At 43.3% G+C, this 55,138-nt stretch overlaps 4 protein-coding genes across 4 annotated transcripts in view; 1 reads left to right on the forward strand and 3 right to left on the reverse strand.

Moving 5' to 3' along the window:
• Positions 1-542: 542 nt before the first annotated feature.
• Positions 543-17,485, reverse strand: LOC135555804 (protein CASC3-like). The gene is made up of 13 exons (XM_064988549.1): positions 17,300-17,485; positions 12,205-12,229; positions 12,012-12,067; positions 10,875-11,087; positions 10,622-10,767; positions 10,270-10,443; positions 8,923-9,794; positions 8,258-8,319; positions 7,993-8,101; positions 6,511-6,627; positions 4,972-5,174; positions 4,572-4,762; positions 543-3,120 (listed from the first exon to the last, which is right to left on the reverse strand). Exons 1-12 carry the CDS (start codon positions 17,483-17,485, stop codon positions 4,601-4,603), a joined length of 2,325 nt encoding a protein of 774 aa, XP_064844621.1. The 3' UTR covers positions 543-3,120; positions 4,572-4,600.
• A 375-nt stretch (positions 17,486-17,860) lies between these two features.
• LOC135555805 (male-specific lethal 1-like 1) lies at positions 17,861-25,219 on the reverse strand. Its single transcript, XM_064988550.1, has 9 exons — positions 25,185-25,219; positions 23,603-24,428; positions 23,020-23,225; positions 19,755-20,020; positions 19,459-19,529; positions 19,292-19,359; positions 18,995-19,119; positions 18,675-18,747; positions 17,861-18,557 (listed from the first exon to the last, which is right to left on the reverse strand). Exons 2-9 carry the CDS (start codon positions 24,284-24,286, stop codon positions 18,467-18,469), a joined length of 1,584 nt encoding a protein of 527 aa, XP_064844622.1. The 5' UTR covers positions 24,287-24,428; positions 25,185-25,219; the 3' UTR covers positions 17,861-18,466.
• Positions 25,220-42,578: 17,359 nt separating this feature from the next.
• On the forward strand, positions 42,579-51,009 carry LOC135555806 (nuclear receptor subfamily 1 group D member 1-like). Its single transcript, XM_064988551.1, has 7 exons — positions 42,579-43,049; positions 46,640-46,918; positions 47,030-47,263; positions 47,386-48,041; positions 48,163-48,348; positions 48,488-48,698; positions 50,001-51,009. The coding sequence occupies exons 1-7, from the start codon at positions 42,989-42,991 to the stop codon at positions 50,195-50,197; spliced, it is 1,824 nt and encodes a 607-aa protein (XP_064844623.1). The 5' UTR covers positions 42,579-42,988; the 3' UTR covers positions 50,198-51,009.
• Positions 51,010-54,219: 3,210 nt separating this feature from the next.
• Positions 54,220-55,138, reverse strand: part of LOC135555807 (uncharacterized) — a 4,868-nt gene continuing 3,949 nt past the window's right edge. Inside the window, exon 9 of the mRNA XM_064988552.1 lies at positions 54,220-55,138. This exon is cut by the window's right edge and continues 640 nt beyond it. The gene's annotated coding sequence lies outside the window, so the exon portion shown is untranslated.

Here is a 55,138-nt window from a genome sequence, read left to right on the forward strand (position 1 = left end):
GTGCTGGCCCCAGCCATTATAAAATGGGCCATTTTTAACATCCATTAATGGCCCCATTATAATTCAACAGTGAAATGCAACTAATTAAATTGTCATGTGATGGCTGGACACAAGTCATTTTAACTAGTCAACTGAAAAGGAAAAATTGTGTCAGTGAGTATTAGTTTGTAGATGGGTAGTCCCGTGTGGCTCAGTTGGCAGAGCATGATGCTTGCAACGCCAAGGTTGTGGGTTTGATCCCCATGGGTGACAAGTATGACAACGTAGGCACTCAATATTGTAAGTTGCTCTGGATCAGTGACTGCTAAATGACTAAAATAATTTGTGAATGATTCAAATGTTTAATCAATTTATTTTATAAAGCCCTTCTTATATCAGCTGGTATCTCAAAGTGCTGTACAGAAACCCAGCCTAAAACCCCAAACAGCAAGCAATGTCTCACATAATAGGCCTATGTGAGAGATGCAGTTAGTTAGAAGGCTTGGCACAATGTTGCCATCCAGTGGTAGCTGTTCAATAACTTCCAATCAACCACATGATAATCATCTTTTTCCTAGATTCTGTTTAATGTTCCTCAGTCTAAACAAAAACTTGCTCCACAATCAAGAAAACGTGTATATATATATATATATTCAAACATCTATGAAACAAACAAGCCCTCACAGTGTTGGCAGGTCTAGTCAAATTAAACATGTCAAACCAATTTATCCTTAAGGCAAAGAAAATAAAACATTTAAAACATTCTTACCAGCCATTTCTAAACAACAACAAAAAACTTTGAATTACAACTCAATTCGGTTTATACTGATACAGGAGGGTTCAAAAAAAAAGACAAAAAAAGCCAATTTAAAGTTGCATCAATAACTTGCCCTTGTTGGGCAGACTCACTATAACAGTGTGCAGCCACCAGCACCAACTGAATTACTTTCACAATCATATCTATGTATGTATAACATGCATGTATGTTAGGTTTATTTGGCTGCTTTTAGACAGATAGCCCATTCTGACCACCCCACACTAACTGGTCTTTTGACCAATCAGATCTGAAAAATATCAGATTGTGGAAAACATTCAGAATTTGGCTGCCTGGCGAAAGCCTAAGTTAACAGAATTTTCTTTAGGGAAAATAATTTGGGATCAACAGTACGTTCTGCAAACAGACAAATCATATTCATTTTAGTGGTAGAGTGGCCTCACCAGTCTCTCCACTTTCACAAAAGGAAACGGCAAACTTCCAAACAACCATTTCATTTCAAAAGCAAGAGTTAGCCTCGTTTAAAAAAAAAACATTTTTATCCATTCATAACCATGTATTTGATAACAAGGTGGTAGTATTTCTGCTTATTTAAACCACAGGCTTTAATATACATTTATCTATATACACTTACATTAGAAAGCAGTAGCACTGTCAAGTACATCAGTTTCAGGCCAGGTTAAATGGTTCTCTGGTAATACAGTATTACGTAAATAACTAAAAGAAACTGGGCAATGTGGAAGGTATAAAGAGAACTCGCAAATAAGTTGTTGAAATTGTAGGGTACTAGCTATAAGTAAGCACCATCTGTATATAGGTTTTAATCTTTATCTAAAAAGTGTGCGTTCACAAGACTCGAAACCATAAAATAAAAACTAAGACCTACAATGCTGTTGCGAGATGAAATGGGACACTACGTATTTATTTGGACAGTGAAGCAACATTCCCCCCCCCCCAAGTCGGCTCTATACTGCATCATCTTTATTTGAGATTAAAATGTTTTATACGATGACTAAAGTACTTCCATACAAATCTTATGTTTTGAAATTAAAGCACTTTATGCATCTACTACCCCCATTTGAAGGTGTCATAAGTATTTGGACAAATTCACTTTGTATTAAAGTAGTCAAGTGTAGTATTTGGTCCCATAGTCATTGCACGCAATGACATCAAGCTTGTTAAACTACAAACTTGGATGCATTCGCAGTTTGTTTTGGTTGTGTTTCAGATTAGGTTGTGCCCAATAGAAATTAATGGTAAATAATGTATTGTCATTTTGGGAGTCACGTATTGTAAATAAAAGTAGAATGTTTTTAGAACATTAATAAGGATGTCTCCATGACTACGGATAATCACAAATAAATCGTAAATAATTACGAGTAAGAAAGTTAAGCGGCATACATATGATAACCATCCAAAAAAATACTAACCACTTATCGGCAATGGTGAGAGGTTAGCGAGATCTTTGTGGCTCAAACTCTCACTCGACATTATTCAAGATTCATTCATGAGTATCTGTAATCAAGGTAGCATCCACAATAATGTAGAGGTGTTCGGAAACTTGACTACTTTAACACACAAGTGAATTTATCCAAATATTTATCACATCTTCAAAATGTTTGGCGTGCATTTCAACAACAACAAAAAAAGAAGCTCAAATAAAATAAGAGACATTCTGTACCGTCGCCTCATATGAAACATTTGATCTCAAATCCAAAATGCTGGAGTAGAGGGGCATTCAAAGTTTCGCTCCACTGTTCAAATAAATACATAGGAGAGTGTAAATGTTAGCTAGAAAATGAGCAGGATTGTGCTGGGTGGGACAAACAGCTCTAGCTAACCCATATAAATGACCAACTACCCCAGTTAGATTCTCTCCATAATACTCACATGACACATTTCAGCCAGTCCTAAACATTTGTTCGAGCTTAAAAACACATTTTTTGCATGAATATACCTACAGTTGAACGACAGATTGTTAGAAGGAACAAATATCTACGAATGTCATTGGTGTCGGGTGTCACGTAATGTTTACAGAGGAGTTGTTATCGAGGGCTTTCGTTAACGGTTTTATATGGTTACGTTTTATAGGGTTTTTAAGACCGCACTCCCCTCAGAGGCAAAACACTGGTAGGTGAACCAAAACAACAACCCTTCAGTATTGTGGGCAACCAACCAATGTGGCACCTGAATACAAGGCGGATAACATTCCTGATAACATAAAAATAAACTAATCCGCTCCACACGTGGTGCTGGTCCTCGATCGCAGACTCCGTCTCCATGTCTATCGCTCTCTTCCAACTGGCGTAGCCGTTCGGAACGCCGTGCTAGGATCTGACCTCCTGACTGGCCTTCCCACTCCGGTCCTGGAGAAAAGGGAAAATAGCAATCAGCACAACTGTTCTGTCGCACGAGCTTTGGATTAGGCTGGAAGGAGGACAAAAAAAATGCATGGTTCAGCAATACAATTGAGCTCACTTCAGGAAACAGCAGAGGGAGCAGCCCCCCAATCCACATCGATGGGACCGCAAAGGAGAAGGTGGAAAGCTTCAAGTTCATCAAGGAGGCTAAATAAATTTGACTTAACACCTAAAACTTTTACAGATGCACAAGTGAGAGCATCTGTCGGGCTGTATCGCCGCCTGGTACGGCAACTGCACTGCCCATTCCCGCAAAGCGCTCCAGAGGGTGGTGCAGTCTGCCCAAAGCTTTACCGGGGGCAAACTTCCCACCCTCCTAGACATCTACGGCACCCGATGCCACAGGAAGGCCAAAAAGATCATCAAGGACATCAACCACCCGAGCCACTGCCTGTTCACCCCGCTATCATCCAGAAGGCGAGGTCAGTACAGGTGCATCAACACTGGGGCCGAGAGACTGAAAAACAGCTTCTATCACTAGCCCATCAGAGGCGGCTGCCTACAGACATAGATTAGGAATCACTGGCCACTTTAATGTTTCCATACCTAGCATTACTCATCACCCATCTCATACGTATAGAATGTATTCTATACCACTATCTTAGTCCAATGCCGCTCTGACATATGTATCCATTCCTTACTTAGATGTACGTGTATATGTTGTGAAACTTAAATATTACTTGTTAAATGTCACTGCACTGTCGGAGCTAGAAGCACAAGCCTTTCGCCTTCAGTAACATCTGCTAAACACATATGTGACCAATACATTTGATTCGAAAAGTCTTGAGACAGTCATGCAGCTAGGTGTTAGGCATTCATTTGTTTGAAGGTTACCTCTGCACCAAAGCATTTCTCTGGTGGGATTTTGAATCGAGTCTTTGTAGAGTGTGTGTGTGTGTGTGTGTGTCCACTCACATCTCAAAAAGAGACATCAGTTTGAAGACAGTATTATTGCCTGGGGGCTTTTAGGAGGAGCTCTAGGGGATAAGAGGAGCTCGTCTGTCAGAACGAACTGGAGAGCAGAGATCTGAAACACACATTTAGCTGCTTTACTCTGACTCAGAGCCACTGGCCTTACTTCACGTGTCCAAGGCAAAAAAACACCGTTTGATTTAGACACGGTGCCTACTTTTGAACGAGAGCTCAAAAAACTAAATGAGGGAAGCAAGCACCTTTATGGCAACGTTATGACTTGACCTACAGCAACAGTCTCTGGGATAGGCCTGTTCTGTCATCCTCCACCCACCCAACTCTCCAAAACACATTTTCAACATGATCAAAATATTTTAAAACATAACCTTCCCTTTCGTCCTACTCTCACATCGACTCATTCAGTCAGGACTGAGGCAGGTCGATGTCTTGGCGTTTTGATTGGGTGGGTGAGAGGGAAGACTTACCGGTTGTTGGGTCGCTGGGGGTTTGGGGCTCACTCCGGGCCGTACCCTACCTCTGGTGGGGGAGGTTTGACGGTGACGGGCTGGGAGGAGCGCCGGGGAGGCGAGGGTTTGGGCTGGGCTTGCTGCTGCATTGGATCGTAGTACGTCACCCCACCGTACACCTGCGACTGGCCGTACACCTGCGACTGGGCCTGAGGAGAGAGGAGGTTACACGGTTTATGCATGTGTGTAAATACACATTCCTAAATGTTAAGGGTAGAGTCGAATAACATCTAAATATGCATAGAATTGCAGAGCTGTCAGCATAGTGCAACAGTAATGTGTTGCATTGGGTACAATATATAGCAACATTTGACATGCTGATGTGGTAGCTATGGTGTCTTGAGGGCAGAGGACTCACCGGCGGATTGTACATGGGGGGCAGGGTGGCTCCTGCCGGGTAGGGGTAGTTGGTGTTCCCAAAGGTCATGACACCTGGCGGAGGGTAGAAGGGCGGGGCCAGCAGCTGCTGTGGAGGGGGCTGCCCAGGGGACATGGAGACGGGGGGAGCAGCATAGAGAGCCGGGTTGGGCATGGGGCCACTCGACTGGTGGGGGTGTAGACCTGAGGGGGAGACGGGAGAGGTTTGTGGGTGTGACCAGACAGACTGAGGCCCATAAAGCAGCCAACACCATACCCGCATTTCTGGTCAGGAGTGGGGCCGTTTAAAATGGAGAAAAAACAACCCTAAACCGAAAAACTTGTGTTACCCCACACACACACAATTAAAATCACAGTGCAGTTAGTTATCACAAAATGAAGGTTCCGATCATCATCAAACGGAGAAATAAACATAACTAACGCAACAATGCTGTAACGTTAGGAGATATTATTTTCAAAGAATATAAAGCACTTTGCACGTCTTCCTTGTTAACAGTTGGAAAAATGGCAGAGTGAGAGACAGGGAAGCGACAGTCCTGTATGGCAATACTTAGAGAGGTAAAATTAGGTAGTGAAATGCAAACTTTGCAAAGTGGAATTGAGCTACAGTGGCAGTACAGGTGCAATGCTAAAAGGGAAGCGCCGTGAGACCCGAAACATTGCTGGCAGCCGCTCATGACCCTAAACAAGAGACACGGGATCTTCACAAGAAAGAAGTGCGATAAGGGATGGATAAAATAACAGCCCCGATTACAGAAACTGCAGTTAATATGCAGCCATTGCAATGGTAGAGGATATCGGCTTCAATGCCCTGATGCTACATCTAGAACCAAACTACAAGAAAAAAGAACCGTGATGGCCCGGAAGGAGAAATTATACAATGACTGCTCTGCAAGTACACAGCGTGAGCTCTCACAACGCCACAGATTGTTGGACGTCTGAACAGGCTGTCATACATCACTGTCACGAGCCATCACATCGATGACAAGTGGGACATTAAGCCCCCTGTACTGACCAGAGCATGGAGGAGAGGCACACAGAGCGCCTACCATCATTGCTGGCAGCCATGACTGGGGTCGATTGAGCGCCACTGCACCCTAGCAGTCATGAATAACCGTATCTGCATTGTGAATTTGCATGTCATTTTATGATTTTTTTCTTGTCGTTTAAAAAAAGACAAATTGCACATTTGTCACATCCCAAGTTTGGAGGCACTTGAGGCAACTTTTAATGACGTGAAACACTTATTGAAAAAGCACAAAGTTATTAACTAAACGAGTAATAACAATTCATTTGAGTTCAATAAGAGAGCATTTAAGCAATACTATTCCTGAGTTGATTGAACATGTCTTCACGTGCATGGTGATGAAACAAGTGAGGTTCAAGAAAGCTTGTCATTGACTTTCCTTTTTGTTGCCAGAGAAGACACAGGCCGAGTTCTATCATCTTAGTTGAGGGTAACTGCCGCCCTCACCATGTTTTCCCTGGGTCCCCTGGCAGCAAGGTGACAGACACTAACCTGGGTGTCCTGGATGGCCTGGGTGGGGGAGGTGCATCTCAGGCTGGACCAGCATGCCCTGGGGTGGGAGGGGGGCGGGGCTGTCGCCGTGGGCATAGATTGGTCCTTGGTAAGACACTGCAGGAAGAGACATAGCATTTAGAGTCATGTAAGCGCTCTACAGTCAGATTCTACAACCAAACCAAACACACTACATGGTTTGCTCGTCAAACATTTCTAAAGTTGCCGCCCCCCCTTGCTGCTATGCCTCCAGTCTCCTGGGTAGGCTTTCCACTAGATGTTCCATTCATCCACAAGAGCATTAGTGAGGTCAGGCACAGATGTTGGGCGATTAGGCCTGGCTCACAGTCGGCGTTCCGTTTCATCCCAAAGGTGTTCGATGGGGTTGAGGTCAGGGCTTTGTGCAGGCAAGTCAAGTTCTTCCACCCTGATCTCAACAATCCATTTCTGTACAGACCTCGCTTTGTGCACAGGGGCACTGTCATGCTGAAACAGGAAAGGGCCTTCCCCTAACTGTTGCCGCAAAGTTGGAAGCACAGAATCATCTAGATAGTGTTAAGATTCCCCTTCACCCGAACCATGAAAAACAGCCCCAGACCATTATTCCTCCTCCACCAAACTTCACAGTTGGCACTATGCATTGGGGCAGCTAATGTTGTCCTGGCATCCGCCAAACCAAGATTTGTCCATCAGACAGCACTTCAGGAAATACGATTCCACTGCTCCAGAGTACAATGGCGGCGAGCTTTACGCCACTCCAGGTGACACTTGGCATGAAGCATGGTTATGTTAGATATTTTATGAAGCTCCCGGCGACAGTTATTGTGCTGACATTGCTTCCAGAGGCAGTTTGGAACTCAGAAGTGAGTGATTTAACTAAGGACCGACAAATTATCACACACTTCAGCACTCGGCGGTCCCGTTCTTGTGTGGCCTACCGCTCACAGCTGAGCCATTGTTGCTCCTAGACGCTTTCAAGTCACAATAACAACACTTACAGTTGACCGGGGAAGCTCGAGCAGGGCAGGAATTTGACGAACTGACTTGTTGGAAAGGTGGCATCATATGACGGTGCCACGTTGAAAGTCCCTGAGCTCCTCAGTACGGGCCATTCTACTGCCAATGTTTGTCTATGGAGATCGCATGGCTGTGTGCTCAATTTCATACACCTGTCAGCAACGGGAGTGGCTGAAAAAGCCAAATCTACCAATTTGAAGGGGTGTCCACATACACTATATATACAAACGTATCTGATGTGGCAATCATGTGTTAAACCATGTAGCTTATTTTGTTATAGTTTATCACAGATTCCTGTGTACCCTAACATTTTTAAGACAGCATCCTAACGCAGCTACAACATGTTGTAGTTTAGTACTGATTCTACCAGAGCCTGGCTCTGAGCCTATGGACAAAAAGATACCAGCTAGTGTGCGTTTTCAGTTGTGCCCTGCCTTCTGGTGGTAGTGTTTGGCACTGACTCACTGGGCTCGTAGTAGTGGCTTTCCATGACCCCTATGTGCATAGGAGGAGCGGGCTCCGGGCTTGGCCTCTGGCGCTGGGACGAGTACCGCTTTGCCCGGTTACCAGCTCCCTGAGATGGAGAGAAAGAGGGTGAGAGCTGACCGAACCACTCAAAATGTCAGGTAAAAAAAAAAATAAAAAAAAGCCACACTTCTCCTTGTAGGCAACATATAAAACGACAGAAACCCATCTCTGTACATTAGTCACCACAAGTTGGCCTACTCACCAGCTCTTCTATGTTACTGTATTGTGGAGGTGCTCCACCCATGTGCATAGAGTTCGGGATGCCTGCAACGAGACGAAAAAAAGGGTTGACAACACGCAAGCAAAACATATCCAACCACCTGATCCACTGCTGCGGTTTAGATACATCTTATAAGCTTCAAGTCAAACCAGCTACCAACGTGTATTTCTGACTCAGGTTTCTGTCCTGACAAAATGTGTACTTGAGGCACTTTAAACCTTGGGTGCAAAAAGGACATTTTATTTCCAATGTATTGCATGATAAAAACCTCCCAGGCTCCAGACAGCATGCAAGGACGCACCACCACCTGCACTGAGTGGATTAGCTGGCTTAAAAGAGCTACTTGCATTCGCACACTGCCGGCCCCCCCATTGCTCCACACTGACTAATGGCCTCATTATGTCAATCAGCCTCACTGAATGGTCACTGACCTACTGACTGACTCAGTGCTGCACCAGGGAGCTGCTGCTTAGCTTCACCAGGGCTGCTGGTGCAGTGGTGACTGAGCTGCTTGTAACAGTGCTGCTGGAACTATGAGAGGATGTGTGTCACTCCATATTACTCAATAATAATAATTTAAAAAAAGAGGGGTAGAGTGAGAGAGAGGTAGAACGGGGTAGAATGAGGGCAAAAGAGAGAAGGCTCACCCCTCATCTCAGCGCGTAGAAACGAAGTTGGGTTCTGGGCCCAGTTCTGTCCAGCCAGGCTTAGTCTGGCCAGGTCCTGGTCCAGCCCTGTGAGTACCGTCGCCTGGCTACTGTCTCCAGCATCCCCCTGGCTCTGACTGGGGCCCTGCCACGGCTCACTCGTCAGTGCCGAGGAAGACACGGTGGAGGCAGGCTCCTCAAGAGAACCCTGCTTGTCCAGCTCAGTGGCCCGGGTACGAGTCCTCCTGGCTAGGGAGTACGACTTCTTCTCCACGGGCCGCTCCGGAGCCGGAGAGGCATCGCGGGTCACCGGGTTGTCTGCCGGAGGAGCAGATCCCCCTCGCTGCTGCTCCTGTCTCCGTGGCGCAGAGTCCCTTTCTCGATCTCCCTTGCCACTGTAGTGGCGATTGTGGTAGACGGACTGAGACGTTGTCACTGTCGTGTTGCGCTCGTCATCCTCCTCGCTGCGGATCTCTTCCACCACTACCGAAGAGCTACGCTCCGTATGGGCCCCTCTGTTCCCCCGGCCCCTGGGGCCTCGTTCCCCGTCCATGGGCGGTAGGCTCCGGGTCTGGAGGGGCTCGGCCTTGGGGCCTGGCCGTTGAGACTCCTGGTTTCGGTCATTCCTGTACTGGGCCTGGGGGCGGTTGCCCTGGAAGCCCCGGGGTGGGGGGTGGGAGGAGGGCCTGGGGGGGTTGTTGTTGCGCTGGGTGTTGGGGGCTGCTGAGGGGGGAGGACCAGACTGCTGCAGGGCCACGGCTAGGGGAGTGCTACGGCTGTTGGGGTTCCCTCCCTGCTGCCAGGAGGTATGGATGGGCCTCTCCCCGTCTCCGTCCCGCCAGCGCTTGTCCCGGACTGGAGAGGTGCTGTGTCTGCAGGGGGAGGAGAGGAGGCTCGTGAGGACAAGCTGCTAGTAGACCAGCGGTTGGTAAATGATGGTACACGGGCCAGATTTTGTTTTGAAGCTTTTATTTTTATAAACACTCCAGGCGACTTTTGAACATCTAAAACGAGGTAGAAAGTATACAGAAACTATAATGGACCTATATGTTTTCAAATTATTTATCCTTTTCAGACACGCAAATAACTTTTGACTAACAAAATCGGCCCAGGAAAACCTGCACGACAATTTTTATTTATTTATCTCAAAGTGACCATCAAGCCAAAAATGATACCCCACTCCTGTAGTCGACTATTGCTGTTATTTGTGAGATGACATTGTAAGCGGATAAATTGTGCCTGTTAATATAAATTGGCACGATAGACAATAATGGTGGTTAGTGTTACATGCTTTCAGAGACATGGGAATTTCAACACTGGGTTAGTAGAGTTGAGGGTCAGTAGTACCTGGGCTTGCGCTGTCTATAGGACCGATCATTGGAGACACCTCCGTTGCGGATGTCATAGCCGTAGATTGCAACCAGCTCCTCACGTGACTTGGGCGCCTGCTCCTCCTCCCTGAACCTATCGTGTTCCCAGCGACCCTCATCCTTCCACAGCTTCCTGTTACGACCCTTCGGCCTGGCGGACAGAAAAGAAGCAGCAAATATACCAATAAACAGGTTTACCAATGAAACGACATCCGTCTATTACGAGGAGCCATCCATCCTTTGTGTGGTTGTTGGTCACGTTTAGATAGTTTCAGTTGAACGACAAACATTTCATGAATAAAAAGGATAAACTTTCCGTTCCCCCTTACCGTTCCTCCTCCTGTGCGTTTCCTCTGACGTCGTGCTCAAAGAACATTCCCTTACGGGGGATATAGGCTGGGTTATTACGATCCTGGTCATCATCCAGCTTCTGGCCTGGTTGAGCACCTTTATTCTCAGAGTCTTCTGTGCTTTCCTGGTTACACGGAGTAGAATTACTCAAAATGATTGACCAAGAGGCCCATATTTGTATGCAATTCTATATATGCATGTATGCATTTTCTTTTCAATTAACCATTTTACCTGACCATCCCCGCTTTGCCGCTCCCCTGCCAGGTTGCCTTTATCTTCACACTTCACTTCTTTACTCAAACCTTTCTCACCCTCCTCTACCTTCCCCCCTCCTTCCTGCAGCTCCCCCTCTGCAGCAGGGGTGTCAGCAGCAGGACTGGGTTTGGGCCCAGCAGCCGGGGGAGGGACCTCCTCCTCCTCTTCCTCCTCCTCCTCCTCACCTCCCTGAGAGAGACAATACAAGACTTGAGTTAGTTTGCTTCATGCGTATCATTATCGAGATGCTGTCAAAGAGAGATCAACGCAAATATCCTTAGAGTCCTACTTATTCCAGTCAAAAGCGGCCATGCACAGTGGACAAATTAAACTTCTCATCAGAACCACAGTTGAGACCTCATTAAGAGGATTCCAGTACCATCATGGACATTGGAATGCATGAGTACATAAATTGAAAATGTTTTATTTGTCTGCATCTTGCAGCTAGGGGTTGCTGCAGTGCAGAAGGTCTGTGTTCTGAAATACCGGTACCTGTATCAATGGTTGAAACCTGCTCATCTCTTCAGTCCATCCAGGATTTCGCTGCAGCAATTCTGACATTTCACATGGCAACATGTGAGGATTTTGTCCAATTTGTTACAAAAATTCACTGACGAGGGAAAAGGTCTGTTGATGTGTGCTTAACTGGACCATATTATGCAGTGATTGGTTGAAATTGTAAGCCCTCTTTTTTTTGTGTGGTGATCAGTATGCGATAATTTGACTGTTTTATGAGGTAATAGCGCAGGATTGGTCAAATTTGCAAGACCTCACATAAGATACTGGTAATTGTTGATTTAGCAACAAAAACCATATGGGTTGGAGAACAGCTACATCCTGGAGGGACTCTTGTTTCATGGTGATTTATTTTTTTTGTCTCAAATACTTTGGAATTTAGATACATCATGATCTTTCCAATCCACTAGTTGGGCTATTCTGTTGGGAGGAGGAGGAACCTTGGGGTAGCCTCGTGAAGCCTGCATTACTGAAATTCTAAAAAAAAATCTGGTTCATCAAATACTATGTTGCCCAAGTGTCCATGCAAATAAAACACATAAAATGACATTAACATTTTACCCTACAGCATAACTCTGTTCAGCAGTGGCAACTCACCTCTGAATGGGAGGCATTCTCCTCAGGATCTGCACTTTCATAGTCAGAAAGGACAGCTGCAAAAACAAACATTCAAATGTGTCTGAAACAAATACATCAACTGTTTAACAGTGGTGTGATCCAAATGGGAAATGCTTCAGATGTGTGCGTCATTCTATAGGCCATTGGATTGCGTCACCAAACACTGACTCACCTTCTCCTACGCCATCTTCACTTTCCTGTTAAGAAAGGATAACACTAGTCAAACAATGTGAATGAATTGACAACAAATAGCCTGGTATTCGGATGACTGACATGCCCAGAGTAATCTGCCTGTTACTCAGGCCCAGAAGCTAGGATATGCATATACTTGGAAGCATTAGATATAAAACACTGAAGTTTCTAAAACCGTTAAAATGTCAGTGAGTATAACAGAACTGATATGGCAGGCAAAAACCCAAGGAAAATCCATCCCGATTTTTCTTTTTCTTTTTACAGCACAGGCCATTTCAGTGCTTGCCTATGGGAAATACAAATAGATAGGACCCATATTGCAGTTCCTATGGCTTCCACTAGATGTCAGTCTTTAGAAAGGGGTTCAGGCTTGTTTTTTGAAAAATGAATAAGTAGTTGGAAGAAGTACAAGGTGTCTCATTAGAAAAGTTCTGTTGACGCGTGAATTAAATGTTTATTTAGATATTAGAGTACCTGAGGATTAATTAGAAACGTCGTTTGACTTGTTTGGACGGACTTTAGTGGTAACATTTTGGATTCATTTGTATGCCTGTTGAAAGAGTGGATTACTGAGATCATTGGCTCCAACTAAACTGACTTTTTTGGATATAAAGGACTTTATCGAACAAAACGACCATTCATTGTGTAACTGGGACCATTGGGATTGCAAACAGAGGAAAATCTTCAAAAAGGTAAGCAATTTATTTAATCGATATGTGAGATTGTGACGCCTGTGCTGGATGAAAAAGTATTTTGGTGTGTGGCCCTGTCCTCAGATAATCACATGGTATGCTTTCGCCGTAAAGCCTTTTTGAAATCTGACACTGCGGTTGGATTAACAATAAATTAAGCTTTTAAATGATGCATGAAAATACAAGTGTCATACATGTTTAATATTACAATTTTTGTATTTTGAATTTCGTGCTCTGCAATTTCACCAGATGTTGTCGTAGGTGTCCCGCTAGCGGTTCACGCGCCAAAAGACACCAAATGACCAGGCCATTCAGAGTGAATTAAATAATTCCAGTTAATTCCCTCAATCATCTTGTCCTATACAGATATGGAAGCTGACAGTCAAGTTTTTCTATTCACAATCCAGACTACAATAAATGACTTCCTAAAGAAAATGACATCCAAACCTGGGAAAAAGAGCACTCTTCCTTATCTAAATGGAGAAATCTAGGAACTGATGAAAGAACGAGATCATGCTCTAAAAACAGCCCCGAAGTCCAAATTAGAGCATGACAGACGTAAACGAGGCTTAAAAAAAAGAAACATCCTCTCACTGTCAACTGTGTTTATTTTCGGCAAACTCAACATGTAAATATTTTTATGAACATAAGATTCAACAACAGACAGTCAAATGTCTATGGAACTTCTTCAGTTTCTAACAGAAATGGAATAATGTGTCCCTGAACAATGGGGCGGGGTCAAAATCAAAAGTAACAGTCAGTAGCTGTTGTGGTCACCAGCTGCATTAAGTACTGCAGTGCATCTCCTCCTCATGGACTGCACCAGATTTGCCAGTTCTTGCTGTGAGATGTTACCTCACTCTTCCACCAAGGCACCTGCATGTTCTGACATTTCTGGGGGGGGGGGGGGAAATGGCTCTAGCCCTCACCCTGCAATCCAACAGGTCCCAGACTTGCTCAATGGGATTGAGATCCGGGCTCTTCACTGGCCATGGCAGAACACTGACATTCCTCTCTTGCAGGAAATCACACACAGAATTAGCAGTATAGCTGGTGGCATTGTCATGATGGAGGGTCATGTCAGGATGAGCCTGCAGGAAGGGTACCACATGAGGGAGGATGTCTTCCCAGTAACACACAGCGTTGAGATTGCCTGCAATGACAAGCTCAGTCCGATGATGTTGTGACACTCCGCCCCAGACCATGACGGACCCTCCTCCTCCAAATCGATCCTGCTCTAGAGTACAGGCCTCGGTGTAACAATCATTCCTTCGACGATAAATGCGAATCCGACCATTGCCCCTGGTGAGACAAAACCGCGACTCTTCAGTGAACAGCACTTTTTGCCAATCCTGTCTGGTCCAGCGACGGTGGGTTTGTGCCCATAGGCAACGTTGTTGCCGGTGATGTCTGGTGAGAACTTGCCTTTCAACAGGCCTACAAGCCCTCAGTCCAGCCTCTCTCAGCCTATTGCGGACAGTCTGAGCACTAATGGTGGGATTGTGCGTTCCTGGTGTAACTCGGGCAGTTGTTGTTGCCATCCAGTACCTGTCCCGCAGGTGTGATGTTCGGATGTACCGATCCTGTGCAGGTGCCGTTACACGTGGTCTGCCACTGCGAGGATGATCAGCTGTTCGTCCTGTCTCCCTGTAGCGCTGTCTTATGTGTCTCACTGTACAGACATTGCAATTTATTGCCCTGGCCACATCTGCAGTCCTCATGCCTCCTTGTAACATGCCCAAGGAACGTTCACGCAGATGAGCAGGGACCCTGGGCATCTTTATTTTGGTGTTTTTCAGAGTCAGTAGAAAGGCCTTTTTAGTGGCCTAAGTTCTCATAACTTTGACCCTAATTGCCTACCGTCTGTAAGCTGTTAGTGTCTTAACGACCATTCCACCGGTGCACGTTCATTAATAGTTTATGATTCATTGAACAAGCATGGGAAACAGTGTTTATATCCTTTACAATGAAGATCTGTGAAGTTATTTGGATTTTTACAAATTATCTTTGAAAGACAGGGTCCTGAAAAGGGGACATTTCTCATTTTGCTGAGTTTAGGTTAACCCTGTTGAGAAATAAGGTGAAAGAAATCACAGGCCAATGCAAACTTTTTTATAAAAATAACTGGTGAAGCAAAGGGAAATCCTAAATTCATCTGGGCTAATCTAAAAAAAAAAATTGCAGGGAAAAACCATAGTAACACTGCAAAAAGACTAGAAATCAATGTGAATGAGTCTAACACAGGATGGAGTAGAAATAGCAACAGCCTTCAATTCCTACTTTGTTGACTCTGTCAAGGTACTGACACAGAGCCCCTCCACCAGTTTCTTAAGGGGTCAGCGCTAATGAATGACACTGAACCGGTCTTCATCACAAGGGATGTTTCTGAGTCAGAGGTGAAAAGGGTGATTAGCTCACTAAAGAACTAAAGCAAAATGTGTTTGGGCTGGACTCTACCTTTCTTAAACTACACAGTCACTCATTAGTCCCATTACTAAGGTCACCATCTAAATCAGGTGATCATGTTGACATGAGTAACTACAGGCCTATTAGTATACTACCTATGGTGGTGATGGTTGCTGAAAAGTGTGTAGCAGAGAAACTGATTGCCCACCTCAACAACAGCCCCCTCTAAGAAGAAGAAAAAGTCTGCATGTTCTTCACAATGAGGGCAACAGATGTTACTGTGTCAGGGGAGAAGCTCCAGGTGGTATCCGATTTGAAGTACCTTGGGCTTCATATTCGATTCCAACCTCTTAAAAAGCAGGTGAAAAGGTAACTCAAATAACCAAATTCAACCTAGCTAATTTCCATTCATACAAAATTGTTTGACTGCAGAGGTAGCAAAACTGTACTTTCAAATCTCTGATACTCACACACTTAATATACTGCTTGACTAGTTGGGCCCAAGCTTGCTGTACAACATTAAAACCAACTCAGACTGTCTACAAACAGACTCTCAAAGTGCTTGATAGAAAGCTCAACAGCCATCACTGTTACATCCTCAGAAAGCATGAGCTCCTGAGTTGTAAAAAACCTTGTGTAATACACCGACGTATGTCTTGTATTCAAGGTCCTAAATGGCCTTGCCCCCCCCCCCCCACCCCACTTAGTGCTTTTGTTAGACAGAAGACCCAAACCCATGGCAGCAGATCCACAAGGTCTAACATGAGGTGACTATATGGTTCCCTTAAGGAAAAGCAGCTTTAGTCAATTGGCTTTCTCCATGAGAGCATCCCATGTCTGGAACACTGCTATCGAACACACACAACTGCCTCATCTATCACACCTTTAACAAAAAAAAACATGAAGACATGGCTGAAGGCCAATCAGATTTGTGAACATAATCCCAAACTGTGTATTGCCACTTTCCATGGTCTGTTGCTTGTGAGGTGTGGAAACACTGTTGCATTTTTTTTTTGCTTTTTGTGCTATTGCTCTGTCTGCATGCTATGTGTTGCCTTTCCTATGTTGCTCTGCATGTGCTCACTGCTCCTTTATTGTATTGTTATTGTAATTGTTCTTAATAACCTGCCCAGGACCTGCTGTTGAAAATTAGCCGGCTGGCTAAAACCGGCACGGTTACCTAAAAGTTGATTAATGTACACGGTTGTCCCTGTAAATTTTTTCTTGCTAAAACCACTATTTATTGCGCCAAACATGGATTCCTCACATCACTAGAGATTTAGATAAATATCAACAAGCTTTGTGGTAGTGACCATTCAAAACCAGAGGGTGAAGTCAAGATTATTACTGGTCAAGAAAAATTACTAGATGAGGCGTGACTGGAGGCAAATATTGTAACGTTATGTAGTTCTAACGACGTTAATTTGCACATTTTAACAGTCAGATGAAATAACTCAACATCAAAGCTCCCTGTGGCTTTAGTTAACATTAGCATCTAGCTACTACAGTAGTTAGCAAGTTACTGACATAAGCTTATAAGCTAGCTAACGCTGGTGCACGTTAACGAAAACACTGATAGTACAGTAACTAGCTAAATTAAAATACTTTCCTCTTGCTAACCATTAGCCAACGCGTTACCATCGCGGTAAACGTGCTAGCTGGCGTTACCAAACAAAGTAAGCTAGCGCAAACGAGCTGGCTTGTCTAGTTAGTTCACGGTTTGGCCCTTCACACGTTTCCCGGCCAAACATGAGCGAGTTGGTTGATTTATGAGCAACATTAGCTGAACGCAGCAAACGCAAAACATGGGGATGCGGTTTGGCCTAACCACTGGACAACTATCCGCGCGGTACTGTTAGCCGGCTGACTTGTTGACCCAGCCATTAATTATAGTAGTGAGTAGGCTAACGTTAGCTAGCCAACTAATCAAGTACTATCAAATCGATCGGCTTTGCGTCTCGAGAACAAGACACTCACACACTCGGATTCAGCATCGTTTTTCGGCACCACACGAACAGCTGGTGCCTCAACTGGCTCAGGATCCCGTACACGGGGCTTTGTCGTTGGCGAAAGGGACTTTCCACTTTCCGATCCCGAACCAGATTCATCGTCTTCCTCGCTATCCTGGGACGCGCGCCTCCTTCGCCGTCGCCGGTCCGCCATCTTAGAAATCATATAAAGGAAACCGGAAGAATGCCAGGAATTATGGGTGAATGTTAGTTACGCAATTCCGCCTTAGCCTCCTCGAGCTTTTTTTTTTTAAATCAAGGCATTTCAATCTCTCTGGCAAGTTATCGTTTCAATTAGAAAGTGTCGTTAATCGGTTGTTGAAGCATTTTTGAACGATTAAGTCAGTATGATGACACCTATGAACAAAATTATAAATCCCCTCCGAGTTGAATGAATATTAATTATTATCCAGAGACATATTGATATTCACTCATACCTAATTCCCATTATGGTCCAGTGCTTTTAAATGAATTGTATCTCCATTTATAAAATCAGGCACAGACACCATCCAAAAGAAACGAAGTCATGTTCATGGGCATAAAACATTTTTTTAATTACAACATCTTGTTTGAAACACAAACCATAAGTGCTGCTGAGGCGCTTTCAAAACATCTCACTCCTTATGACCGATGTTTTTTTTCCTTTTATCTCCAACAGGTCTCCCTTCTATAGGATGCAACAGCAATCACATACAGATGGGAGACAGAGTCATTCTGCTCTGTTCAAATATGAGGTATGTCAATGTGAATGACAACGTCAACAGTTTGTAGAACTTAAGTTTCTTTTCTTGGGAAATTTTGTTGCAGAGGAAAACTGTCCTCAAATGAACCCAGTGGGACTCTAGAGGAGACAAACATCTCTGCTCTTCCTGGATAGTTCACACCAGCCTCAGTCTTCTTCCAAACCAGCCCTACTATGAACAAATAATAGGATCCGCTCTGCCGTCCAGCAACCATGACCAAACTGTGGCACAGTGCATATTTTGATTTTAGGGGATTGTGGCATGCAATTCCCCTACCCCTTCTGTAGTACTCTCCCAAATAACAAGGCAGACGTTCACACAGAGGGGTGCTGCCTGGCACCAATCCAGCCAGTGTCTCCTCTCTTGAACTCAGCTGGAAAGGACAGATTTATTTATTTTCGGCAGGTCCGGTGTGGGGTCTGCTTTTTGGGCACCTCTACTCGACAGCGGCTTCGCTCGTCCAGCCAGGGCAGGTCAAAGATCCTTCAAGGGTGAATAGAGAAACACAGGGGTTTAGTTTAGGAAGCAAGCACTCAGATTGTATTCAAGTGATGTTTGGCTCGGTGTTATTTAAGAACCAGTGCGTATGACTCAACTCACCGTCTTGACAGCTTTGGCAGAGGTCGGCCAAACACCACCACTGGAAGGTGGGGGGTGATCATGAGGGACTCCACTGAGGAGAGAGAAAGAACACCTTCATAAGTGATGAGTCCAAGACCCTGCTCAGTATTTCAACTGACTACATTTAATCTCAGACATTACTAATGGGATAGTTGCTTGTTGGCCAGATCTAAAAAATACAATGTTAATGGTCACATACACATATTTAGCAGATGTTATTGCGGGTGTAACGAAATGCTTGTGTTCCTAGCTCCAACAGTGCAGTTGTATCTAACAATTCAGTGTATAGGTGGGCTTACCATCCTCGGCTTCTGGGTAGAAGGAGAACACTTCTGGCTCACTCTCTTGGATACCCTTCCTCTTGTTCATGCGCTGCTGCAGTCGCTGGAACATCCGCTGCTCACGGATCCGCTGGATGTCCCATCTACGGGAGGTGAATGAAGAAGAGTGAAGAACACAGCAACAGAAGTTCAAAATAAGGGACACAAAAATAAGAAGAAAGGCAGAAGAGGTATGCCAGAGAAACACACAGACTCATAGCAAGAGTTGTTCAGACAAGTAAACAGATCATAGTGAAAACTCTAGCCCTCCCTTACCTCTTCCTTCTCTTCTCATCCAGTTCATGCTTCGAGTGGCGTTTCAGGAAGACATTGTCATCCAGATTCTGTAAGAGAAAACATTTGGACTTTAGACCTCCTGACCAGGGGTCTAATCTGGACTTCCACCAGCATAGGGCTTCAAACAGAGCAAGACAAGTACCCACCTCAGGGATATCAGATGCCGCCTCCTCCTCCTCTCCCAGGGGCTCCATAAGGTTTTCCTTCCACGAGGGAACTGTGTACAAGAGGGAGAAGGTCATTCCACCTCATATGCAATTTTACAAATCCTGTTTTGCACACATTTGACAAAAGATAAAGCAACAAAAAGCAATAATGTGGCCTATTCCAAAATACTTAGGCCCAAGTCTCAGCCTTCTTATGTGCTGTTCATACTTATTTTGCCCGTTTCCCTATTTTTTGGGGATCCAATACAACCATTTCATGAGTTTGTAACACTCACTGGCCACAGGCTCCTCCTTCTTGGGTGAGGGCTCCCGCGAAGTTGGTGACAGGGGAGGCACATGCCAGCGACACAAGTACATGTCTGTGGTGGACAGGTAGTCTAGTTCCTCAGTGGCGGCCGAGCTGGTCCCAGGAGACCCATCCGAAAACTCTTCCCCGTCCAGAGGCTCCTCTTTGGGGAGAAGCGCCTCGTTGTGTGGGGACTGGGAGGCCTTGGCTTGGGCACGTCGTTTGGCTGCCCTGGGGTCCTGGAAGAGGAAACGCCTATTGGCAAGAACAAAACAAACTTTAGAGAAATTGTGTGAGGGACAATAAGGGGCTTTGCATGAATCTACAGTACATAGATATATCTATCCATGTATGGATCTAGGACAGGCCTGGGCCCCCGACCTGATTCAATACGGCCCGCGGAATCATGCTCAGATCAAAGAATTTGCGATAGTAAAGTTTTGAAAAACTTATTTGTTATTCAAATTAAAAGCCCAATGAATACTGGCCTTTGTGTAATGATTTAACTCCCACCACTTGTTGGACATTTATTTTGAAGGCACGTATAAATACACAAGGACATACATTGACTGACAGGCTGACACACACGCCACAGTCACAAATAGAATTGCGCAAAAATTAGTAAGATTTAAAAGAAAGGTAGACAATGAATGTAGGATGTTCCAGCAAGAGTGGACATCAAAATACAGTCATGGCCAAATATACATTTTCACAAAGTCTACTGCCTCAGTTTGTATGATGGCAATTTGCATATACTCCAGAATGTTATGAAGAGTGATCAGATGAACTGCAATTAATTGCAAAGTCCCACTTGGCCATGCAAATGAACTGAATCTCCCCCAAAAAATTCCACTGCATTTCAGCCCTGCCACAAAAGGACCAGCTGACATGTCAGTGATTCTCTCGTTAACACAGGTGTGAGTGTTGACGAGGACCAGGCTGGAGATCACTCTGTCATGCTGAATGAGTTCGAATAACAGACTGGAAGCTTCAAAAGGAGGGTGGTGCTTGAAATCATTGTTCTTCCTCTGTCAAGCATGGTTACCGGCAAGGAAACACATGCAGTCATCATTGATTTGCGCAAAAAGGGCTTCACAGGCAAGGATATTGCTGCCAGTAAGATTGCACCTAAATCAAGCATTTATCGGATCATCAAGAACTTCAAGGAGAGCGGTTCAATTGTCGTGAAGAAGGCTTCAGGGTACCCAAGAAAGTCCAGTAAGGACCGTCTCCTAAAGTTAATTCAGCTGCGGGATCACCAGTAGAGAGCTTGCTCAGGAATGGCAGCAGGCAGGTGTGAGTGCATCTACACACACAGTGAGGCGAAGACTTTTGTAGGTTGGCCTGGTGTCAAGAAGGGCAGCAAAGAAGACACTTCTCTCCAGGAAAAACATCAGAGAGACTGATATTCTGCAAAAGGTACAGGGATGGGACTGCTGAGGACTGGGGTAAAGTCATTTTCTCTGATGAATCCCCTTTCCGATTGTTTGGGGCATCCAGAAAAAATCTTGTTCGGAGAAGGTGAGCGCTACCATCAGTCCTGTGTCATGCCAACAGTAAAGCATCCTGAGACCATTCATGTGTGGGGTTGCTTCTCAGCGAAGGGAGTGGGCTCACTCATAATTATGCTTAAGAACACAGCCATGAATAAAGAATGGTACCAACACATCCTCCAAGAGCAACTTCTCCCAACCATCCAGGAACAGTTTGGTGACGAACAATGCCTTTTCCAGCATGATGGAGCACCTTGCCATAAGGCAAAAGTGATAACTAAGTGGCTCGGGGAACAAAACATTGATATTTTGGGTCCATGGCCAGGAAACTCCCCAGACCTTAATCCCATTGAGAACTTGTGGCCAATCCTCAAGAGGCGGGTGGACAAACAAAACCCTACAAATTCTGACAAACTCCAAGCATTGATTATGCAAGAATGGGCTGCCATCAGTCAGGATGTGGCCTAGAAGTTAATTGACAGCATGCCAGGGCGGATTGCAGAAGTCTTGAAAAAGAAGGGTCCACACTGCAAATATTGACTCTTTGCATCAATTTCATGTAATTGTCAAAAACCTGACACTTGTGAAATGCTTGTAATTATACTTCAGTATTCCATAGTAACATCTGACAAAAATATCTAAAGACACTGAAGCAGCAAACTTTGTGGAAATGAATGTGTCATTCTCAACTTTTGGCCACAACTGTACTTCTTTGAGGTAAAGGGAAAGCTGTGTGCTTAGTGTGCAAAGAGAGCATCGCTGTCTTGAAAGACTACAATTTGTCCCAACACTTCCAGACAAAGCATGCAGAGAAATATAGGAATGTCTTCTGAGCAGAGGGCAGGTGCATCAAAAGAGTTGCTTTCTCAGTTGCAAAAGCAGCAAGGACTTTTCACAAAACTGCATTCAGCAAATGCTGGAATTGCGAGAGCTAGCTATGTACTGTCCCACAAAATTGCTAAACATACCAAGCCATTCACCGAGGGCAAATTCATTAAAGACAAGAAAGAGCTGTTTGAAAATGTTTCCCTGTCAAGACGAACAGTGACACGCCGTGTTGAGGACATCGCAGAGAATATGGAACAACAGTTGAAAGACAAGGATTTCACCTATTTCTCCTTGGCCCTGGATGAGAGCGGTGATTCACGTGACACGGCGCAGTTGTTGATATTCTAACAAGTCATAACCCCAGACTTTGAAATTACAGAGGAGCTTCAGTGCAGTCAATGAAGAGCACCACCACATGGAAAGATTTATTGGAGGAGGTTTATAAGTGTGTGGCAAAGCTGGGACTGAGTTTTGAAAAGTTATCCAGTGTGACCACTGATGCTTGCCCAAACTTGACAGGAACAAATTTTGGCCTTTTCAAAAGGATACAAGATCAAGTAGCGGAGTTGAACCCAGATCAGAATTTTTTTCATGCATTGCATCATCCATCAGGAGGTACTCTGTAAATGTATTCTGAAAATGAGCAATGTGGATACAGTCATTAAACTGGTAAACTTCATAAGCGCAAAATCTTTAAACCACAGGCAGTTTGCCTCACCGTTGGAAGACAGTCAGGTCATGCAAATCCCTCCTACCACACAAACGTGAGATGGCCAAGTTTGTGAAAGGAGCTTGTAATATGATTCTGGCCCGCAATGGCAAAAATATATTCTAATGTGGCCATCCATGGAAAATAATTGCCCAGGCCTGATCTAGGAAGTATGTCATATCATGAAGTTTAAAAAAAATTAAAAACTGAATGTGGAGCCCTACCGTTTGTGGCCCTTGCCTCCTCTGCCAAAATTCAGCGTTCGGGGTGTATGGCTGCTGTGGCACTCAGACAGCCCCTGCCCCTCTGGTGTCCCTGGCATTGCCGCCTGGTCTTCCTGCAGGCTAGGGATGTGGTTGGGGCACTGGTCACACCCATCCTTCTTACCTAGCTGCAGACGGCGAGCCATGCGCTCGATCCGCGCCATGAGCTGCAGTAGTGAAAAAACGCGTCACATCAGTGGGGCTAAAGTGAGGTTTATACCCCCTTATGATTTGGCATTTAAATAGTTTGTCTTGAAGGGTAGCCTATTCTCTTCAACACTTGAGATTCACAGTCCATAAGAGTACATCAAAAATATATTGAGGCCAATTTAGTTGACTTCAATAACCTTACACTTCATAGAAACAATGATGTCATAATAGTGCTGCACTGCTATTACATCACAATACCACTGGTGGCATTGTGGAGCTGGCCTAGGTTGGAGGTGAAATACCTACTGCTGGTTATTCTGGAAAATTCAATTTTTCACAATATGCTGACCAGGATCGACAATTGAAATGTTATGCATTGTGTTTGCTCACATACCATTTCCTTCTCAGCTTTGAGGTCATCTATCTCCTTGCTCTTGGACTGGAGCTGCTGTTGCTGTTGTTCAATGAGTTCCAGTTGGAGGAGGAGGATCTGGCGTATGCAGCTGGTCTGTGTAGGGGAGTGACCAGGTCCTTTCCTAATATTCCCTCTTTTGCCATCTGGGCTGTGTTCTGATGACTGTGCCACCATGATTGATGCAGTAGTAGCCCCTCTGACCTCCCTGCCACACACTGCATCGTCCCAGGGCTGTTTGATAGTGTTGAGCACTGCAAGGTCTGTCTTGCCCATATTGCTGTTTGTCTGTCCTAGTAGTGTCTTGCTCTTGATTGGTGTGGTGCCATCGCCCCCCATTGGTTTACCCTGGGGAGTTTGGGCTCCAAAGATCACCCAGTTCTCCTCTTGCCCAGACCCAAGCCCAGGGTTCTGTCCAGATCCAGGCCTGCAGGTAATCAGTGCCTGTCCTGGCACCACCTTGGCTTTCCCGTGGAGCTGCTGGCCGCTGCTGTTGTGGATACTGCCCAGCACGTTTGGGACTCCGATGACGTATTCACTTGGCTCCCTCCTCAGGCCAATGAAGGAATCTGGTGTTCCTCCTGCTGGAGCTTTGACCAAATCAATCTTCCCTACTGTGTCTAGCTTATATCCTCCACTTGTGAACACAGTGGATGTCATTGTCATGGCAACCCCACCACCAGAACCCTTGCCAACCAACGCCCACCAATGTCCTCCTGACAGGGGCGTTGGTGGCACAAAGAGCTTGATCTCACACCGTGGATGCCGTTTCTCCTCAGCAGTGGGCTGTCTAGATGTCCATGCAAGCCTGAAATACAAGGGAGGGATGTCAGATGGGCACACAGTTAATTCAACATAGACAAGGTTATCAGGCATAAACTAACTAAAATCAAATGTTGAAACAGACAAGAATCAGCCACAATGCCTTCTCTTACAGCAGATATAGCACAACTGAGGAAGCCACTTTGCTAATAACGTTAGCGTTCTCAATCTCTGGTTGCTACCAACTACAATTTCCCTCCTCGCGGATTTCTATACGCCCATGAATAATCTGTACGATATTGACACATGAACCAACAAACTGACACAATAACAACAATCGAGCAACCCGGAGATAGCATCGTAACAATACAGGCATGCCTAGCAGACGAGGTAGTTAACGTTAGCAAGCTTATACAATCATTAAAGAGTTGAGTTTCGTCGGCTACTCAATGATGTGTATAATTGACCTAGCTGGTGTTTGAAGAAAACATTATGCAGGGACTGGCAATTGCTTGGTTACAAGGGAAACAGTTCTAGAATAACAAACGTTACAGCAGAGCTGCAGTCGCTTAGTTGGCCAGCTAACTGGTTAGCCAAGTCCTCCATTTTAGGTCCGCAGCAAAGAGCAAAACAATGACAGCCACTTTGCCTTCAACCAACCCGGTCTCATTTGACGCCATTTTAACTTTAAACGCTTTACAAAGTTAAGTTTTTCTCTTGAACGTTATAATACATTGTGCTTTACACTTCTCACTAAAGGCCCCCTAACTATTTGATATTCTCTGTACTCATTCGAACTCACCTATCGCCTTGTTGCCCCCCTTCTCAGGTCGTTTTAAAATAATGATAATGCGCATGCGTTCCTTGTATGCTCGCCTCTGATTGGTCAATTAGCGAGCGGTTGCGCTGAGCTCAAAAGATTTCCCAGTAATAAAAATGCCAAGACAAATGCATATTCCAACCTAATTTTTATGATTGTTACAATTTGTTGTAGTTAATATATATTGTACAATCGTGCAACCATGTTGAAATTGTTATGGTCGAGAGAGTTCTTGTCATATTTTCTCTATTCACACTGGGATTAGGTGCAACCAATTGGCAACTGGCTCAGTCACCACCAATGATTATTATTTTATTTTTTTATATTGTGGAACGAGTACAGCTATGGCATTTCATCAGCTTACTTGATATTAGTTTGGGCTCTTCTCTATTTGGGGAGAGGACAATTCTGGGCTCCCTAATTCCCTATCTTGTAAGGGAGTTATGTTTATTGAATATTAGATGGAGATAAACCATTACATGTTGCCACTTTTCTTGTAAATGAGTTAATATCTCAACATATTCTACAGTAGAGACCACAGGCTGTTACATTGGTGTTTGTCACTGTGGATCAATGCTGCTCTTTAACCACAAGAGGGCATACTGAAACGGGTGTCAGTCCCACCCATCACTGTAAAGTAGCATTCAGGTGCAACACCTGTTTTTAGTAAACTGTTGTTCATAAGCATGCATGGATAGGCCAACTTCAACAGCTAAAAAGTAATAGCCTACTATAATATTTTAACAATAACCTATTAATACAAAGAAACATTCAAAAAGAAAACGGTATGCCTCGTCCTAGGTCGTTTTTCCCGAATAGACTATCGCCTAGGCCTATAATATGGAGATATACAAATCCAAGATGAAGTGGCGCTTCTTCCCTCACATGTCTCTCTACCTCTCCTCTGATAAGTGTTTACATTACATTGATGTAGCCTATGACTGGGTGATGCTACAATCTAAAGTGGTATTTTCTCCACGAAAATAGCAGAGGATCGGCTCCCACTGCCTGATCGTAACAGCGCCCCTGTCACGTGGACAAGCCCGGTGACCATGCATATCCGCTGCGGTGTTAATTAGTGTTTGACACTCCTCTCACGCTCTCGGGCTGGCAGAGCCGTCTGTTTGAATGTCTGTGCCATCTTACACCCATAACACCGTCCACTGTGCCATAGCGCTCACATGAAGCACCGGGACCCTGCGACAAAATATGCACCTAAGGATTATATATATATATATATGTTTTACATAATGCTATAATAAAACCGCGGGGTAGTTAAATAGTCTTTACGTTATTTTATTTATTGAATTATTTTCAATAATGGTAATGAGGTTTTAGTGTTTTCTTCTGCATGTCATATGGATGCTGATCCAATTGAGGATAGTGTGAGAGGTTTCCTCTATTTATGTTATTTAACTAGGCACGTCAGTTAAGAAAGACATCTTATTTACAATGACGGCCTACCAAAAGACAAAAGGCCTGCGGGAACTGGGCTGTGATTAAAAATAAATATATATAAATATAGAACAAAACACACATCACAACAAGAGAGACAACACAACACTACATAAAGACAGACCTAAGACAACAACATAGCAAGGGAGCAGCATATTACAACACAGCATGGTAGCAACACAACATGATAGCAGCACAAAACATGGTACAAACATTATTGGGCACAGGCAACAGCACAAAGAGCAAGAAGGTAGAGACAACAATATATCATGCAAAGCAGCTACAACTGTCCGTAAGATTTTCCATGATTGAGTCTTTGAATAAAGAGATTGAGATAAAATGTCCAGTTTGAGTGTTTGTTGCAGTTCGTTCCAGTCACTAGCTGCAGAGAACTAAAAAGACTAGGGACCCAGGGATGTGTGTGCTTTGCTATGGACTGTGCATTATGGCATAGCTTACAATGTTGTTATTTTATTGGAATTAATGAATTATATTATTTTCTTAAGGATGTAGTGAATTTTAAAATAAACTTGATGTCCAAACACACTGTGCCTATACAACATGACCCTATTATTTTTTGAAAAAAATAAGGACACATTGGATACGATCATAAAACAATACTAGCTGGACTAATTACTTAGTATTTTGAGTATGAGACATGCTTGGTTATAAACTGGGTATTTTGAGCCCTGAATGCCGATTGGCTGACAGCCCTGGTATAAGAACTGCCCATAGCCGTGGTATATTGGCCATGTACCACAACCCCTTGTGCTTTATTGCTTAATTACATACCAGCGAAGAGTGGTATAACATTTGCACCATTTGACTATAGTCCAAAATGGTACCTCTCTTCTCTGTTGTCCAACGTCTTGCAGTATGGTTGAGCCCACCCATTTACTGCGGATGAGTCACGCGAACAGTAGGTTGGGAGGCGGCAAGCCTCGCTATGTGACCTACTTTTACTTCAGTCACGTCTTCACTGAGATGCTCCAGATACTCAACTCGTCTAAAGAAGGCCAGTTTTATTGCTTCTTTATTCAGGACAACAGTTTTCAGCTGTGCTAACATAATTGCAACAGGGTTTTCTACTGATCAAATAGCCTTTTAAAATGATAAACTTGGATTAGCTAACACAACGTGCCATTGGAACACAGGAGTGATGGTTGCTGATAATGGGCCTCTGTAGCCTATGTAGATATTCCATTAAAAATCAGCAATTTCCAGCTGCAATAGTCATTTATAACATTAACAATGTCTACACTGTATTTCTGATCAATTTGATGTTATTTTAATGGACAAAAAAATCTGCTTTTCTTTAAAAAACAAGGACATTTCTAAGTGACCGCAAACATATATATAGTACCAGTCAAAAGTTTGGACACATCTACTCATTCAAGGGTTTTTCTTTATTTGTACTATTTTCTACATTGTAAAATAATAGTGAAGAACGATGAAATAATACATATGGAATCATGTAGTAACCAAAAAAGTGTTAAACTAAAATATTTTATAGTTGAGCTTCTTTAAAGTAGACACCGTTTGCCCTGATGACAGTTTTGCACACTCTTGGCATTCTCTCAACCAGCTTCACGAGGAATGTTTTTCCAGAAGTCTTGAAGGAGTTCTCACATATGCTGAGAACTTATTGGCTGCTTTTCCTTCACTCTGCGGTCCAACTCATCCCAAACCATCTCAATTGGGTTGAAGTCGGGTGATTGTGGAGGCCAGGTCATCTGATGCAGCACTCCATCACTCTACTTCTTGGTCAAATAGTCCTTACACAGCCTTGAGGTGTGCTGTGTCATTGTCCTGTTGGAAAACAAATGATAGTCCCACTAAGCACAAACCAGATGGGATGGCCTATCACTGCAGAATGCTGTGGTAGCCATTCTGGTTAAGTGTGCTTTGAATTCTACATAAATTCTGACAGAGTCCCCAGCAAAGCCCCCTTTCACCATCTCACCTCCTCCTCCATGCTTCATGGTGGGAACCACACATGCGGAGATCATCCGTTCACCTACTCTGCGTCTCACAAAGGCACGGACTCATCAGACCAAAGGACAGATTTCCATCGGTCTAATGTATTTTGCTTGTGTTTCTTGGCCCAAGCAAGTCTCTTCTTATTATTAGTGTCCTTTACTAGTCGTTTCTTTGCAGCATTTCGACCATGAAGGCCTGATTCACGCAGTCTCCTCTGAACAGTTGATGTTGAGATCTGTCTGTTACTTGACCTCTGTGAAGCATTTATTTGGGCTGCAATTTCTGAGGCTGGTAACTCTAAGGAACTTATCCTCAGCAAAAGAGGTAACTCTGGGTCTTCGTTTCCTGTGGTGGTCCTCATAAGAGCCAGTTTCATCACAGAGCTTGATGGTTTTTGCGACTGCACTTGAAGAAACTTTAAAAGTTATTGACATTTTCTGGCTTGACTGACCTTCATGTCTTATAGTAATGATGGCTGTTGTTTCTCTTTGCTTACTTGAGCTGTTCTTGCCATAATATGGACTTGGTCTTTTACCAAATAGAACTATCTTCTGTGACCACCCGTACCTTGTGACAACACAACTGATTGGCTCAAACGCATTAAGAAGGAAAGAAATTCCACAAACATACTTTTAACAAGGCACACATGTTAATTGAAATGCATTCCAGGTGACTACCTCATGAAGCTGGGTGAGAGAATGCCAAGAGCATGCAAAGCTGTCATTAAGGCAAAGGGTGGCTACTTTGAAGAATCTCAAATCTCAAATATATTTTGATTTATTTAACACTTTTTTGGTTACTACATGATTCCACATGTCTAATTTAATAATTTTGATGTCTTCACTATTATTCTAGCCAAAATAAATAGTCAAAATAAAGAAAAACCCTTGAATGAGTAGGTGTGTCCAAACTTTTGACTGGTACTGTATATAGCTACTCATGCGCAAACATTCATCTCTCATAAGTAGGTGTGGTTAGTTACAAGATATGGGCATATTGGCCCTCCTCATTCACAAGGTGTAGGCGGTATGCCAAGTCTCTCTCTCTCTCTCAAACCTACTGGAAGGCAGCTCTCCAGGAAGAGTGTTGGAACCATTCTATACATACATAAACAGACAGATAGACAAGAAAGAGACAGGCAGACACAGTTGATACATCAAATTAAGAAATCGTCCATGCACCTGACCATGCATAAGCTATAACAACTTTTTTGTATAACTTGACCACTGACATATTTAGCATGGGAGGTCGATGTTAGGTCACTGTTACATTTTGTAGCTCTGCAACGCAGCAACATAACACTACACTACAAAAAACAACAGCAATTGAATGGGCTACCGAAACAGTGGTTAGGTGTGTGACCTGAGAATTGAAAAGGTAAATTGGTAGCATGTTGAAAAGTATAGCCTGAATTATTAAAATAAAAATTAAATTAAAAAAATTAAGGTAGGCAGAATTCTCAACCTCATCAAGCAAAAAAATTAACATTTTGAATGTGCAATTCCCAATACAGTGTCTAAATTAAGGCTGTCCAAAGTCATCGTTTGAAGTGCCTCATGAAAGCCTGTATGGCAAGGTTCTCAAAGGAATCAAATCGTGAAGAAACCTTTTTCATTTATGGTCTCAAAAGTCGCCATGGTGTGCTGACAGTGTTTTTTTTTCTCTAATGTCATTCATTCAAGGCGATCCGGTGATCAACAGAGATGGAAACACTGAACTGCTGCAGCATGCATGGGAGTGCATGGCACACAAGTATTTCTTCACAAGGATGGACACTGGCACCGCTGGTGGCACATCTGATAACCAGAGCACGGCTCGGGGATGGGTCGACACAAACAACTCTTGATTACTAAAGGCACGAGATATGATACGCTCTTTATTCGTTTGACCCTTAAGGTGATGCTCTGCCCTAGACTCAAAACAGATATGGCAACATCAATCATCAATCAAATTGATTTATAAAGCCCTTCTTACATCAGCTGATGTCACAAAGTGCTGTATAGAAACCCAGCCTAAAACCTAAACCAGCAAGCAATTCAGGTGTAGAAGCACGGTGGCTATGAAAAATTCCCTAGAAAGGCCAGAACCTAGGACAAAACCTAGAGAGGAACCAGGCTATGAGGGGTAGCCAGTCTTCTTCTGGCTGTGCTGGGTGGAGATTATAACAGAACATGGCCAAGATGTTCAAATGTTCATAGATGACCAGCAGGGTCAAATAATAATAATCACAGTGGTTGTCGAGGCTACAACAGGTCAGCTCCTCAGGAGTAAATGTCAGTTGGCTTTTCATAGCCGATCATTCAGAGTATCTGTACCCCTCCTGCTGTCTCTAGAGAGTTGAAAACAGCAGTATGCTGAACAAATAGAACAAGTAGCCAGTTAAAGCCTATAAACCAATCTGTGTGAGACTCGTGTACCTTATAAAGGGATTAATAACCTATTAGTAGCTTATGATTCTTCAAATGATTTCACTTATAGCAATAGAACTTGGAGCACAAAACGTGCATCTCCGGATCATCCCCAAATATGGAGTTTGGCAACATGAACTGGGTTTCTTCATGTCATCTCTGGAACAGATCTTATGGAGCTGCTGGCAATAGTACAGACCTTTACTGAACACCAAACTTTCCTACCCCAATAGATGGCTTTTCAGGTCATGCTGTCTGGGAAACTAGCTGATGGGGACATTGGCTCTCCAGGCCAAGGTCACCCCTGCCCAAAAAGGCAGACAGTGACAGGTAGTAAGAGATGGCTTAGATGATAAGGAGGTCACATTTAAAGAGACATATAGCATTATGAATATAGGCCACCTATCTCCCTGTGCTTATTTATGGTCACACAAGTGCTCATTATGCACACGTAAAAGACATGAGTGACATTCCTGTTTAGGTCTATTTTTGATAATGTGTGTTCTCTTATGTTAATCAATTTAGTCAATACATAACTAATGTTGGTTTGGGGTATTTAAGGTGGATTGTGTTTTTTAAGCAAACCTTTTGTATTTGATTTCCAGTTGTTACACTTCAAATGTTATACATTTATTTAAGTGATAATGCCCGAGAAACCGGTGTTTTGAGGATATATTGCTGCTTTGAGGGCATTATCACGTTATACAACGGGTTACCAACATATTCAAATTATGCTTATTTTGATTAATTTATTCATACTATTTCATCCTTCCACAATATATAATCTTGACACAAATCTGGGGTTACTAAGCAAACCGGCTGGTCACGAGTCGTTCAGTCTTTTTGATTTGTGTCTATGGACGCGACGCAGTCGTTCGTTCTAAATGTTCCAATTGCAATACTTGCTGGCAACATTCTTATCCCTTGCTTGCTAGCTAAACAGATATGGCTAACTTACAGTCACGTCACAAAGTGCAGCAAGAATAACAGCAAAGTAGCCGCATGTGCATTTGTTTAAGCTGTTTTCTAGTGACACTTATTTGGATAGGTCCATAGCAATTAGCTAATAAATCGCGATTTCGCCTGGCATAGAAAATGTGGTCACTCATCAGGACACTGTTGTTCAGAGGAGCTAGCCAACAACACAGCTAACACAATCACTTCAAACTGAAGCTGGAAAAACTACAGTAGCTGTGATTCGTTTTGTTTTACTATTTTTCAATTGACATTTCTTTGTATATATCCATAAAAATTGTGCCACCTGATTCATGATTTAGACTGGCTGAGAAAAGCTGCCTACCTATCTGTCTCTTCCCAACTAGTTCATTACTATGGGACAGCTGGAGGTCGAATTTGAACATTGAAACAATGTTGCAAATGTCAGAAAGATAAATATCTGCTGTTGAAAACTAAATGTTAGTCTAAAAGTAATGTGAGCTGAGGTCTTGATGCTTTTTATAGTGGAGTTTATAAAATGCCTGGCTGGGCTGATGAGACAGTGGATTGCACAGTCAGATGGAACAGAGTAAATAAACATTTTAACTTCATAGATTTAGCCGGTGGTAATTTGTGGAATAGACACCGGCTGGAATGCGGTTTTAACAAATCAGCATTCAGGATTAGACCCACCCTGTTGTATAATGAATCATAATGCACTGTCAAGACTTCTGTAGGGCTTAATCGTGGGTCTGATATACAGTCTCCAAAGGGATCATCATCAATCTATAGAAAATAATTCATTTAAGGCCAATTATTTAGGCCTACCCTAATTTACAGAGTTGTGGACTCGAGTTACATGACATGGACTCAAGTCACAAATTTGATGACTTGAGAGTGGACTTGATAGAAAATGAAAAAACTTTAGACTTGACTTGGAGACTCAAGATTCGGGAATCGACATTGACTTCAAACTGATGGCTTGAAATTATTTTGCCAGGTTTTGTAACATTTTGTCACTCATTTTGTTGCACAAAGTCTCCATGGATTACTCTCCACGCAGCATCATCATTGTCCATCAACACAGGACAGGTGAGCTTGCGAACAAATTGCTGATTTGTAAAGCCATAGGATCCGGTGCAGAACAAACGCCAAATTGTAGGGAGAGAGGATTGCCATAATAACTCACCATAGGCGCGTCTCTCCAAACTCCTGCCAGTGGAGAGAGAGCGTTTTGCTTGTTTAAAAGTTTGTGGTTGCTTTCACAAGTAAAATAAATGCATATGTGGTAAATCTATATTCCATCTAATCCTACAATAATTGTTAACGTTTCATCATTCCATCCCGGTAACTTTTATTTCAACACGTTTCATGTTTGATTCCATACATGTTCATTTAGCCTACCGTTACTTACCCTCTGAGTGGGCGTGATGTTTATTGTGCACGTGAACATTAGCAAGACCCACGAGGTAGAAGTTCAGTTTATTTCAATTCAATGTATGGTTTCCTTTGTTCATATTTCACGGGCTATGTCAGAATTCCGAGTGTCTGTGTCCTACTTCTGTCATTCTGGTTGTGCGTAATAGGAGTATGTGGGCATAGAAATAGGTTACGTGGGCTGCACGCCATGCTTTGGAGTCAGTACGTTGAATAAGATAAAATGATTGTTCCATGCATGAATGGTGATGAAATATCATTAGTAATCATAATTATAATGTAACAATGGATGTGGAATATGCATTTTACATTGTAGAACTAGTTTATTGGTTGTAATTGTCAATTGGTTAATTGTGTGGTCCTGGGAGGGGCCAAGTCCCTATACAGTGTATTCGGAAAGTATTCAGACCCCTTGACATTTTCCACATTTTGTGACGTTACAGACTTCTTTTAAAAAATCCCCTCATCAATCGACACACAATACCTCATAATGACAAAGTAAAAACAGGCTATTAGACGTTATTGCAAATGTATAAAAAATCAACTGAAATATCAAATTTACATAGGTATTCAGAACCTTTACTCAGTACTTTCTTGAAGCACCTTTGGCAGCAATTGCAGCCTCAGGTTTTCTTGGGTATGACACTACAAGCTTGGCACACCAGTATTTGGGGGATTTCTCCCATTCTTCACCGCAGATCCTCTCAAGCTCTTTCAAGTTAGATGGGGGGCGTCGAGGCACAGCTATTTTCCGGTCTCTCCAGAGATGTTTGAACAGGTTCAAGGCCAGACTCTGGCTGTGCCACTCAAGATCATTCAGAGACTTGTCCTGAAGCCACTCCTGCATTGTCTTAGTTGTGTGCTTAGGGTCATTGTCCTGTTGGAAGGTGAACCTTCACCCCTAGGCTCTAGGAAGAGTCTTGGTGGTTTGAAACGTATTCGTTTTAAGAATGATGGACTCCACTGTGTTCTTGGGGACCTTCAATGCTGCAGAAATGTTTTGGTACCCTTCCCCAGATCTGTGCTTTGACACAATCTTGTCTCAGAGCTCTACGGACAATTCCTTCGATCTCATGGCTTGGTTTTTGCTCTGACATGTACTGCCAACGGTGGAACTTTTATATAGACAGGTGTGTGTGCCTTTCTGAATCATGTCCATTCAATTGAATTTACCACAGGTGGACTCCAATCAAGTTGTAGAAACATCTCAAGGATGACCAATGGAAACAGGATGCACCTGAGCTCAATTTAGAGTCTCATAGCAAAGGGTCTGAATCTGTGCTGTGCAGTCTTGCCCTCTACCTGTGTCTACCTGTGTCCTTGTTTTGCCTGGAACAGAGGTTATTTATTTTGGGCTATTGCCAGTATATATTTTGTATGATATGGTACTTTCAACATGGAATCACCAAGACCTGTAAATAAATCTACACTCTTAGCACTTCAACCTGCATTGTCTTCTGCTGATGTAATTCTCTTAGGACTGCTACAAAGTCCATATTTTACAATTACATCATCGAAATGTGTTGTAGCCAAAATAATGAAAAGGGCTGCCCGGTAGCCTAAAAAAACAGACAAGTCGTTGCATAAATACATACAAAAAATATTTGACTTGAGACTTAGAATGCACGACTTCGATTTGATTCGAGACTCGACCTGTTTTACTTGGGACTCGACTGAGACTAAGACCTTGTGACTCGAGACTTGCTTGTGACTCAAATAATAGGCTGGCCGACCATTAAACACAGTTGCGCGTAAAGACACGAATATAGCGTATATCGAGTGATGGTTCTAATTGTCTGCACGGTACACAGTGAGCAAAGAAAGTTCCAACAATATTGTTCCACGTTTCCGTTTTGAATGCGCGTAAAGCCTGACCAATTATTAATAGCCTAATGATGTTCCCACGCACACTATTGGATGCCGCTATTGTAACTTATTGAACAGTCTGAAATGGTAGGCTGTATATTGTAAACACATACAGCAAATAACAGGATAGAAAAGGTTCTGTTTATTTATTCAACAGCTCTTTCCTCTCTAACAGAAGTTCGCAGTGATCTGTGTCTTCTAACTGCACATTTTATCTCCATATCTTCCTTCAAAGACTCAATCATGGACACTCTTACTGACAGCTATTGCTGTTTTCGTTGGTGTATTGTTGTCTCTACCTTCTTGCCCTTTGTGCTGTTGCCTGTGCCCAATAATGTTTGCACCATGTTGTGTTGCTACCATGTTGTTGTCATGTTGTGTTGCTACCATGCTGTGTTGTCATGTGTTGCTGCCATGCTATGTTGTTGTCTTAGGTCTCTCTTTATGTAGTTGTCTCTCCTGTCATTATGTGTGTTTTGTCCTATATATATTGTTTTATCCCAGCCCCCGTCTCCGCAGGAGGTCTTTTTTGCCTTTTGGTAGGACATCATTGTAAAAAATAATTTCTTCTTAACTGGCTTGCTGAGTTAAATAATGGTTAAATAAATAGGCCTAATTGACTCGTGCGCGCTCCCTGCTGTCTCGTGGTGGCTGGCCAGACAAGTAACGTGATGAGTAAACGTGACGAAAATTTAACACAATTCTCTAATCCCCCGTCTATCCGTTAGCCTTGATCTACCCCTGTCTACCAGATTTGCAGAATTAATTACATCCGCGCATTAACTTGTCACAGCATAAGCATCACTGTAGAGAAACCTCACTAATATACTCATGGGTCTAAAGAGCCAAGGCTATAAATAGCCTACTGGATCTGTTTTTCTGCATACAGTCAAACAGTTCCTAAGAATGCCAAACCAACACCTATGAAGTCTTTCCATATAACAAGTAAGACAGCAATAGTTCCGTTGGAGCCACGTGCGCTTGGTATGCATCATTTGGCCATATGCAGTATTTACAGACCAGATGCAAACGGATAATAAACTCACATTTGTGTGATTAATGAACTTCCACAATAATCACTGATATGATACATGAAGTCGAATGACTCACTTGGTTATATTGATATTAAGGCTATGTCTCATGCCTCCACAGATGCAAAATGAACAGACATTTACATTTGACAATGAGTGACTGCTTTGTAAGTACGCCTACGCCTTAACAATTTACAGTTAGAAGTGCGCTCAACAGGTTTGCACGCACACATAATCAAGTTATTCCTCTCCTTGCTTGGTAATGCCTATTTCAAATCAAATTTCTCTCGGACACGTGTACAGCGATGTTAAAGCTGGAATCCTTATATAGTTGCTACATACATTTTTGGACTTATAAATGAATTATATATACCCATTATTTCTTGAAAAATTTAACTTATAAATGCATGATGAGCTTAGTTCAACTATTGTACCCAAAATACAAGCTTGTTTTAAATGTCAACAAAACAGGGTTAAATACAGGTTAAATAAACAACATATGGTTAAATCTATAGGCTTGATTTTGGTATGTCCTTGCATCCATAGCTCTGTCTATGAATTTGAGAGTGGTTACATTTGTTCAGGCCCAGAGCTAAGCTTTCTACCAAAACACATTGTTATTGTTTCAATTAAGGATTCTAGCTTTGAAAATGAATGATAGTCTCCTGAACTTGAATAACCGCTTTTGGCTTATTTTCTCGACCTGCGCTACATGCAGCAGCAGCACAGCGGGTAGCCTAGGCCTCCTCCTCTTGGGTTTTAAATACTTTTATCACGGGGAGTGCATTTACTAGATGCGTGAAGGTAGCCTAACTGCAGGTGGCAACAGCCTGAGCAGTGCCCTTGATCAAGATTCCAGAACAGTCCCCAGCTAGTACATAACGTTCTGAGAACCATGTGTTTGTTTGTTTTTAGCTTGGTGTGAGCTGGTTGTCCTATGGTTATTTTGCATACTACCTTCCCACAACTTTTGGGGAATGGTGCAAGACAGTTACTTAGCTTTAGCATATTCTCAGCCCATTTAAGGAACCTGATTTTTTAAATTTGTATTTCATAACATTAACAGAGCATGGCTTGACATTGGAAATGCTCTCAAATAGTTCAGACAACATTAAGAAACAACATTCTTCTGTGGAAATTTCAGTACTTCAGCATAACGTTTTCTACAGGTATCCTTATGGTTTTATTTAAAGTCAAATATATTTCCATGTGTCCTATCTGTGCTTGGAGTACAACATTTTCTGACCCAAAATAAGCTAGATGTGTTATAAATAGCTTAATGAAATATTGCATTAAATATTGCATGAGACATTTAACCCTTTAAACCCCAATAGAATTCTAGAACGCTGCTGTAGATTACTGAGAACTGAGATTACTGAGAACTTTCAAGATAAATCAACATTTCAAACAAACAGATAGCTCAAAAACAAAGAACAAATGACAACTACAACTTAACTTACTTTTAAAGAGCACAACCTCTTCCTTAATATGACACCACATTCATGTCGATAGGAATAACACTCATTTTGTCTTCCATTGTGTAAAGACACTCTCTATCAAAAAAACAATTAACACTCAACACAACAAAGAACTAGAGTATTCAAATTGTAATACATTTGACCTAATTACTCACTCAAAATGTAGCAAGTATAATATACTGAACAAAAATATAAACGCAACATGTAAAGTGTTGGTCTCATGTTTCATGAGCTGAAATAAAAGATCCAATAAATTTTCCATATGCACATAAAGCTTATTTCTCTCAAAATTGTTTGCATTTCAGTTAGTGGGCATTTCTCCTTTGCCAAGATAATCCATCCACCTGACAGGTGTGGCATATCAAGAAGCTGATTAAACTGCATGATCATTACACAGGTGCTCCTTGTGCTGGGGACAATAAATGTGGTTTTGTCAGGCAACACAATGCCACAGATGTCTCAAATTTTGAGGGAGCATGCTATTGGCATGCAGGAATGTCCACCAGAGCTGTTGCCAAGATAATTTAATGTTAATTTCTCTACCATAAGCCACCTCCAGAGTCGTTTTCGAGAATTTGGCAATACATCCAACCTGCCTCACAACCGCAGACCACATGTAAATCAAATCAAATCAAATGCTATTTGTGACATACACATGGTTAGCAGATGTTAATGCGAGTGTAGCGAAATTCTTGTGCTTCTAGTTCCTACAATGCAGTAATAACCAACGAGTAATCTAACCTAACAATTTCACAACAGCTACCTTATACACACAAGTGTAAAGGGATGAAGAATATGTACATAAAGATATGTGAATGAGTGATGGTACAGAACAGCATAGGCAAGATGCAGTAGATGGTATCGAGTACAGTATATACATATGAGATGAGTAATGTAGGGTATGTAAACATTATATTAAGTGGCATTGTTTAAAGTGGCTAGTGATACATTTTTTACATGTATGGCAGCAGCCACTCAATGTTAGTGGTGGCTGTTTAACAGTCTGATGAACTTGAGATAGAAGCTGTTTTTCAGTCTCTCAGTCCCTGCTTTGATGCACCTGTACTGACCTCGCCTTCTGGATGATAGTGGGGTGAACAGGCAGTGGCTCGGGTGGTTGTTGTCCTTGATGATCTTTATGGCCTTCCTGTGACATCGGGTGGTGTAGGTGTCCTGGAGGGCAGGTAGTTTGCCCCCGGTGATGTGTTGTGCAGACCTTACTACCCTCTGGAGAGCCTTACGGTTGTGGGCGGAGCAGTTGCCGTACCAGGTGGTGATACAGCCCGACAGGATGTATAGTAACCACGCCAGCCCAGGACCTCTACACCCTGCTTCTTTACCTGTGGGATTGTCTGAGGAGGGGGTACTGATTAGTATTTCTGTCTATAATCAAGCCCTTTTGTGGGAAAAAACGCATTCCGATTGGCTGGACCTGGCTACCCAGTGCATATCTCTCACTCTTTGCCCTGCGTCCACCCCGGATGCGCACTTCAGACTTCCCCTGCTTTCAAATGAGTTACAACTCGGTCCACACGCCCTCTTGGCTCCCCTCTTCCTGCCACTACAGCCATATCACAAAGTGAATGCACAAGCTGCTTTTTGAATGCCTTCAGGGACCAGCACCTGCGGTTTCTGGGAAGGGGCCTTTGCAGGGTCCCCCACATAATTATGATGGCAATGTTGAGCATCCCCCAAAGCACATACTTACACCATTTTCTGCCTGTGCTTCCAACATTGCAATAAGTCCTCAGTCAAGATGGTCAACCCAACCCATTTTCTTGTGGTAATCCATTACAAGCTCTGGAAAATATATAAATTCCTACTACTTTTAAAAACAACTCCAAAACACATGCCACTGTCAATTTAGGGCCAGGCTGTGTGGTACAAGGGTGAATGGTGAGACTTGGGGTTGACACAATGCATGGAAACGTAGGCTCCACTCTCAGGTGTGCTCTCCTTCTTCCCCTCCCTCCTCCTCTCCCTCTGCTTTGTACTCTCCCTCTACTTTGTCCTCTCCCTCCTCCTCTCCTCTCCCTCCACTCTACTCTCCCTCCTTGCTCCACATCTCAATCCCTCCAATCATCTCTAACTCCTCTTCCTCCCTGCCTTTTGCTGCTGAGCCCTGACTCTCCACATCACTTCCCTCACTTTCCCTGTCCGAGAGGAACATGGGTTATTGTGTGTAGATTGATGAGAGAAAACACAATTTAATCCATTTTAGAAAAAGTCCGTAATGCAACAAAATGTGGAAAAGGTCACTTTATCTTCACCTAGCAAACATATAACCTAAGCCCAACAGATAAAAACAAATGACTCTATCCTTGATTTCAGCCTAGATGTTGGAACATTGCTTTGGGGACTTGCTTCCATTCAGCCACAAGAGCATTAGTGAGGTTGGGGGCAGATGTTGGGCAATTAGGCCTGGCTCGCAGTCTGCGTTCCAATTCAACCCAAAGGTGTCCAATGGGGTTGAGGTCAGGGCTTTGTACAGGCCAATCAAGTTCTTCCACACCAATCTCTGCAAACCTTTCTATATGGACCTCACTTAGTGCACGGGGCATTGGCGCAGTGTAGGGGGCTCCTGATTGGCGCAGCGGTCTAAGGCTCTGCATCTCAATGCTAGAGGCGTTACTACAGACCCTGGTTTGATTCCAGGTTGTATCACAACCGGCCGTGCTTGGGAGTCCCATAGGGCGGTGCACATTTGGCCCAGCATCATCTTGGTTGGGGTTTGGCCGGGGTAGGCCATCATTATAAATAAAAATTTGTTCTTAACTGACTTCCCTAGTTAAATAAATAAGAAATTGGAATGCCATAACAGGACAGGGCTTTCCCCAAACTGTTGCCACAAAGTTGGAAGCACAGAATAGTCTAGAATGTCATTGTATGTTGTAGAGTTAAAATGTCCAATGGAACGAAGGGGCCTAGCCTGAACCATGGAAAACAGCCCCAGACCATTATTCCTCCTCCACCAAACCTTAGAGTTGACACTATGCATTCGGGCAAGTAGCGTTCTCCTGGCATCTGCCAAACTCAGATTCGTCCATCAGACTTCCAGATTGTGAAGTGTGATGGCCAGAGAACGAGTTTCCACTGCTCTGGAGTCCAATGGTGGCGAGCTTTACACCACATCAGCCGAGGCTTGGCATTACGCATTGGGGATCTTAGGCTTGTGTGCGCGGCTGCTCAGCCATGGAAACCCATTTCATGAAGTGCCTGATTAAAAAAAAGTCACTGTGCTGATGTTGCTTCCAGAAGCAGCTTGCAACTCGGTAATGAGTGTTGCACCCGAGGACAGGTGATTTTTACGTGCTATGCGCTTCAGCGGTTCCATTCTGTGAGCTTGTGTGGCCTACCATTTTTTGGCTGAGCCGTTGTTGCTCCTAGACGTTTCCACTTCACAATAACAGCACTTACGGTTGACTGGGGCAGCTCTAGCAGTGCAGAAATTATACAAATTGACTTGTTGGAAGGTGGCATCCTATGAATCACTGATCTCTTCAGTAAGGGCATTCTACTGCCAATGTTTGTCTATGAAGATTGCATGGCTGTGTGCTCGATTTTATACACCTGTCAGCAAAAGGTGCTGCTGAAATAGCCGAAACTACCAATTTGAAGGGGTGTTCGCATACTTTTGTATATATAGTGTATTATTGTTAGAAAAACAAGGGCATTCACGTCCGTTATAGTAATTTAAAGAAAGGCAGTTGACGGCTGCTATGGGTTCTAAAGAGATTTAAGGAAGTTATTAAAAAAACTCTAAATAACCAATAATTTCCCTTCTCAGACGTTAATAAAACCTCCCAGACAAACTTTCAAGAAACCAGAGCAAAACGTTCTCAGAATCTCCCTGCAACCTAAAAATAAGTTCACAGAATATGTACTGAACATTCAATTTTACCAGGCAGGAAACGTATGGGTTGGTTCACAGAACCAATTGGAAACCACAAACATACGTTCTCACAACTTCCAATGAACCAAATGTGCTACTGTAGCTGCGTATAATGGGAAATAAATTAGATCTTCAGGGGAAGTCGCAGAATTGGGCTAGGTGATCTTTACATGTACCCACAGCAGCACAATGTGGGGGCATGAGGACAATGTACACAGAGTAGAATAGAGTGGGGCGCTGTAAACAGTCTGGCAGAAATGGTGCGCATTATATGCAGGCATATCATGTTCCTCTTGATCCTGCAGAGTTTTCCTATTACAAAAACACTGGTTATAAAATGGTAATAAGTAAGGTGTTATGATACTGTCTGTAATTATTTTTGGACAGTTTTATTTTTGTATTCTATACCACCATCACCAAATTCCCATCGCGTGCAATGCTGCCAGAAAAGCTGAATAAAAGATCATCGTTGTTATTGATCATATTACGATGTTTGAAATGCAATTTTCCTCGCTTCACAAAAGGTTGCATTATTCTTTGCATTGTATCAAGTGAATGTCTGTGGTCACGTACACATTCCCACCAGACATGAAAAGGGGCGCCCTTTGTGAGCCAGAATATAATGACACATCCAATTAGATCCAAATTAGACGCTATTTGAATGATAGATGGAACTTGTGCCATGGCTTTGCGCATTTGGTTATATTAAATATTGTGCATATGTCTGTCCTATCCCCTATAGTTAAACATGGTAGCGTTAAAATATTATTTCCCCACATTTTTCGTAGCCATTGTAGTAGGAGTTACCATCTCCATGTGCGCAGGGGGTTTAAAAGAAAAGCTGATGTGTTCGGAGAAAAAGTGTGTCACTGGGACACGAGGCACTCCCCGGGGGTCACATGGTCCCGTTTTCAGCCCCGTGAGAGCAGGCACGCAGTGCGTCCTCGTTCCTTTCCTAAGGACGAGGGAAACCAGACCAGCTTGGGAACTGCGGTCAGACCTACACGGATAGAGCCAGTGACAGCATAGACGCTTTTCGTAATTGTTTTCGCTGGCAGTGCTCACAGAGAAGTGTTTCACATTACGCGGGAACTTGCTCGATAGCAGCTGCATCCTTTGGTAGTTTATTAACCTTGGTTCTTAAGTATTGTAATGAGTATTCGAACTCAAATAGAGCTTTTATTATAAAGAGGAACATAATGACATCGTTATAACAGAGAAGAGGACCTTCTTTTTGCCAAGAACCTCGCCAGAAGGGAATTGATTCTTTCCTAAACGGTTTTCTATTTTCACCGATATCTATATGAATGTTTTGGAGCTCAGGATGGCAACAACAGCAATGGACACAAATAACAACAATACAGGTACATATTCAGTATTATCATGTTGTGCGTGTGTAATGGGGTTATGTGTTTTACGCATATTGTTTTGGCTACCTGGCTTGTTGGCAGTCTGTTGAAGCTCTTTGCATTTAGTTGTTTATCAGTCCGTAATGCTTAAATCAATGATGAGTTGTATTGTATTGATGTACACCTCTCGATTAAGTAGAGACACTTGTGTATATGGAACTTACGTGGCTGATGGAATCATCCTTGTGACGCAACACTAGATGGGGGAAAGTTCAATGGGTCTCTACAGTTCTCCTCATGCCAAACCTCAGTCCATGGCTGATGAGGCTTGAAGTAGGCATATTCCTCATAGTGTTTATTTTGAATTCACGGATGATTGTGTGTTATCATTACTGTAGCCTATATATTTTACCCCAACCGTTCTTCATAATTGTCATTGTCAAGGTCGAATTACTGGCCACAGTAAAAGCAAAATTAAGAAATGTTGTATCGTGGAGTTTGTAATAGCCTATAAGTTATCTGTACATTTCATTAAATACATATTTAAAGTACTATACATTTTTTGATGGTGTACGTGTGGTAGGTAGAACATCATGGTTTGAGACACAGTGCTCTAAAATAGTTCGGGGGGAAGTAGGTCATGTAAGGTGGACTGACATCCCTTTGATGCAGACATCCGCGCATGTTTTTTCTCAATTCACATGGCCCGCCAAGCTAGCCATGTGCGTTTTGTTTTCATTCACCGTTCTCCACCAATCTCCATCCGTATAGAGAGCAAGCTCATTGCATAATTTCTCGTCAGAGTCCCATGGGTGAAGCGGTCTTGGATGCCATGTGTGCACTGCTATTGGATAGCTGGCGGGTGTAATTATTGCGATTCGATCAGGACATCATTCAGTCACGTGTTAGATTGAAACGTGGGACACGAACATTTATGTAAGGCATCATAACTTATTGTTGCTGACATAATTACACAGGCATAACCAAATACTTGCAGGGTGATTGGGACATTCCCTTTCGATATCTAAGATGTCCAAAATAATGGGCTTACCTTTATTATATTATTATTAGGGCAAGGCGATAGTAGGTCTAATAAAGCATTTATAGGTTCATTCATTTGAATATAGGTTCATAGAAAATACATGTTCAATACATACTATTATATTTTACAGCTACAACATAGCAAAGTGAAAACATAGATAGATGCCAAGCTTTTCAGTTATATTCAGCAAGTATGTTGAAAATTACATTAGATTATCTAAGGAGTGTATTGTGGGAATTGACTGTCTATTAGGTACCATGGATAGCGCCAGGCGGGAGGGAACGTGAGGCTGTCCTAGAAACAGTTGGCGTGTTCCATGGGGGGTGTATTGCACAGCCAGTCAGTTTGCCAGCCTCGTTGAATAACCTGCTGTTTGTTGGAGGAGCGCACGTTGAGTAAGGGCGTGACTAGAATGTATTCCAGCCAGCCTACACTGGTGCTGCTCCTCAAGCAACGCAAGTCTGCAGTCCTACCCGTTTTCATTCCATGGCTCTCCCATGCATAGCTTTCGATGAACTATTACATTTCTTTAAATACCTCACTCTGAATGTATGTTTACTCACTAAGACTAGTTCAATATTCAGAGCTATATCTATTGATGTGTTTTCTTCATTTCACGTTGACTTTACAAGTGTTCGTTTAACATGGCAAGTTATTGATTTTTATACAAAATAAATCTTATCTTCCACTCACTGATTGGTTATTGTGGATAATACATTATTTGGGGATAGAAAGTCAGGAGGTGGAAGACAGAGCAAAGGGAGTGAAAACATGCAGTGGAGAGAGAGGGAGGAGCATTAATACTATAGCACCAGGCAGGACAAGGAAGTGCACGTGTTGTGGTGACACCTGACCCAGTGACCCTATAAGACCTTATGTTCCATTCCACAGTGAATTATGTTTCTCCTCCAGGGCTGCCTGGCTGGCTGGATTCTGAGATTGGAATGTCTCAAAAGAAACAGAACAGACAAACATTCTCTCACTGTTTGTTCAATCAGGAAATTGGAATTCATCCAGTTTTAAATGTCAGGCTCACAGGACAGAAGTATAGAGTTTGATTTTGTTAAGCACAAAACAATGATCCCATCCTTCAATAGGCCCCACCCAAACATACAGTAGGTGGGCAGCTTGCCATCAATGCAGGGAAATTAAATCATAAAGACAAGGGCATCATCAATTAAAGCCTCAACAACACAATAAAATGTCCTGTAAATGACTCCTTAAAACAACACATTATCTCCTCACAAAAACACATAATCTCCTAACAACAACACATTATCCCCGAACAACAACACAATACAGTTGATTTGGTATTAGCTCACAGGTTAATTGGAGTCAACAGGAAGTTCAGAAAGTCTTGGGCACATGCTTTGTAGGTTTGGGTTTCGGCAGGGACGCTGTGTGTGGAAAAGGGCGGGGCACACCATTTGGCATTTAAAAAGCGATTAGCCATTCCCGGTAGCATGGCACCCCCCGGCGACCGGGCACGAGTTGGTGTGTGGGTGGCCAGCTGTGGTGAAACGTGATCCTTGAACGGAACTTGTGAGAATTAGCCTTCACAGCGGGAGAAACTGAGACCGCTGGATTAGAACAAGCAGGAGGGAGAAAGAGAATGAAAGTGAGAGAGGGAGAGGGAGAAGAGAAACAGAGTATGAGCAAAAAAGAGTACAGAGGGCAGGGGGTGTGGAGAGAGAATAACAGGGTTTCAAGGAGTGTGTAAAGGGAGAGTTGGAGAGAAAGGGAAGTAGGGCAAGTAAAAGTTGTCAGGAGAGTTCCAACAAAGAGAGAGAGAGAGAGAGAGAGAGAGAGAGAGAGCGCAAGAGTATCTAAATCTACTCGTGTGGGTGGCTATGTCTGGCCAATGAGACTGCACAACAGCAATAGCACTGTCTGTGCCATTGGGCAGGATCCAAAAAGAACGTGATCATTCTCCATGCTGCAATGGCTTCTTCCGTAATGTCAAGAATGTTCTGTAGGTGATGCTTGCTCACGTGGTACAACCCACACAGGACAATCTTGCCCTTATGGCTTCCTATAAAATGTACTCTGTGGTCAAGGCCTCTGTTTTGGAAAGAATGGTGACCACCTCTGAACTAGAAAAATAAACAGAAAGCCAGTCAGGGCAGCCTTTCCTGCCAACATTTCCTGGAAAGCAGTGTTTTTTTCCCAGCCACATGTCTTCTTGGACTCTCTGCAGTCACTCTGTTGCTATGGTTATCATAACATTGCCACGGTTTCCTTCCATAATTGTCCTGGGTAGCTAAGGGAACATTTGGAATGTATAGAATTATACAAAGTTGCAGCCGCTCACACGTTTTTTTTGTCAATGAACATGAATGGCCGCAATATCAATCCTAACTCGAGGGCGTCCTCTCTTGAACCCTCTTCCTCTTTACCTCCTCTGTTTTCGTTTCCATCGGTCCTCACTGGCAGTTGACTGATGTCCAATGGTTAGAGTGTCAAAGAACAGAGCACTAAATGTGACCAATTAAATTATCTCACTGTTTTTAAACCACGCATCCATTCTAACAAGTAGTCCTCTCGCTCTTTCTTTTGTCGCCAGGGGGCGTAATCTCCTACATCGGCTCCAGTGGCTGCTCACCGAACTGCACCAGCCCAGTGTCTATGTACAGCGAGAACTCCTTCGGAGCCTCCTTCCCTCCCTCCCCCAACGGCTCCCAGGGCTTCACCAATGCCTACTCCAGCAGTGGCAGCTCCAGCTCCTCCAATGGTGATGATGGCAACTCCTCTTCCGGCTCCGGAGGGTCCCCAAGGCTTAGGGGTCGTAATGACAGCAGCATTTCTCGCTGCTCCCCCAGCAAGTCCGTGGCAAGCCTTACCAGTGAGTAGACCCTCATACCAGAACCCCAATACTTTATATGAATCCAGATTGTCCACCCCTATCTGTCATTCCTGGAACTACAGCTTTAAGTCCTCTTTATGTTTGTAACAGAACTGAATGGGATGGTGCTGCTGTGTAAAGTGTGTGGAGACGTCGCCTCAGGCTTCCACTATGGGGTCCATGCCTGTGAGGGCTGCAAGGGATTCTTCCGGCGCAGTATCCAGCAGAACATCCAGTATAAAAAGTGCCTGAAGAACGAGACCTGCACCATCATGAGGATTAACCGCAACCGCTGCCAGCAGTGCCGCTTCAAAAAGTGTCTGTCCGTGGGCATGTCCCGCGATGGTAAGTACAGCTTCATATGCTAAAACATGACACATGCAGCCACAAAAAAGGTTTAATAGTTCTACTACACTCTCATCCCTGTTAGGGCTGTTGACTCAATATGTCTCTTTCTCTCTCCCCAGCTGTTCGCTTTGGCAGAATACCCAAGCGTGAGAAGCAGCGCATGCTGGCAGAGATGCAGAGCACCATGAACAGCATGAACAACATGCAAAACGAGTTCCAGCTGGCCAGCCTGACTCACAACTCTCCCCCTTCTCCCACTTCCTCTTGTCACAGCCCGGGTCTGACTGTGGCACTCCAGCCCCAGGCCCTGCCTTTTGCCCCTTCCCCCTCTCCTCCAGTACAAGCCCCTGCTTCCCCTCTGCCCCCACCATCCAACCAAAGCCCGCCACTGTCGGCCAGCTCTCCACCCCTGTGCCCCAGCCCTGGGGTGGACTGCACCATAACGGCTATTGCCCGGGCGCAACGTGAGACCTTTGTTTACGCCCACGACAAGCTGGGCGATTCTGCGAGATTGCATAACGGAGAGGTGGACAACTGGGGCTCAAACTACTGTCCTGCTGGCTACCACCAGAACAGCATCAACACAATCTACCACCACAACAACAACGTGGCCCTCCAGAACCATGGCTTCCTGGCCATGTCTGACAGACATCACCAGAACAACGGCAAGCAGTTCCACAACAGCAACCTGTTCGGGAGCCACCAAAGCATTGAGACTAGCAGCGTCCCCCAGGGCCAGAACTTCCCATGGAAAAACCACAAGGACATTGTGCTGGTGAGTCACTGAACAGAACAGCAACATAGAAAAGATCTTGATGTCAAAGATTGTCAATAATAGTGGCAAGTAGTCATAGCATATAGGAAAATGCTGATTACGATTCTCCTCGGTCCTCCAGGCATGTCCAATGAACATGTTCCCCCAAGCCGAACCAAACAAGACCCCCCAGGAGATCTGGGAGGACTTTTCGCTCAGCTTCACGCCGGCTGTGCGTGAGGTGGTGGAGTTCGCAAAGCACATTCCAGGGTTCAGTGCACTCTCCGAGAACGACCAAGTCACCCTGCTCAAGGCCGGCACCTTTGAGGTAGGCATCCGTGAAATGTGTGCAAACAGATATGCAAAGAAACTTCATACAGTGATAAACAAAAATACTCACAGCTGCACTGTATTGAGAAGATACAATGACTCAACACCCACTCACTTTTCCCTTGCTTCTGTTACAGGTCTTGATGGTGCGCTTTGCCTCCCTCTTCAACGTGAAGGAGCAGACTGTCACCTTCATCTCGGGTACCACCTACAGCCTGGAGGCACTGAAGGGAATGGGCATGGGAGGCCTGCTAGACACCATGTTTGAATTCAGCGAGAAGCTCAACTCCCTAGAGCTCACGGCCGAGGAGCTGGGTCTCTTCACCGCTGTAGTGCTAGTGTCTGCAGGTAAGAACAATGAGAAGCCTTATTATTTACTTTAACAACCTATTTAAGCAGTTAGAGCTCAAGTACTATACTTGTCCTGCCAGTAAATCACCATGACCAATGTTCCCACGGGACTGCCGCGCGCAGAAGAAATAACAGCCCGCGCAGAGAAGCGTGAGATTGAACTTCACTCAACTTTCTAGAGTTTCCCCCCTTAGTTAACACCATCAACGTTTCCATTTACTGTGGGAATTGTGATGGAATCAAATAAATATTAGCCATTATAAATGCAACATCCCGAAACGAAACAAACTATGCAAGACTTAGTATGCAAAATTAACTATGCAAGAGATTTTGTTGTAGGCAGAACGCATCGGAGTAGGATTCAATTGCATTGACATGCACAACTCAGCCCAACCTCTACACAGACCGGTGTGGCATAACCAATCAGAAATGCAGTAGGCCTATATGCAAATAGACCATTGCGATATATGGATCTGTGCCATTCACTTTGAACTGGACTGTGTTAACAGCACGAGCGGTCAAGAGTAGATGCGCTTGTTTTGAGGACAAAGCAAGAGCTGCATGCAGCCACGTGTGTACATTTGTTCATATCCTTTGATAGTTAAGGAGTTATTAGCCCAGTTATAGATCATATGTATTCAGTAATGGGGGAGTGAATGCTTCCTACAAGAGCACAAACCATGTACATTTCTAGACATCTTTAAAGAGGGAGTTGGATAAATAACCATTTTTTTGTCTTAAAGGAGCAGTGTTGTATTTTGAGAGAGTCTTAAATAAGCTAAGTAGCCTATTGGCAGTAGCATCATTTGTCTGATTCTCTGTAATATTTTGGAAAGAGGTTTCATCAAACAACACCACAACATTTTCAGACAAGCAATGCAAGTTGGCCTACATTGAACACCACACATAGGCTGCTACTTTAGGCTGAATGATAGAACAGCCATTTCCATGTTCAAATGTTATGGAATGCATTTTTTTCCATTGTTTTTGATGGGAGGCCATTCTCGTAGGCCTACATTATGATCAAATAGCCACAGTAGCCTACTTGACCACTGTCTGACACTGTTACTTATAGCGGATACAGCCTCAGTGTTCCCAGTAAATGCGAGCTGGAAGTTGCACAGAATTTTCACAATGTTGAAGTTTGCGCTCAGCAGACCTGAAATTTGCTCAGCGCCGAAAAAAATGATGGGGAACATTGAATCTTCAAAAATCACTCACTGTTATGGCATAGTAATGGTCTGTACTAAAGTGTAAAGTAGTCTAACGGTGCTCTCTTTCTTCTCTGTCCTCTTTCAGATCGCTCAGGCATCGAGAACCTCAACTCCGTGGAGCTGCTTCAGGAGTCTCTGATCAGAGTGCTGCGTGCCCTGGTCAGCAAGAGCAACCCCTGCGACGCCTCTCGCTTCACCAAGCTGCTGCTCAAGATGCCCGACCTGCGCACACTCAACAACATGCACTCAGAGAAGCTGCTGTCCTTCCGCATCGACGTATAAGACTGTCACCACTGATGAAAGAAAACCCATTTGAACTCGTCGCCCATCTCCACCTCACGGACAGTGGTGGTTGGGCGGCTAAGAGGCGGGGCAAGTTGGGGGAGGTGACAGGGGATCTGATTCCGTCTGCTCGCTTGCTCCCTTCAGGGACACCCGCCTCCGAGTTGACTGATGTGAGCATCAGCCAATGACATGACCAAAAGACAGTGATTGACAACTGATAGGGGTAAGGCCAATAGACCCATGGAGATTAGGGAGACAAAGCCCTCTACATAAATTATTTTTGGAGGTTGGGGTGGTCACAGCTCAAAACTGCCCAGAACAAGTTCCCCCTCTACACCAGTCGGTCTGAGGGGGCCAGAGATCATTTGTCGGTTGAGCTGAACCAAAATCAGCAATTGGGCTTTACTACTATGTCCAACTAGGCCTGGTTCCTTCCAAGAGTCTGTTAGATGCATTTTAAAGCCATCTGCTCTGTTTTATCATGACTGTAAATGATTAGTTAAATATGTGCAGTGTTGTAAACTTAATCATATTCCAAACTGAGTTTGTACAAATTTGTATATATCTAGCTACAAACGTCAATAAGCTTACTTGAAATGTTTGAAAAATGTGTATAATATATATATATATTTGTTAAGATGAAATTCTCTAATGCTCATAGTTATAAATGTGTGGGTACAAATGTGTAAAATACAAATTGAGTGTATGCATACAAAAAATAATATCCAGAACTGTATTTCAAAAATGTTTTATGTAATGAAGGCATTATACAAAACAAATACTTATTTGAATTCCTTTGTGTGATCTTTTTCTGTAGTACCGATTTTGTTATTCTACATCTGTCTGTTACTGGGTTGGAGAGACCTAACTCACCTATCTTTTAGAGGGCTGTGCTATGTAATCAGTAAGCCACCGGTCACCCACGTCACAACACTCACTGAGGATGCTGACACAACACTAAAGTGGGAATAACAGTTCGTACTGACCAATGACCAAGGCTGTACATTTGCTTGGATTAGGTGTTAATTATAGAATACATTTCAAATTTGAGTAACCCAGTGCACTTTGACCTTGTGATTAATTTATTTGAAAGGACATGCTGACAGTCATTTTTTTATTTCACCTTAATTTAACCAGGTAGGCCAGTTGAGAACAAGTTCTCATTTACAACTGCGACCTAGCCAAGATAAAGCAGTAGCCCCATCAATAGTAACAGATTATTGCTGTACCTCAAGGTCTTGTCTATAATTATTTCACAGAACACACTACAAGCAGGTGTAAATCTTCCACTCAAAACATTTCTCATGTTCCTGTTTTGTTTCTGCATCCCGTCATGACCACAACCACAAAGTAGTGTTCTGCATTGTAGCCAATATTCAAATATACTGTAGCTAACCAAAATGCAGAATTGTTGAGCTCTATCTGCCCGGTAATTGTTACCAAGTAAAGTTATGACACTAGTGCTCGGATGAAAAACATACTGAATGTAAAGCAATAATTTGGTTAACAAAAGTCAATGAGCTACAGTCCTGCAGACAAATCATAGGTTAGAAGATGGATTATGTAATAATTATGTATGGGTAAGAACATTTCCATGGACACAAGGTTCTCATTAATGAGAGCAATTTGTAATACACTGTACATACAGCGCATTTGGAAAGTATTCAGACCCCTTGACTTTTTACACATTTCTGTTACAGCCTTAATCGAAATCTACTACATACAATACCACAATGACAAAGCAAAAACAGGTTGAGATTTTTAGCATTTTTTTTAAATGTATGTGTAAACCTGGAAATATCACATTTGCATAAGAATTCAGACCCTTTATGCAGTACTTTCTTGAAGCACCTTTGGCAGCAATTACAGTCTCTTTGGTATGTTGCTACAAGCTAAGCATACCTGTATTTGTGGAGATTCTCCCATTCTTCTCTGAAGATCCTATCAAGCTCTGTCATGTTGGATGGGGAGCATCGCTGCACAGCTATTTTCAGGTCTCTCCAGAGATGTTAGATCAGGTTCAAGTCCGGGCTTTGACTGGGTCTCAAGGACATTGGGACTTGTTCCGGAGCCACTCCTGCGTTGGCTGTGTACTTACGTCGTTGTCCTGTTGGGAAGTGAACATTCGCCTTAGTCTGAGGCGCCCTGGAGCAGGTTTTCATTCAAGGATCTCTGTACTTTGCTCTGTTCATCTTTACCTCGATCCTGACAAGTGTCCCAGACCCTGCAGCTGAAAGATATCCCCACAGCATGATGCTGCCACCACCATGCTTCACCATAGGGATGGTGTCAGGTTTCCTCCAGACTCTTTGGCATTCAGGGCAGAGTTCAATCTTGGTTTCATCAGACCAGAGAATCTTTTTCCATGGTCAGAGTCCTTTGGGTGCCTTTAGGCAAACTCCAAGTGGGCTGTCATGTGCCTTGTACTGAGGAGTGGCTTCTGTCTGGCCACTCTACCATAAAGGCCTCATTGGTGGGGTGCTGCAGAAATGGTTGTCCTTCTGGAAGGTTCTCCCATCTCCACAGAGGAACACCGGAGCCCTGTCAGAGTGACAATCGGGTTCTTGGACACCTCCCTGACCAAGCCCCTTCTCCCCCGATTGCTCAGTTTGGCCGGGCGGCCAGCTCTAGGAAGAGTCTTTGTGGTTCCAAATTTCTTCCATTTAAGAATGATGTAAGCCACTGTGTTCTTTGGGACCTTCAATGCTGCAGACATTTTTTGATTTTGCTCTGACATGCACTGTCAACTGTGGGACCTTATATAGACAAGCATGTTCCTTTCCAAATCATGTCAAATCAACTGAATATACCAATGGTGGACTCCAATCAAGTTGTAGAAACATCAAGGATGATCAATGGAAATAGGATGCACCTGAGCTCAATTTTGAGTCTCATAGCAAAGGGTCTGGATACTAATGTAAGTAAGGTATTGTTTTAATTTTGTTTTATACATTTGCAAAAATGTCTAAAGACCTGTTTTTGCTTTGTCATTAAGGGGTATTGTGTAGATTGAATAAGAACATGTTTGTTTATCCATTTTAGAATAAGTCTGTAACGTAACAATTTGGAAAAAGTCAAGAGGTCTGAATACCATCTGAATGCACTATAACTGTTAAACACCTCTATTAACATAAACAAGTAATTGTCTGTTTAAAACTGCCCAAGTGAAAGCTCGGGTGCTCCCAGTGACTAGACACGGGTATTACTGGGGACAAAAACAAAGTACGACTGATGCTGATTGGTGAGACTACTGTATCACATTGAAGACAGAAAAACAAGATCCCTTTCACTTGCGCCCACAGTGGAGTGGAATCTGATCTATGAAGAGGACTATCAAACCACCCAACCCCAAAGTGAGGAGGAGAATGTAACCTAATAACTGCAGAAGCTGCTGCACACTTGTATCAGAAGTGGGTCAAACCGTTCACATAACCAACTTTTCACAGCTCCGACATTGGCCCCGCCTGCTGCATCCCAGGGAGCCAATTGATAGTCAGCAGGTGAGGAATGAGGAGCGAAGCATGAAGCAGGGAGGTTAACTGTGACAGTGTGAAAAACGAGGGAGAGCAGGCTCTCAAGTTGAAGTGCCAAGTAGCTCAGACAAACCACCAAAGGGCATGTCTTTTCAAGAATACGAGAGCAGGTTGTCAACAGCTTGTACGTTAAGTTACAAAGTCAGGTGGAAAGAAATATAACATTGCTTGTGGAAGCCATTGAAGACCCATCTCAGGCCATTTCTCTTCAGGCTTTTGACAGCTTTCAGGGTTGACTTTATCCAGAGCCATCGGCTCGGTCTGTCAACCCATAGATTATCTAACCACATGCTGTCAGCCTACAGGCCCAGCCACAGGATCTATGCAGTGTACATAGTTACTACTCTAGTAGTTATAGGGGTGCTGATGACTAGAAGAGCATAAACTTTGATAAAGAAATAAAAGTTGCACTCTTCATTCGTCACAATGTGATTTATTCATTTTTCACCTTTTCTTTAAGTCTAAATATGAAGAAAACCAAAAACATTTTCACCAAAATGGTATGTTATTTATTTACATGCGAGTCGTAATATTGTTACAACAATACATAGACAACAGATACAACTAGAAGACAAAACAGAGAAACATTAGATAGAGTCATGAGATATTTACTAGGGGTGTGCAGCTCTCCCTTCATTAATGATTCGATACGCATCTAGATAGCTACATGGGCTATGATATGATACAGGAACGATATGTTTAAGTCTTAAATGATTCAGTTTGATTAGGGGAATGAATTGATGCGATTCGTTTCTATTTAGTATTTTTTGTCGTTGTATGAACACATTAATTTTCAATTTTAAAATAATATCTGCTAATGATTAGAGCTCAGGAGCTGGGCCTATCTGAGCTGGATCTGTCTGAGATTACTTCTATAAGCTGAGAGTTCCTCTGTTAGTGATTGTGTGTCAATATCAATGATATAGGTACATGAGTTGACACATTTACCACCCCACTATCATCAGATTTGGGCAATTTATGCTCCCCCCCCAGTTTTTAAAAACAAATCTGCAATTACCATTACCCACTCATTAACTTGTCATTTTTGCAGATAGTACAAGCTCAACACATTTTATGTCAATATTTATCTTCACAAATTAGCATGACATTTAATATAATGTAGCATTGGATTTTAACAGTTTCAAAAGCAAATGGTTTAGACCGTTTAGAATTTTATGGAGCTTATCCTGCTCTGACTAATGTATGTGACCACGCGCAGCTCTCAAAAATGAGTGAGGTCCTTTATGAAATTACCCCATTCATGTAGAAATGACCAAATACACTGACTGTTTAAAAAAAACTACAAACTATTTATTATGGTGACCTGAACAATCTAAAAATCAGAATGATTGAAAACTCCAATCAGCAGTTCGATGCGAGGTGTGTCCAATCCGGTAGACTACAC

Source organism: Oncorhynchus masou, chromosome 15, assembly GCF_036934945.1.
Source record: "Oncorhynchus masou masou isolate Uvic2021 chromosome 15, UVic_Omas_1.1, whole genome shotgun sequence".
Lineage (NCBI taxonomy): Eukaryota > Metazoa > Chordata > Actinopteri > Salmoniformes > Salmonidae > Oncorhynchus > Oncorhynchus masou.

Coding starts and splice junctions, on each gene's coding strand:
- LOC135555806 (XM_064988551.1), top strand. CDS start 42,989: ATGAATGTTTTGGAGCTCAGGATGGCAACAACAGCAATGGACACAAAT. Junction 46,919..47,029: donor GTCCGTGGCAAGCCTTACCA/GTGAGTAGACCC, acceptor TGTTTGTAACAG/AACTGAATGGGATGGTGCTG. Junction 48,349..48,487: donor TCAAGGCCGGCACCTTTGAG/GTAGGCATCCGT, acceptor CTTCTGTTACAG/GTCTTGATGGTGCGCTTTGC.
- LOC135555804 (XM_064988549.1), bottom strand. CDS start 17,485: ATGGCGGACCGGCGACGGCGAAGGAGGCGCGCGTCCCAGGATAGCGAG. Junction 10,768..10,874: donor GGCAAAGCGGGGATGGTCAG/GTAAAATGGTTA, acceptor CCGTGTAACCAG/GAAAGCACAGAAGACTCTGA. Junction 6,628..7,992: donor AAGCCACTACTACGAGCCCA/GTGAGTCAGTGC, acceptor CTCTTCCTGCAG/TGTCTTACCAAGGACCAATC.
- LOC135555805 (XM_064988550.1), bottom strand. CDS start 24,286: ATGACAATGACATCCACTGTGTTCACAAGTGGAGGATATAAGCTAGAC. Junction 19,360..19,458: donor CGGCATCTGATATCCCTGAG/GTGGGTACTTGT, acceptor TTTCTCTTACAG/AATCTGGATGACAATGTCTT. Junction 19,120..19,291: donor GATGAGAAGAGAAGGAAGAG/GTAAGGGAGGGC, acceptor CACCTCCCGTAG/ATGGGACATCCAGCGGATCC.